Here is a 72,089-nt window from a genome sequence, read left to right as displayed (position 1 = left end):
CAAGAGTGTAATTGGTCTATAATTTCGGGGCTCTGTACTATCCCCTTTATTCTTATAAACAGGTATAATGTTACCACTAACCCACTGTGTGGGTATAACACCAGAATCAAATATTTTGTTAAACAATAAAGTATATAAGTTCAACATACAATCTTGGGTACTTTTGATATATTCATTAAAAATTATATCATCACCACAAGCTTTGTTATTTTTCAACATATTGATACCCTTAAATATTTCTTCACAAGTTATTGGTTGGTTAATGTCATTATTAAGATTAATATCAGATAACATATTAAGTTTATCAAGAGAAAATACATTGTTATTTGACTCTTCTTGGTCATTATAGTTCTTGTTACAACAATCCTGATAAAAAGTAAAAAGATCATATAAATTTGCATTACATCTTTTCTTATCTGTGTTTGTATTCAAAATTTTCCAATATTCTCTAGGATTATTTGTTCTTAAACTAAACAGGTTTTTTTCATTTCTACTCTATGCGTTACATTTGCATTTTTCAACCATTTTTAATACAATTTTTCTTTTTCATACAAGTCACTTTTAAAAATATCTCCACCAAATTTTTTGTACAACCTTTTCGCTTTTCTATAATTCTGTCGAGCGTTCTTACAGTCCCGAGTAAACCATGGTTTCTTATATTTGACATTGAATGTTTCACTTGTATTTGTAAGAACTGGCTTTCTACCGAATACATTTTTGGCACTTTCGACCAGTACATCACTAATCTTTTCAACAATATTATCAATAAATTCTCGTGATATGTTTTCAAGCATAGTGTTACTTAGTTCATTTTCTAATGATTTTACAATATCTACTTTATCTTCTATATAGTTATGATATACTTCAACTTTTTCGGGATTCCATTGTTTAGAAATTTCTTGTGTTGGCTTTTGTTGATATATAGATTCAGTGCTGTGCTGTCTTTCAAGTGCCAATACTATCTCTATAGGGTTATGAACATCAGATAAAAATGAGGAAAAAGGTAATATTCTCACATTGTGTACATATCTTAAAAACTCAGTGTTTGAAATACAATAATCTACGACACTTGATTGTTTACATGTAATCTCACCATTTTGGTCACCAATGGATCTACCATTAAGTATTATAACGTTACAATGTTTACAAATATCAATAAGTTTTTTTCCATCGCAGTTAACAATGTTATCTTTAGATTTCCTTTCTATGGAAAAACCATATTTTTCAATTGCTTCTAGGTTTATTTTGATCAACAGCCCAATCAAAATTACTGTTATTGTCAGCACTGTTACAAAAATGTGGTAGAGAAACATCAACATCAATCAAATCTCTCAATGTGGATACTCTACTATTAAAGTCACCTAATAAACATATACAATCATTTTCTTTGGACAAGTTAAAAATCTCATTCTCAATATCGTCAAAAATTTCAACTGATGAAAATCTGGAGTTTAATGGCGGTATATAAACAGTTCCCATCAAAATATTTTTCTTAATACTAAATGTTTTACCTTCTATTCTAATCCATAATATATTGTCACTTGCGTTATTAATAATGCTACAGAATTTTGATAAAGAGTCTCTAATATAGACTACAATACCACCAGACTTCCGAAATGAGATTTGATCTATGTTTGCTGAATACACTGAAATTTGGGATATCAATATTGTCAGCTTTATCTGTTTTTGTCTCTGTGAGGCAGATTATATCATATTTGCTATAACATCAACAAACTCAGGATTTCGGAGCTTACAAGCTAGACCGCAAACATTGATAGAAACAATCCTCGCATAAGAAGTGTCTGAAGATGTGAGAGAGTTACATTCGGTGGTTTCGTTTTCGTTGTTTACATTCCCGCTCGGTTGCTCTCTTTGGTATCCCTAACGGCGCGTGGTCGCAATACGGGTTTCATGTCGATTTGCGCTGCGCGTTGCGGATGTCTGTGTAAATTCAATCGCCACATGCCACATATAAAGCACCAGGTCATCAAGTGTTATATAATTGAGTAACTGTTGGAATGGCGCTTTTACATAAAATAATAAATAATAAAATCATCCAGAAAAAAAGTTACCGTAACTCAATAGTCAATACCAAAAATAAAATCCGTATAATTGCTAACTGAAATCGGTTTTTCAGTATTCGGCGGAATTTGATTTTTCTGCTAACATTAGTATTTTTATTGGTTTCAGAGACTACGATGTAAAAACACAAACTGTAAATACACCTGATATTATTTACATTGATAATGTTGAAAAATATTTAAAATTAAATAAGTCACATTCGTAAGATAAAAATGTTAGATACGAACAACCGATTATTTTTTTCCTATCTCGTATGATTCGCGCGTAAATAAGTATGTTCTGTACATATATATGCATGAACCCAGAAAAAAATCAAATGATTACACAAAAAAGAAAGTTGTAATGAGTATTTCGGAATTTTTTTCTGAAAGTAATTTCACATTGTACATATTGAAAAGAACAAGAAATAAAAATGATTTAAATTTTTGACTCAATATTCGTTTATATTACCGGCGCTTCGTACATGTGTAACGGCGTACAGTGTATAGATTATTATAATCTGTTCGAATTAAGTACCATGGGTAAAGATTCCCATACTGTAAAACGAGAAAATATGGTGCACTACAAATTTTAGCGCCTTTGGCGCAACTGCCTCTGAGTGCTAAAATTAATAGTGTGCCAACGATTATCCATATGTAGTAAACTTTAAGTTGCAAAACGATAACGTCAGTCCATTTTTAATGCTATATAGAGGTGTTCGTATACGTAATATAAAATGCCGTCGATTCTGTTTGTTTAAACAATTACACAGGTAAACGGTATGGGTTATCGGGTATAAGTGCCTAAACATGGATTAATTAATTCAATTTTAATTGCTTTTTAATATCTCTCATTAGCATCTTGAAAATTGGGCTTCTCCCCATGCCGCTTCCATTTAGCGCATCGAGGTGAAAATGTGATTAAGCGTGGCGATCGTTAACGCTGACAATTTCCTTGATCTCTGATAGGTGGAAAAAACACAAAAAGAGGTATTGTCTTGTTATCATTATAGATAACAAGACAATACCTCTTTTTGTGTTTTTTTAGTGTAAAATTACTGTAAAAAAGATTTGCTCATGGTGATCGAAACTCATGGTAAATGTATCATTCCATTTCACTTTTAGTTTCGGGACTCTTCTAGTGTTATCCAAGTCGACACGTTAAATTCAAAGTCCGATAACTCAAATTTGTTTACCAACAAAAATTACACATCATCGCCAATAAATGAAGTTTTCATATCTATCTACTGACGATTTACACAAAAGTAAGTGTATTTTTCTCAACGACAGTTTACCGTGCATGCGAGATAGAAATCAAAGTCGTTGTGTTCACGTGCTTGAGTGAACACAGAACTAAATTTGGGCATGATCGTTTATCAAACAAGTACATTTTTTGTATTCTTTTTTAGAGAAAGGTGACGTGCGCTAAAATTTAATTGCGCCAATGTACTAGCACATGCGTTTGCGCTAAAATAAGTATGCGCCAAATTTTCTCGTTTTACAGTAATAATTACTAGTAATTGCATGACTGTGTACATTGTAGGCAAATCCCTGTGTGTTAATTACTTCTAAGACTCTTTATTTTCCAATAATAGTGGTTTAAATATTTTTCAGATAATTAATAAAATTTTTGTCATTTGAATTGTATGCTTCATCAAATACTGATTCCGATTACCTTGAAGTCATTAATTTACCATTGGCTATTGACAAAAAAAAAAGAGACGCTTGACCATCCAATGAAAACAAATACACAGAGGTTGATTGACAGGTTCATCCAGGTGCAGGAGACACCCGATGTCCGAGGTTATGTGTGCTGCTTGTACAAAGTCGAATGGTCTCAGTAAGAGTTATCGGTGTAAATAAATAAAAAAATATATATGCTTATCAAAACATGATCGTTTAAGTTACAGCGAAGTACATTGAAGCGTTTAATAGGGGTTTACTCCGGAAAAGTTTCTACCTAATGTTTTCACTGACCTTTGTCCAATCAGATCGTAGCTGGGCGGAGTTAAGACATTGCCGCTCGTGACTTGAATGAGATAAAGAAAAGAGAGAGAGAGAGTAAAGTTGAGTAAATTATATGTGGTGCCGATAAAGGAATAATCATTAGTTATAAACTTGCAAACAAATTAATTAAGGTCTTTATATAAAAATTACATGTATATCCTATATTGTATAACTTTAAAGCTTTTTAAAGAACGATTGAGAAAATTCCTTTGGCCGCGCGCCGTCGACAACATGCACATGGATAAGAATGACGTAGCTTATATTCAACTAAATTTCCTAGCATGGAGTCCGCAAATACGGACAATAAATATTTTAAAATGCGAACGAATAATCACTTATGAACATGATGAATTTAGATGTAGTGTAAAGGAAAGGCAACGAAGGCGGATGCTTAGTGGAAAAGTAAAACGTCTAAGGTAAAGAATGCTTCACACTGACTAACCATGAAGAAAGTTTTTATGCAAAGTAAATTTACAACCTATGTTTAATTCCAGGAAGATTCGGTAAACTTTGATTTAATTATTAACGGTAACACTTGTAATAAAAACAGTTTCTTAAATATTCGTACAGTCTTCGATGTTTGACATTACCTTATCCTATTACTGATCTATATATAGACATCGTTGTTCCCTGGTTACAGAATTTCAAAACACTTCAAAGTTTCATAAATTTATAAGATATACTATGTCCCGAGTTTTTCTTCCACCACTTTTTGCTTGATATTTCAATAATAGTAAATACCTCTGTGCTCAAACTACGTTCATCCACTTATATGAAAAATGTCCAGATTATATGTGTTGAAACGCCCCCTCTACCGCTTTAGGTTTCAATACACATCCCAATATTGAAAGTCTACGGGGATTTTGCATTGCATCAGCCATTAATAAGCCCGGATGATAACGTTTAAAAATTGCGCAAGGTATCCCGAGTACTTTCGAATGGAGACAAGATGTAAACATTTCCCATTATAAATCTCCGTAAGATAATTGTTTTCGTTCCTGTGAAATTTCATGAGTGAAAATTGTTCAATGAAGATATCTTGGATATATTCCCTTTCATCAATTGAAAGTGAATTGAAGTGTCAGTGAGTTCCGAATGAAATCTGATGAATGTTTCACGCGGTTCTCGCACGCTTTGCCCGAAACGATTTACACGCTTTGCCCGAAACGATTTACACGCTTTGCCCGAAACGCTAAACGGTCACAAGAAACGCTAAACGGTTTACACGAAACGTTTCTCGCACGTAAGTCGCACGTTTTTTTGGTGTAGTAGTACGTTGCAGGGTCTGTAAATTTTGTCATCACGCAACAATTCTAAACTTGCACATAGTTTTCAAAAATTTAGAAATATTTTTAAATAAAGAAGTTATCTTAGAGAAAAGGCTACGTGTTTTGTAGGCGGGTTCGGTTTTTAAATCAAAGTACTGATGTACTGACGAGAGTTGATTTTATCGAATATTATTTATTTTAAAATCAACGATATGCTAGTTTGCTTGGCAAGTAGTTTATAATCTGCATTTGAATTATGCACATTTTTATAATATGAATTCTCTTACTTTTCCGACTAGAATTTCGAGAAAACCTCTAATGAATCATGTTGTGTAATATTTTAAAATAGAATTGATTTCATCAAACTATGTTTTGGTATTCCAAATATTTCAAAAATTGTATGGATCCAACCAATAATGAACTCTAGTCTCGTTCAACCAGATGCTTGGCTGTCTCCGTTAATCTCCGACAAGTAGGAGATACCAGGTCACGTGATAGCTTGATGATGCGACCTCTAAATATAGACTGACTCTCTACTTGCCGGAGATGTAAGGAGACAGCCGATGGTTGAACGAGACTATATATTGAACTCTGGCGTAGGAATACACACGACTAAAAAAACTTCAAATTGTTCGTACCATATAAAATCTGACTATTTCCAAGGTATTTATAAAAAAGTTTCCTTTAAAAAAAATGCTTCATTATTTTCAAAAACTAAGTCTTGTCAGCGGCGATGATTTGTGCTTAGGTGCAAACACAGTTTCAGTTTCGGTATGCTAGAGTAACTGCATAGGAGAGTTGATTAAAATCAACTCCCAAAAAAAACACAATTCCTCACATGAATCATGAGTACATGTAACAATGCTTGCTACCCTCTGAAAATTTAACTCGCCATTAAACATCTCATTTTTTTAAGAATGTTTGAAACGATTACATAAACTGTGTTCGACAGATAGTTTTCCTAAAACATTTTCTTTCTTTCTTTTTCAAAACACGTTTTATATACAGGCTTTCAATCACAACACATTTTTATAAGAAAGCCTAATGGGAGGTCTTTTCGGGACATGTCTGGCCTGTGCGTTTTCCCCCATCTGTCAATTAGGCAGAGGACCGGTGTATATGTGTTGGGAAATTGGCATCCCATGTGCTAATGATTGGGGTTCACAAGTAGTACGCCATTCTTGGGACCCCATCCACCTTCTAACAAAGGGGGGAGGCTCACCAGGTGTACTCAAGGTTAGCAAGTACGAGTATATACCAAGGAGCAATCACCGGAAAACTGGGTAAACAGTCATGTCTCAAGTCATCCTCGTCCACATGTCATTTATCAAGCATGGGACATCTCTGGCTCTTGCGATCAACACAAGGCCCCCGTCTTGCCCGTTGTGCACCTTTTGCGTGTTGGTATTTCAGTGGACCCCCATACCTTCCATAGCAGAGCAAGGATAGTGTGGCCTTTCTCCAACACCCATGGACTTTGTGGTTAACATGTTTTTGCTTTTGTAATATAGACATTGTCATTTATCTGTATATTCATTCTGTGCTGACAGATAATAAATTGTGAACTGTTTCCTAGCTTGTTCTGTATTCAATAAAAGCAAACTAGCAAAGCTGTGGGAGCGTGTTCTGATGAACACTGGCAGAACTCCATAAATAGCGTGATCGCAGATAGTCACGCAAAATATCAGGTGTATCGTGTACCATGACTGTTCAATTAATAACTATAGCCAATTTACTCATTATACATGTATTCTTAGACCAGACTATAATTTTTGCTAATTGAGGCTTAGAATAAAAAACATTGCTTTGATACCTTAAATAATTGAATTATAAATCGAACAAATAATATGAATTTAAATTCATTCAAACTATTATGTTAAAGGGTAGTGCAAACTTTTTTAAACAGTAAAGACATTCGTTATAAACGTGTAAAATGTCGTTATAATTCACCTCTACGGGACTCAAAATCAGCTCGCTATATCCGTAAATTCGTTATATCCGAATTCGTTATAGCCGTAAGAATTTGCAAAGATTTGTTAAGAATTTTACCGGGGACTCAAAAAGACTTCGCTATATCCGAGAATTCGCTATATCCGTGTTCGTACTAAACGAGTTTTACTATATGTATTCCTACGCCAGAGTTCAATATTGCGCAAGTACAATTTTCCAGATATATACATGTATATAATACATCGTAGAATATGATGGCGTTTATTCTATCATTAAATAGTACACAGTATGATCCATATGGGATTTTACAATAATAACCGAGCTCGCAGTACTTATCAAAAAGCCCAATAATTCATCTTGGAAAGAAAAGTGCCCACTTTTTCAAACACAGCTAATTAACTACTTCCTATCTAAAAGTACATATCGTTCATTTGTAAAAATAAAAATAGTCAAGAAAACCAACTCCCAACAGTACTTCAGTACTTTGGTTTATTGTTGTACATATCTCACCAAAGCTTTGTCTCCAATTACATTTAATCCAAAATAGGGATATCTTCAAAACCGTGTGTTTTCTGCTTGAATTTGTTAACAAAATGCACACCTCTCAGAAAACTGGTGCAATTCCTTGTGAGAAATTTCTCCTGTAAAAATGATCTTGCGAAATACGTGTACAAGAATTATCCCTATAAGTGATAGAAAAGTGAGAGCAATTTAGAGTTTGGTCTGAGCAAAATTGGATCAGAAGTATGTATCAGACTATTATTAACTAATTTAATTTGGATTTGTGGCTTACCGATGTTATGCCTTTAGGCTACCTATACAGTATAAATTGCATTAAAAAATAATAATTCTGGTGTCATTGATTCCTTACATAGTGTGGTTATATAGTGATGAATGCATATGTAGTTTACATTTCAAGATCGATGAATCAAAAACTTTGAGAAAAAACTATGCTTTTGGTTATTAGTGAGGGCAAATTGTTTGTTGTCATATAAAGATGATAAAAGATATAACAACTTGTTTTAAATAACATTCGATATTTTATGTTACGACTTGTGAAAACCACGCAAAACCAAAATATTGCATTTAAAAATTTATAGTCTTTAGTACTTCATGTGTTCGACATTCCTCCTCTGTAAGTTGATTGTATACAAACCGAAAGTCGTTACATTTAAACATGGATTTTATCCGATAAGGGTCATTTGATGTGAATTACTGTGATTAATTTTACATCGTATACTTATAGGTATAAAGGAACAATGGTGAAAATCATTATCTTATTTTCTCAATTATGTGTAATAATTACGAGCAGTTTTATTTATATTCTTTATTAAAATTGTCTAATAATGTCAATTATGATACTGTTCCCTCCAGCAATTGCCAAACATTTGTTTCATAAATGACGGTATTATAGACTGAAAACAACCCAGCTGCTTTTGTTATTTCGAAATACTCGGTTTTTTATATAAGCAAAACAGTAGGTAAACTTTTTTAGATTTCCTTTCATTAAATACTAAGTAAGATTTTTTTTTCTTACATGTCAGACGGGGTCTCTGGGAGATATGAAGAAAAATAATTTAAAGGCAATTTTGTTATCAATGATCTGAATTTTTTTTTTTTATCATAAAAAGTAAATACTTTAAAAATCGATTATTGAAGAATAAAAATATTCAGGACTTGCCTTAAAAGGGTGCACTCAGATATTGACGAGATAAATGTACGTTTATTTTTACGACAGGATAATGTTCAAAATGTCTTTTTTACGAATACTGAATTTAGCACGTATTGTTCTTCATCTCTGGGTCAGTATTTGGCCCCGCCATCACCAACCTTCCTTAAGTTAATACTCAGCTTGACCTCAAATTTATGTACTTTTCTTTAAAGGATTTGAGTTGAGGAACGAGATGAGGGATTTGAAAATTTTAGTGACGGCGGAGCCTGATGTTTATGACATTTCACTCAGTGATGCATTATTCATAGATAAAAATCAATAATCATGTATACAGTTTCAAATTTCATAATGAATTTATAGATCGTACGCGAGAAGGCAACACAGAATGGGAGGCAAACATGAATAGCAGGTTCTCCGACTATAACAGCTGGCTTGTCCTGCAATCAAATTCCACACGGGAAAGTTTGACTTTGTTGTTAATATACAAATCCGCTAATCGCTTTCAAACAACGTTTGTCAAAAACAGCTGCGAAATAGGAATAGAGAAGACTGAGGTGGGTAACCAGACAGAATATAAAGCTACAACGAGAAATTGCGGGAACAATAACGTAGTTAGGGAAACATTTAGAGTCGTTTTGGCCTCTAGCAAAATAAAGAATAAGTATGTTCTGTACATATATATGCATGAACCCAGAAAAAAATCAAATGATTACACAAAAAAGAAAGTTGTAATGAGTATTTCGGAATTTTTTTCTGAAAGTAATTTCACATTGTACATATTGAAAAGAACAAGAAATAAAAATGATTTAAATTTTTGACTCAATATTCGTTTATATTACCGGCGCTTCGTACATGTGTAACGGCGTACAGTGTATAGATTATTATAATCTGTTCGAATTAAGTACCATGGGTAAAGATTCCCATACTGTAAAACGAGAAAATATGGTGCACTACAAATTTTAGCGCCTTTGGCGCAACTGCCTCTGAGTGCTAAAATTAATAGTGTGCCAACGATTATCCATATGTAGTAAACTTTAAGTTGCAAAACGATAACGTCAGTCCATTTTTAATGCTATATAGAAGTGTTCGTATACGTAATATAAAATGCCGTCGATTCTGTTTGTTTAAACAATTACACAGGTAAACGGTATGGGTTATCGGGTATAAGTGCCTAAACATGGATTAATTAATTCAATTTTAATTGCTTTTTAATATCTCTCATTAGCATCTTGAAAATTGGGCTTCTCCCCATGCCGCTTCCATTTAGCGCATCGAGGTGAAAATGTGATTAAGCGTGGCGATCGTTAACGCTGACAATTTCCTTGATCTCTGATAGGTGGAAAAAACACAAAAAGAGGTATTGTCTTGTTATCATTATAGATAACAAGACAATACCTCTTTTTGTGTTTTTTTAGTGTAAAATTACTGTAAAAAAGATTTGCTCATGGTGATCGAAACTCATGGTAAATGTATCATTCCATTTCACTTTTAGTTTCGGGACTCTTCTAGTGTTATCCAAGTCGACACGTTAAATTCAAAGTCCGATAACTCAAATTTGTTTACCAACAAAAATTACACATCATCGCCATTAAATGAAGTTTTCATATCTATCTACTGACGATTTACACAAAAGTAAGTGTATTTTTCTCAACGACAGTTTACCGTGCATGCGAGATAGAAATCAAAGTCGTTGTGTTCACGTGCTTGAGTGAACACAGAACTAAATTTGGGCATGATCGTTTATCAAACAAGTACATTTTTTGTATTCTTTTTTAGAGAAAGGTGACGTGCGCTAAAATTTAATTGCGCCAATGTACTAGCACATGCGTTTGCGCTAAAATAAGTATGCGCCAAATTTTCTCGTTTTACAGTAATAATTACTAGTAATTGCATGACTGTGTACATTGTAGGCAAATCCCTGTGTGTTAATTACTTCTAAGACTCTTTATTTTCCAATAATAGTGGTTTAAATATTTTTCAGATAATTAATAAAATTTTTGTCATTTGAATTGTATGCTTCATCAAATACTGATTCCGATTACCTTGAAGTCATTAATTTACCATTGGCTATTGGCAAAAAAAAAGAGACGCTTGACCATCCAATGAAAACAAATACACAGAGGTTGATTGACAGGTTCATCCAGGTGCAGGAGACACCCGATGTCCGAGGTTATGTGTGCTGCTTGTACAAAGTCGAATGGTCTCAGTAAGAGTTATCGGTGTAAATAAATAAAAAAATATATATGCTTATCAAAACATGATCGTTTAAGTTACAGCGAAGTACATTGAAGCGTTTAATAGGGGTTTACTCCGGAAAAGTTTCTACCTAATGTTTTCACTGACCTTTGTCCAATCAGATCGTAGCTGGGCGGAGTTAAGACATTGCCGCTCGTGACTTGAATGAGATAAAGAAAAGAGAGAGAGAGAGTAAAGTTGAGTAAATTATATGTGGTGCCGATAAAGGAATAATCATTAGTTATAAACTTGCAAACAAATTAATTAAGGTCTTTATATAAAAATTACATGTATATCCTATATTGTATAACTTTAAAGCTTTTTAAAGAACGATTGAGAAAATTCCTTTGGCCGCGCGCCGTCGACAACATGCACATGGATAAGAATGACGTAGCTTATATTCAACTAAATTTCCTAGCATGGAGTCCGCAAATACGGACAATAAATATTTTAAAATGCGAACGAATAATCACTTATGAACATGATGAATTTAGATGTAGTGTAAAGGAAAGGCAACGAAGGCGGATGCTTAGTGGAAAAGTAAAACGTCTAAGGTAAAGTATGCTTCACACTGACTAACCATGAAGAAAGTTTTTATGCAAAGTAAATTTACAACCTATGTTTAATTCCAGGAAGATTCGGTAAACTTTGATTTAATTATTAACGGTAACACTTGTAATAAAAACAGTTTCTTAAATATTCGTACAGTCTTCGATGTTTGACATTACCTTATCCTATTACTGATCTATATATAGACATCGTTGTTCCCTGGTTAAAGAATTTCAAAACACTTCAAAGTTTCATAAATTTATAAGATATACTATGTCCCAAGTTTTTCTTCCACCACTTTTTGCTTGATATTTCAATAATAGTAAATACCTCTGTGCTCAAACTACGTTCATCCACTTATATGAAAAATGTCCAGATTATATGTGTTGAAACGCCCCCTCTACCGCTTTAGGTTTCAATACACATCCCAATATTGAAAGTCTACGGGGATTTTGCATTGCATCAGCCATTAATAAGCCCGGATGATAACGTTTAAAAATTGCGCAAGGTATCCCGAGTACTTTCGAATGGAGACAAGATGTAAACATTTCCCATTATAAATCTCCGTAAGATAATTGTTTTCGTTCCTGTGAAATTTTATGAGTGAAAATTGTTCAATGAAGATATCTTGGATATATTCCCTTTCATCAATTGAAAGTGAATTGAAGTGTCAGTGAGTTCCGAATGAAATCTGATGAATGTTTCACGCGGTTCTCGCACGCTTTGCCCGAAACGATTTACACGCTTTGCCCGAAACGCTAAACGGTTTACACAAAACGCTTCACAATCACAAGAAACGCTAAACGGTTTACACGAAACGTTTCTCGCACGTAAGTCGCACGTTTTTTTGGTGTAGTAGTACGTTGCAGGGTCTGTAAATTTTGTCATCACGCAACAATTCTAAACTTGCACATAGTTTTCAAAAATTTAGAAATATTTTTAAATAAAGAAGTTATCTTAGAGAAAAGGTTACGTGTTTTGTAGGCGGGTTCGGTTTTTAAATCAAAGTACTGATGTACTGACGAGAGTTGATTTTATCGAATATTATTTATTTTAAAATCAACGATATGCTAGTTTGCTTGGCAAGTAGTTTATAATCTGCATTTGAATTATGCACATTTTTATAATATGAATTCTCTTACTTTTCCGACTAGAATTTCGAGAAAACCTCTAATGAATCATGTTGTGTAATATTTTAAAATAGAATTGATTTCATCAAACTATGTTTTGGTATTCCAAATATTTCAAAAATTGTATGGATCCAACCAATAATGAACTCTAGTCTCGTTCAACCAGATGCTTGGCTGTCTCCGTTAATCTCCGACAAGTAGGAGATACCAGGTCACGTGATAGCTTGATGATGCGACCTCTAAATATAGACTGACTCTCTACTTGCCGGAGATGTAAGGAGACAGCCGATGGTTGAACGAGACTATATATTGAACTCTGGCGTAGGAATACACACGACTAAAAAAACTTCAAATTGTTCGTACCATTTAAAATCTGACTATTTCCAAGGTATTTATAAAAAAGTTTCCTTTAAAAAAAAATGCTTCATTATTTTCAAAAACTAAGTCTTGTCAGCGGCGATGATTTGTGCTTAGGTGCAAACACAGTTTCAGTTTCGGTATGCTAGAGTAACTGCATAGGAGAGTTGATTAAAATCAACTCCCAAAAAAAACACAATTCCTCACATGAATCATGAGTACATGTAACAATGCTTGCTACCCTCTGAAAATTTAACTCGCCATTAAACATCTCATTTTTTTAAGAATGTTTGAAACGATTACATAAACTGTGTTCGACAGATAGTTTTCCTAAAACATTTTCTTTCTTTCTTTTTCAAAACACGTTTTATATACAGGCTTTCAATCACAACACATTTTTATAAGAAAGCCTAATGGGAGGTCTTTTCGGGACATGTCTGGCCTGTGCGTTTTCCCCCATCTGTCAATTAGGCAGAGGACCGGTGTATATGTGTTGGGAAATTGGCATCCCATGTGCTAATGATTGGGGTTCACAAGTAGTACGCCATTCTTGGGACCCCATCCACCTTCTAACAAAGGGGGGAGGCTCACCAGGTGTACTCAAGGTTAGCAAGTACGAGTATATACCAAGGAGCAATCACCGGAAAACTGGGTAAACAGTCATGTCTCAAGTCATCCTCGTCCACATGTCATTTATCAAGCATGGGACATCTCTGGCTCTTGCGATCAACACAAGGCCCCCGTCTTGCCCGTTGTGCACCTTTTGCGTGTTGGTATTTCAGTGGACCCCCATACCTTCCATAGCAGAGCAAGGATAGTGTGGCCTTTCTCCAACACCCATGGACTTTGTGGTTAACATGTTTTTGCTTTTGTAATATAGACATTGTCATTTATCTGTATATTCATTCTGTGCTGACAGATAATAAATTGTGAACTGTTTCCTAGCTTGTTCTGTATTCAATAAAAGCAAACTAGCAAAGCTGTGGGAGCGTGTTCTGATGAACACTGGCAGAACTCCATAAATAGCGTGATCGCAGATAGTCACGCAAAATATCAGGTGTATCGTGTACCATGACTGTTCAATTAATAACTATAGCCAATTTACTCAATATACATGTATTCTTAGACCAGACTATAATTTTTGCTAATTGAGGCTTAGAATAAAAAACATTGCTTTGATACCTTAAATAATTGAATTATAAATCGAACAAATAATATGAATTTAAATTCATTCAAACTATTATGTTAAAGGGTAGTGCAAACTTTTTTAAACAGTAAAGACATTCGTTATAAACGTGTAAAATGTCGTTATAATTCACCTCTACGGGACTCAAAATCAGCTCGCTATATCCGTAAATTCGTTATATCCGAATTCGTTATAGCCGTAAGAATTTGCAAAGATTTGTTAAGAATTTTACCGGGGACTCAAAAAGACTACGCTATATCCGAGAATTCGCTATATCCGTGTTCGTACTAAACGAGTTTTACTATATGTATTCCTACGCCAGAGTTCAATATTGCGCAAGTACAATTTTCCAGATATATACATGTATATAATACATCGTAGAATATGATGGCGTTTATTCTATCATTAAATAGTACACAGTATGATCCATATGGGATTTTACAATAATAACCGAGCTCGCAGTACTTATCAAAAAGCCCAATAATTCATCTTGGAAAGAAAAGTGCCCACTTTTTCAAACACAGCTAATTAACTACTTCCTATCTAAAAGTACATATCGTTCATTTGTAAAAATAAAAATAGTCAAGAAAACCAACTCCCAACAGTACTTCAGTACTTTGGTTTATTGTTGTACATATCTCACCAAAGCTTTGTCTCCAATTACATTTAATCCAAAATAGGGATATCTTCAAAACCGTGTGTTTTCTGCTTGAATTTGTTAACAAAATGCACACCTCTCAGAAAACTGGTGCAATTCCTTGTGAGAAATTTCTCCTGTAAAAATGATCTTGCGAAATACGTGTACAAGAATTATCCCTATAAGTGATAGAAAAGTGAGAGCAATTTAGAGTTTGGTCTGAGCAAAATTGGATCAGAAGTATGTATCAGACTATTATTAACTAATTTAATTTGGATTTGTGGCTTACCGATGTTATGCCTTTAGGCTACCTATACAGTATAAATTGCATTAAAAAATAATAATTCTGGTGTCATTGATTCCTTACATAGTGTGGTTATATAGTGATGAATGCATATGTAGTTTACATTTCAAGATCGATGAATCAAAAACTTTGAGAAAAAACTATGCTTTTGGTTATTAGTGAGGGCAAATTGTTTGTTGTCATATAAAGATGATAAAAGATATAACAACTTGTTTTAAATAACATTCGATATTTTATGTTACGACTTGTGAAAACCACGCAAAACCAAAATATTGCATTTAAAAATTTATAGTCTTTAGTACTTCATGTGTTCGACATTCCTCCTCTGTAAGTTGATTGTATACAAACCGAAAGTCGTTACATTTAAACATGGATTTTATCCGATAAGGGTCATTTGATGTGAATTACTGTGATTAATTTTACATCGTATACTTATAGGTATAAAGGAACAATGGTGAAAATCATTATCTTATTTTCTCAATTATGTGTAATAATTACGAGCAGTTTTATTTATATTCTTTATTAAAATTGTCTAATAATGTCAATTATGATACTGTTCCCTCCAGCAATTGCCAAACATTTGTTTCATAAATGACGGTATTATAGACTGAAAACAACCCAGCTGCTTTTGTTATTTCGAAATACTCGGTTTTTTATATAAGCAAAACAGTAGGTAAACTTTTTTAGATTTCCTTTCATTAAATACTAAGTAAGATTTTTTTTTCTTACATGTCAGACGGGGTCTCTGGGAGATATGAAGAAAAATAATTTAAAGGCAATTTTGTTATCAATGATCTGAATTTTTTTTTTTTATCATAAAAAGTAAATACTTTAAAAATCGATTATTGAAGAATAAAAATATTCAGGACTTGCCTTAAAAGGGTGCACTCAGATATTGACGAGATAAATGTACGTTTATTTTTACGACAGGATAATGTTCAAAATGTCTTTTTTACGAATACTGAATTTAGCACGTATTGTTCTTCATCTCTGGGTCAGTATTTGGCCCCGCCATCACCAACCTTCCTTAAGTTAATACTCAGCTTGACCTCAAATTTATGTACTTTTCTTTAAAGGATTTGAGTTGAGGAACGAGATGAGGGATTTGAAAATTTTAGTGACGGCGGAGCCTGATGTTTATGACATTTCACTCAGTGATGCATTATTCATAGATAAAAATCAATAATCATGTATACAGTTTCAAATTTCATAATGAATTTATAGATCGTACGCGAGAAGGCAACACAGAATGGGAGGCAAACATGAATAGCAGGTTCTCCGACTATAACAGCTGGCTTGTCCTGCAATCAAATTCCACACGGGAAAGTTTGACTTTGTTGTTAATATACAAATCCGCTAATCGCTTTCAAACAACGTTTGTCAAAAACAGCTGCGAAATAGGAATAGAGAAGACTGAGGTGGGTAACCAGACAGAATATAAAGCTACAACGAGAAATTGCGGGAACAATAACGTAGTTAGGGAAACATTTAGAGTCGTTTTGGCCTCTAGCAAAATAAAGAAGACGGAGAACATTATCACCCGGTATCCAGGCGAGGCAGTCTACGAAACTCATATGTTGATACATACAAAGTTGGAAATGAAGACACATATTATATTTACCCTAAAAATTCTACTTTCCAGCTTGAACGGTGAGCGAAAGGTGAGCGCACTTTGTGCAAACGATGAGCACACGCTGAATGACATTTGGTTAGCGCTTATGAACGGTGAACTGGGCACACGCAGAGAGCGCAAGCGCGAGTGCAAAGTGAACGGTGAACACGTTGAACACATCTTGAATGATATGTGAACGTTATTCGGAGTGTTTCAGGAGTTATTCCTTTCTTGTGTTTCGTCGGTAATCAGAAAATAACACCAATAGACTACTTGTATGTATTGTTATCAGCCTAGATATAATAAAATCTGACTGAACGATTAGTAAACCCAGAACAGAGAATGAGCGCGAAGTGAACGCCCGGTAAGAGTTTTGTTAAATGTGAGCGCAACCGGAACGAAACGGAGAGCGCAAGTGAAAATGGAAAGGGAAAGTATTTTGAAGTTAACAATTGTACTCTATTTTTTCAACATTTAAGATCAACTTTTTTAATACATCGCTGACTTTACTTCGAAATAAATGTGGTCCTATTTGTCAAAGCGAACGAAACATTTTTATTCGATATCATAAGCATTAGTTTCTTTTTTGAAGAACACTTCAAATATTGACGTTAGAATTAAATACAAAGTATAACAAGAAAAATTGAAAGGAAATATTTGAACGCTGCTTTATTTAACTACATCTTACTTTCATTTAAGACAGAAAAAAAACTTAGACAATTTTGAATTTCCAAATGCGAACTCCAGCAATTGCATCACCCATGAAAGCATCGTTCTCATTTAACCACAATTCAAAGCGAACGCTGTCAACAGTGACGACATCTTTTTTCATCATCGGCCATTTTAAAATGGCGTGATAGACATCTTCATCTTTTCTCTTGTATGTATCTACATATTTCAAATATTTATCATGGATAGTCTCTGTAGAATACGGGTAACGGGACGTTGACCACCTTCTTGGTATTGTTAACGTTCAAACCAACGATAAAGAACTCTCTCACGACATCGTGGTATTCGCAGTTCTTTGTTGTTCCAATGTATTCGGTCTGAAAGGTGCTCTCTACCTTTTCTATTCCGATTTCGCAGCTATTTTCGATGAACCTTGTTTGAGAGCGATTAGCGTAGTTGTAGTTAAACATCACCAGCAAAGTTTCCTCCGTGGAGTTTGAATGCAGGGTTAGCCAGCTGTCGTAGTTGGAGTGACTGTTCCTCATCTCGGCCTCAAATTCCAAGCCCCATCGTTGAAACTCTGAAATAAGAATGATTTATAATTTTGCTATTAATGTAACATAGGAAATTTGTCGATATTAATGTGCATTAAAGTACATCATAATTGAAATACTATCACCAGTTTAGAATTTTGAAATTTTACATTATTTACCTAAAAATAGCTTTTCGAAATATTTGGAGAGGTAAATATTTTAAAACCACCGGCGGGATTCGAACACATGATGTTCAGATTCGTAGTATACCCTCCAAACCACAGCGCTTCACTGATATGTAACAGAATTGGGAACGAAACTACTTACACATGTATATTTAAACTTGGTTTTATTGTTTATTTAGATAAACAATACGTAACAACATAAAATTGTCCCTTACTACCTTAATACAAATTCTTGTTATTTATCGAGTTTCCCAATACATTACTTAAATGATGAAAAGATATATTGTTAGTTGTGTAGGTGAACGAAATGTAAGATGCAATTGATCCAAAAGGTGCCTATTTGTATACTTAATAGAGTATGGTAAAATTAGTTAAAATGTGTTGGATTTTATTTTTTTCTGGGACATTATGTCTTGTGAAGTCAATACTCCTGCTTTGATAAAAACCTAGTTCAAATCTGCCATAATCAAAAGCACTCAGTTTCTATTTTAATGCATCACTGCATAAAAACTAATTTTAAAGATTTCAAGTTGTCAATGACAGTGTTTAAATTATTTAGCAGATAACTTATAGAATCGACATGCACCTAAATAAGGAATAAGGAATCATTCTTTGAGTATTATGAGGTGATAATTTCGGTCGGGACGTGGTCAAATCAAATAAAGCCCGAAGGGCTTTATGATAGATTTGACCACGCTCCGACCGAAATTATCACCTCATAATATTCAAATAATGATTCCTTATTACTTATATCTATATTATTTCTAATGTGCATGATTAAAGATCTAATAATTATAACATTTTTACCGTTGTTTTAATTCGTATAATTATGCAAACCCCACTGGCGCCCCAGGAATACGTCATTTGACACTTGCATCACACGTGTGTTGTACATGAAAACTCACAGACATGTATTGAAGAGTCAAATTTGCAAATTTATTAAGTCGATACAACAAAATATCAAATCAAATATCATTTGATTTTTAAAAAAAAATGTGTGTAGTTGCAAAATAGTAAATAACTAGAGTGTTTATTTCGTGATAGCGGAAGGTACTTTCCTCCTGCGCGGTAAGGCGGTCGATCTACACCTCAGTCGAGATTGTACTTGATGGTAATGGAACAGTTCTCAAAGCGGGAGTTATTCAAAACTCCAGATTTAATGCTCGAGTCGGACATGGTGGAACAATTAAGTTCATTTTTGACAGGTAAGTTGGAATTTTCAGAATTATAGGGAACGATTTAAAGATTCTGTGATTGTTGGCCGGAAATTACACATGAATCTTCAGATGGATCATTTATTTTGACACTTGCGGTGGTTATTGTAGATAAAGTTGCACTCGCACTTTTTTTTTGGGTAGAAGACAGTTCACGATTATAGCTACAAATGGAAGCTTCGTTGCGATGCCCGGAGAAGTACATGATGTGTCTTGCTTCAAATCCAGCGTCGTTCATGGCCTGAATTGCTGTCGCTCTTAGACAGTGAGCTGTGTAACGTTTGCACCCGGCGGCCTTGCAAATATCCGGAAGGAAATTAACATATGATCGTTTTTTCATGGGATCGGCTGTGTACCATATGTTGCAATCTTTCGGGTAAGAAATGGCATCTTTAACGCATTTATTGAAAAGATGAGACGCATTTGGGTCCGTTTTAGACAAGAAGAACTTCAACATCTTCACAGGACAAGTTTCGTTTCCAGTTTCATACATTCTGTTGTCGTTCAGTGCTTCAAGTTTGTGAATGCCACCTTGATAGTTTTTTGTTTTGTTTCATGCTTCAAACAAGCATATATGGAGCCTTCTTCGTCAACTTTGAAATCGAAGGAATCTACCCGAAGCTGATGATGGAATTCAAGACCACGAGACACAAAATGTATCGCGATGATGTACCACATTGCAAGTCGCAGATTGACTGGAGAAGAATATGCACTCTCCAGGTAAGCAGAAATTTTCTGTAAATCTGATTTGTGAATGATCTCCTTATGAGTTGTAGGGCGAGAAGTTCCAGTGACCATTCTATGCTTCATGAGACCGGTCAAACTTTTATTTGCAGTTTTGAATGCTTTATCGCTTACGATGTCTAAATTTCGACCGATGTCGGATAAATGCCTGTTTATGGCGGCTCTGATTGCTTTCATGGTATTTTTATGATATTCGGAGGTATGCTCCTTTTTCGGGTTTTGGGGTTTTGCTTCACAGTAAAAGCGACTGAGTTTTTTCGCCAGATCCTCCTCGCAAATCTCAGCCAGATCTAGAGGGACTCCAAACGTTTCAATATGCCAATCTGTAATAGAAAACGCACAATGATATCCATGTATTGACAGTTATTTGAGAAAAAACTGTAACTGCATAATATGGGCTGTTTTTGTTTGCGTTTAATTGCTGCTTACTAATATTCACTTTTTAAAAAAAAAAAGAAGCGTATCTGTAAGAATCTTTAAACCCCATTTGGTGCTTTGTTTTTTAGCCTTTGATTGTGTGAGTTCCTGAAATCCTTTAATTTCGTCGTCGGAAAGCTTGGCAAAACGAGTACTTGTTGGCGTTTCTGGGGCTGGCAACCCGGGATCATCGGATTTTTTCAAATCGGCAAATGCCTGTTGGGTTAATGTTATATCAAAGTCCGAAACGACCATTTCGGATAGAAAATTGTCAAAATCAGAATCAAAACCTTCTAATTTTAATTCTGGCAGGAGGGCTTCATAATTATCCCCACTAAATACTTCAAAATCGCCATATTTTACCGCATCTGATATATCGTCGTTCATGGTGGCTGCATTCGATCGAAATAAAAAATGAAGTGATCAGCAGACGATCATTATTAGAAATCTATTCATCAGCAGACGAGCCGTTTATATAAAATATTTAAATTGCATATTAAGATATTTTTCTATAAATTTTATTTTAAATGGTAACCTTTACATGCTCATTTTAATTTTCATTCATTTTGTGTGCGAAAAGAAAACATTTCAAAACCACTACTTTTTTTATTTAGCACATGCAATGTATTACTACGCGCGCCGTGCAGCCAATACCGTTTTTCGGTTTTGCTATATGACACGCCCATTTTGTGTCACTCATATTTGTTGATGTTATTCGGTTTTAGGGTTCAAAATTGATTTGTAATGTATGTTATCACAGACAAAGACAGTTGAAAATGTAAATATATATATATATATATATATATATATATATATATATATATATATATATATATATATATATATATATATATATATATATATATATATATATATAATAATATATATCCCACTCTTTGAAACGAGAATATCTCCCACCCACCCATATCTCTATTTCAGACGGATTAAAGATAGCCTAAATATTATTTGTACATGTATTTTTTTTCTCGACATAGATATGTTCTTTTAACAACAAAAATGATTGAATATCAAACTAAATTCAAACATAGTTTTTAATGGAATTGAGATAATTTAAAATTATATAATTGTTTTAAACAGGGAAAAACACCAGCTTTTTAACAATTATTAAAAAAAAATCTTTCATGCACGAGCATATAGAAATATTGTTCTAAGAAAAAAAGTTGACCTACTATTTTGGAATGATATCAATTCGTCGCCATCAAATTTTGCCTCTGTATCTGGAGGCCCACTAAACCGCCCAAAATAGTTGGATTCTTGACCCAAAGATTCAGTGCTCAAATATAAAGTGTGAAATGACGCTTTCTGGAGTTTTCTTATAATTTCAGCTTTCTGTAATGTATGACAAGAAGACAAATGCTCAAACTTTTGACACTTACTTACAATCGGTTAATAAACATAATATCTTCCCTCTAAAGCGATTCAAATTCTTGTCAAATATTTATCGTATTTTTCAAAAAATACCATGAAATTGTTTCACACCCTCTTGTCTCGTGAATGAATGTTAAACGTTCAAGATTAAAATCTGAATTTATATCTAGGAAAAATGTTGTATTATTTATTTGATATACCAGAAAAAAGACACATTAAAACTGGTTATACCTAATTTTTCTGCACTTAATATCTACAATATATCATATAGATATAAGTTTAAAAAAGATACAAAACTTACAGAGTACTGCCTTCCCACTAGAAAAAATACTAATGGTACCAGTAGATACAATCTCATCATGCCCATGCCTCTACACAATAACTAGCCACAGTATCTCCACACTGCGAAAATATTGTGATGAGAGGAAAACAACAGCTAAGAATTTTAAATAAGATCACAGTGCACAATTAATGTAGTGAGATATTAGCTTTTCAAAATTGTTCAGGGGAATTTGAAATGAACTGCAATTGACATTTGTCAAACAAAATTGGATAATTCAACTAATCATTGCTGTAGGAATGGAATCATTTTCACATCATTATAGTTTTACATAGCAAAGGTCATCAAATTAATTCAATATTTAATATCGTTCATAAGCTATGTAAAGTTATAATGTGAAGGGTTGCACAATTTTATAAACGTCAAATGTATAAAAGAAAAGGTCGTTATACATGTGGGTTTTTAGCATGCCCTTCTTAGGGAATAAGGCTTTTACATAGCAGGATTAAATATCAGAGAACATTTGTTTGTAAAATATGTGATAGTGTGTATGTTTGTTTTCTAAACGTCCCCTGTAGTTTTAATTTTTTTTTTAAATATGACATGCATTAATCTGATATATATCTAGATCCAATAACATATTTCATTTTCATTCATAAGGATGACGGACCCAATTCATTTCTAAAATATTTATTTTCATGAAAATTTATATGATTTAGAGCTCTTAACGATATCCAAAAAATCAATAAAAAAATTATAAACTTAATTTTTAGTAGAGAGCGAGTTAATAAATTGTATTTATTACTTCTCTTTTTTAATAAAACATATCGGAAAAGGCCTTCTTGTGAGAAAAAGAACATATCTTTAAATAATTCTGCACTAAGATTTCTATCCATATTAAAAACGATACTAATTTTATGATATTAAAATAATTATATTTTGAAAATGGACATGTCATCGACTTTGTTTTTACGGGAGAATATGTCAAAATGCGTTCTGTCTTGATTTGTCTTCTATACTACTCAAAAGGTACTGTGCAAACCTCAAGAAAAAAGTAATGAACATCATTCTCAGGTCGATTGATGACTCAACAACATCTTCTTTGTAAATGAGAAAAATTCCTCAAAACTTAAGCACAGACTTAGACAGTTTACTTGATTTTTAATTTGAGTATTAAAGCGAGATTTGATGCAATGATTTATTCACTGGCTCCAACTCTGTTAACTGTTCCATGTCAGTCGCAATAAACAACTTGAGGAAATATCATTTGTGTATGTTTAAAAATGTTGAAAAATGTATTTTAGCATATTAAATTATAGCAAGAAAACCGCAAATTGCATTACATAAAGTGCGTATTGATGACGAAAAACAGATATATAATGCGTCGTTATCGATTTTCATCGAGTTTTAATGATTAGGACGAAATACTAAGAACTCGATGTTGTAACAATCACTAGTTTGAGTTCCCTAAATATCCGTGCAAAGCGAATTAGGTCAGTCGTCTTTATTTGAATGCATTGACAACAAAAAAGCATTGTTAATCGTTTTTCATTACATCTAAATGTGTGATTTATCTCGTAATAAAATTTTAGCTCTTAAGGATGATAAAATCACAAGAAAGATAATATTCCTGTTATACATATTTTAGTCGTTATCAGTATTTTTTTATTGTACTCGTCTGACGCTATTAGGGGAAAATCACTTCGTCAATATGAAGGCAACTTCTTTTTCAAAAGAGATCTGATATAATTAATGAGGGATATATTTGTGGTAGTGGGTTGTCCCAAAGATAAACAAGTCCACTCAAGGGTTCTTCATTAAACCCTGTAGTATAATTAATAGATACCAGCATTACAATGATCAATGTTTACAATAAGTGTCAGCATAAAAATATACAATCATATTCAAAGATATATTCATGAAATACATTACTGCTCAGAGTTCACTAATCAAACTATTTGTAAAGAAGGATAACTCTGATTATAATGCATCATATTTTCAGAGTCTAAAAGAGTTACTGCCTTGAACACAATTTACAAACATATAGAAATATGCTATATATCATTATCAATATCAGTATTTGATTTTAAAAAAAAACTTTCAATGAAGCTCCTTTGTAGATTACATTATTTTAAGATACATATAATAAACATAAAAATATAACTTTGCAACGATCACCTTTTTATGAAACACGTTTTCACAATCCTGATTACTCTGATAATGGTGGTACTCTCTAACCACAAGTATTAAATATCGTAACAATAACCAACCTTTCACATATATTAGAAATTCTATAATATAGCTTGCATATCAAAACTATGAATTACTGGTATACTTTATATTATACATTCTTTCATAAATAAGATATTGTAACCTCAAAAAGTAGAATTAGCCAAATGTAACAATTAACAGATATTACCAGTATTATCTATCAAATTATTTATTAAAGTTCAAGAATACCAAAAAAGAACACTTACTACAACTGACTGCTTTCAGAATGTTGGTCAAATAAATAAATATGCTAAATCGTCTCTTTATGAAAATAGGTCCTTCTCAAATGAAGCCTAGCCTTGGTCTGTCACAAAGATTACTCAGTTAAAGCGGGAAAAATTATAGAACCATACTTTTGGCTTAGTAAACCACCTGATCCTATCCAAATGTATGAAAGTGGCCATACAGGTGAAATGACTTAAGGCTATAAAATATCAGAAACCACTAGAATAGGTAATTAGATAATAATTACTTGATATGTGCATAAAAGACAAAGAATTATAGGGATAGTAGTCTGTTTCTAAATAATTATGTACATGCATGATAAGGAACGAAATGTAGAATGATGATGATGTTGATGATGAAATATGAATAATTTGCGCGAAAGTACTTATTATCATTCAATGCACCGTATTATATATTTAAGAGAATTAAATTTAAAGATAATAACTTAAGAAATCAAAGACGTAAATTTTGCAGGATAGCTACAGAGGTTGAAAAAACATCTTAATTCAAAAAGTCAGTGCATCACCCGGATCATTTATATTCCATAATTATAACATGTTGAGACCGAGAAGGCTATTCACCAACATTCATGATAACAATTTGTTTTTATTTGTCTACTAGTGACTCATAAATTTTGCTTATTTTTTTTCAATGGAGAGACTGAATAAATTATGATACCGGCTGTTTCAGATAACCTCGAATGCTTTGAATCCAATTATTTACCTGTGTATCGATTAAAGGCTGTTAATCACACTGACATGCATACAACATGTTTTTCGTCGGATTTAAAATACACTTCACACATCTACAAAGTGTCGTGATATCATATTTTATTTAATCCTAAGGGTAATTAAATACGATATTGATATAATTCTTGTATAAGAACGCGCAGTTCAAATATGAAATAAAATAAAGTGATTTTCACTTGTCTGATAAAAATTGTTTATGTCATAGTTCATTACTTTTGTATAAACAGAGTTAATTGCCCTTCATTTTAAGAAAAATGAAACAGAGGGTGCAAACATCTATCCTCCACTTTTGGAGAATATGGAGAATAAAATCTATCTTCAGTACTAACCCCCCCCCCCCCCCACACACACACACGCACAAACACACACAAAAGAATTTCTGCCATTTAGATAACTGAATGTAAACTAAATGGTCTGGAAAGGTGACTGGATGGTCTGGAAAGGTGACTGAATGGTCAGAAAAGGTGACTGAATGAATGAATTTTTTTTACATGAATTTCTAATGATATAATTATTATTTTAAGATTAAAAAAATAAACATTTACCATACCGTTTGTTTAACCACACCGTTTGTTTAAAGGGTCTTTTCGATTTAGATAAAGTATTTTTTTCCAAATATTGTAATAAGTGGTTTGTTTGTTACACACACGAGAGAAAGAAAGAAAAAAATCCTTCAGGTTATTGCCTGAATCAAATTTATGGAAACTGCAGTGGTTTTTTTTAATAAACCTCGAATACATTTCTACAGCAAAATGCACTATTGACCCGTTGATCTACAGTCAATTCATGCATAACGTTTACAATTTTATGTTATGGTATGCTATCTTAATGATATGATATCAAATCTCAATGCAATGCTATGCGATTCGTATACTATGCTATGAGAAATTGAAATTAAGAGCTTAATGATATGGTATGATATGCTTTGCTATAGTTTGCTATGAGATCTGAACAAAAACGCCTCCATACACAGAAGAGTTTCACACATTTTAAAGTAAAATAATAAAAGAAAACAACCAAAGTTTACGACTAATCTGTAATGTGAACAATTATTTTTTTTTTTCAAATAAAAACATTCAAAATCGGTTAAACTAATGTTGTATGCTATGTTATGGTATACTATGGTATGATATGACGAATGAGATTGTATGAGATTGTATGCTATGGTATGAGATTCAAAGGCTTTGGTATGAGATTCCAATGCTAAGCTATTGGATTTAAATGCTTTGCTATGCTATGGTGTATGTTGTGAAAGATATGCTCGAACTGACTGTATCAGTTTTTAGTTAAAATTGCAATACCAAGGAATTAATTGACTGCTTTATCTTTTAGGTAAGTTATACATGTATACTGGAAGATGACGTTTTTTGTTAGGAAGAAATAAAATGTTGTTTTACATAGCCGACACTTATTGATAATAATGACGTTGACCAAGACGCCAGTTTAAAATGATGTATTATTCTTGTTATGTAAGTAAGATTTGAACGCAAGACACGATGTCAAATAAACCTGCCAGTGTTTTATTTATAATAGTTGAAATTCAACAAAAGTTCAATGAATAGAATGCTTATATCTAGAAAGACCAATGCGACTTATTTTTAAATGCGACAGTTCTCAGCCAGAGTTGTTTTGTTTGATTGTATTTTAATTTGAAAAAGAAAAACAAATCAATAAATTGTTTGGTTTTTCATTTTTTATCTAGAAGAAGATACGCCCTTAACAAAACGCCAATGCATCTCACACACTCTTGTTTTGGAACATGACAACTGAAATATTGCGGATGGTGAATCTCATTTTTGAGTTAAGTTGATATTGAATTCCAGACATTTTGAAAGGCTCTGCTCAAACCATAAGTATGATAAAAAGGAATATATCAAATACCAATTACCTGTGACTATGTTTAAACAACTTTGTTTCATGAATAATTCTAGATACAATGCCTTGTGTTATCAAGGAAAATCTATTACATTTTAGTAATAATATTCTATGATTGACTCACTTTCAACTGTAAAGAAAAATCACTGTAGTGAATAAATAATTCATTTAACTATTTAAAAGTCGAATGTTTCGTTCAATGTGAAAAGACCAGCGCTACCATCGTCACATTGTCAAGGACAAATGTTAAATCATATGAAATGAATTTGTTTTTTGATATCTTTGATAACTGTTTTAAATGGCAAATCAATGAAATTAAATTCCCCCAAAGTTGTATGCTTCTTAAGTAATGCAATGTCAATTTTTCTTGCGTAAATCAAAATGATATTTGTAAAATAATCATTAATCGGGATTTTCTCAAAATATACTAAATGCACTTCATATAACATTGGAATTGATGATAAAGACACAATATTAAGTTGCAAAATATTTATAACTATGAAACATTCTAAAAAAACGCTATATTTTTGAAAATGCAATGAAAACAACAACAAAACCTCATTTCCGAGAAAGTAAGAATCGATCGTGTATGAACATTTTGAGGTGAATCGAAACACTCGTGAAATTAATGATTAGAAATATTTTCTCAAGTACGCAAAGTAATGGCTTGATATTATGAAAAAGTTAATTTTAATCGATTATCTTAAGAAAAAAATCATTTCCATAAATTACTCAACGTAGAAAAAATTCAGTACCACGCATTTTGATATTTTTGAAACCTACATTTGTATAATGTTCATTTAATTTTTGTACAATTCTATCATTTGTCACTTGTGTTTCGTTCATGGTAAAGAACTGAAATTTAGACACATCCATTGTCAGTGTTCAGAGTTAATGCCTATCAAATTTCAAGGTTATATTAAAAGGTCAAAGGTCAACTATGATGAAGTGGCCTATGATTTTTATCCATTTTCACCTCCGTCAATTATACTTAAACCTAAAAATAAATATTTTTTTTTTTATTATTATTTAGTATATTTTAATTACAAGGTCATGACAGTTATACTACTTAATTACATTTTAATTTGAATTACGCAATTTCCTTTTAGAGACCATTAAATGTTGCAAATGTTCATCTACAAAGATGATTTACACGTGATATTACATCAGAAAATTCTTTCAGTTACCAGGTAGAATATGTTTCAGTGCCTCTAAGTAATAAAAGGTCTCCTGTATAAATAACAGTACAAACTTTTGTAATATTTTAAAAAGTAAATTTTAAGCAGAATAATTTTAACAAAGACTTATTCATTTTACACTCAACTAAAAGAAGATTCAAATAGTAGGTTTGAACTCTAAATGAGTTAAAAATCACTCTAAGTGCACTAAGTAACTTTGGGGGTTTTTTCACATTCGATGCAAAAATTGCTTGGTTCTTTCAAATCAAAATATCAAGATGTCCATAAAAATGGTATAACATTGGACCTTTTTGGTTGATCATAAAATGAAATGGAATAAAACAAACCATAAATGTTTGTCAAAAATGCTTTCTATACATATATTAATAAGCAAGTGTTTAATCATCTATAAAGCGCACAAAACTAAAATCTATTTTTAGTGAAGGACAAAGCAAGGCACATATTTGCTTGAACTCTTTTTACTGGCTTGACAAATTTAAGTCACGTTTTGAACAATGTTTGTCTTTACTGCACTTTACTTTCTGATTTTTTTTTTTATATAGTAGACGAATTTACCGAATGGAATAAATCATTTTTTTTTCTGTATTAAATATACACCATATATGCAATAATAAGTTCAATTCCATTTATTTAATAGCATTGATTGCTTTTCCAAACAAAATAAATAAATTTAAAAAAAAAGATAATTTGAACCAATTGGAACAAGATTTAGCTATTTCTGCGTGGCCATGACAAAGTATTCTATCTCGCTTTCTTATAATTGCAAATAATTAGATTTGTAGCACCTTAACTAAGTATAAATAAGATTCGTAGAGTGAGGGAAAACAACGGCGTTATGTAATATATGTCATTAATAAATATTTAAATAACATTCAATCAGTGTCAGTCTAAATTGCATTGCTTCTCGACAATTCGTGCATTAAATGGCAATATTTAAAAAAAAAAAATTTGGAAAAAAAAGAACTCAGAAGCATACAGTACTGTAGATTCCAAATCAAATGAGTGGAATTAAAATCCACGTAAAATCGTGAGAAGTCGTCACGCAAATTTTTTAATCTCGCTTTTATTTTTCTAACAAATGTAAACTAGAAGAAACTATTAGTTTTTGCATGACTATCGTTAAATAGGAAGTAAGGCATTTATAAATTTGCAAAGCTCTCAGAAATTTATTTGCTTTGATTTAAAAACTTTAATTTCCGGACGTGTCAATGTATATAGAACTTGATATAAAAAATTAAAAAAATATTTCGCTGATTTAAGTTTCAGTGGTTAAAAGAACAATTAAAACTGAAGAACAATATTCAGCTTTTTTATCAAGTTTTTTATTTGCATCTTTTCCAAATATGCATTCAGATTCATTCATACAACAAACTCAATCATCATGCTTCATGTGCCAATCATTTGCTTCTATACAATTTATTCAAGAAAATGAAATAAGTCGTTTTATATTGCTGATGGGGTTGAATTTGGCAACTCTTGAAATTTCGATAGCCTAACGGTAAACGTAAGTAATTAAAGGAGTTGACAAGAAGCAACTTTTTACAATAATTTATGTAAAATGACAATGTTTCTTATGCAATCATTGTTTTAAAGAAGACGGTGAAAATATCTATAGTGTGAAGTGATAAATGTAGATTGACCGAAAGGTGAAAATCTTTTACGAACATTTTTACTGTTTTAAATTCATCTCTACTAAATTGTTTTATTCTTCTGAACAAATCATGTCTTCGGATGTCTTTGAAAATTTACAAGAATATGGATTTTGAAAAAAAAATAAAGATATAGGTAAATGAACACATAAAAATTCCTCTATAGGGTGGCAATGTTAGAGCAGAAACAACGTTTTTTTTTTCATAATCTCGGCGTTATTTCTTTTACTTTAGTATTTTCGTTCGATAAATTGGCATAAGGCGATTGTATGCATGTGTCAACAAGTCTTACACTCTTTACTATCAGCAGTTGAGAAATAAGCATGTATACTGGCACTTTTAATCAAAAGCAGGTTTTTTTTAAAGATAGACGATGAAATATGTTTTGTAATTATTAAGCATTGCGTTTGTAGAAAATACAAATCTGCAGACCACTCCCACATATATCAGTTTAAAGGATATCGTTTAGGGCTTTGGATTTTTCCCCTCAGATTATCTTTTTAATTTCTCAACCAGTACGAATAAATTAAATGATTTTCAGTTGTGATTTATAGTTTATGCGTAGATGACAACTAATTTACAAAGTGTTACATAATTTGTGTTGTATTTTTAGTTTTGCTTATGTCCATTGGGCGGAGCATGTGGTTTTTATTGTATATATATTTGTGAAAATTCTTTCCTAAATTTGTGCTCTTTTCAGAAGGCGGATTGAAAAGGTCTTTTCTCTGTTGGTAAGAACATTTTGTTTATAAATTACATAGCTAAATTTGAGAGTTTTCAAAATTAAACGCTATCATGTTCACTTTTTTTATCCTAAATAAGTATGCATGTATGCTTAAGGTCAAGATCTAGTAAATGATTCCAGAGTATCATTTTGGTGATAGAACCACTATGACGTCATAATTGATTTGATGAATCTTTTCCCATATTTTACGGCTTTAAAGGAATTATGTAGAAAATAGAACAATTTTCTACATTCTATAATTAATAACGGGAAAAAGTAATCTAGGTACCTATATTGAATTTGACATCATTTTAAGAACTTGTTTGATGCAGTGTTTGGAGAGACTGTAGGCATTCTAGATGTTGCTTAAAATTTTACTGGTCAAAAATGGACAAAACTCTGAGATCTGTTACTTTTATCCTTCATTTTTCATAGAAAATGGTTGTTTAAAACATGATTTTTCATTGTGTTTACGAAAACATTCAAGCACCGGTGTTATATAGTGCCTTTTCCCCCTAGCCATTTTCCTCCTGGAAAAATGGCTATATAGCAGTTCTTCCCCCCGAAAAAATGGCTATATAGCAGTTTTTCCCCCACGGAAACCTGATTATATCGTGGGCCTTCCCCCTTTTTATAGCCAGATTACCCCCACGGAAAACCTACTATATAGTGGATTTTCCCCCATTTTTACTTTCCGGCCATGTTTATGTTGGACCATTCGTGACAATAATTTGCAATAACTGATATGATATTAATTTTTCATAAAAAGGATAATTATGGCATTTATTAATACACAGAATAAAATACATGGTTTTTCAAACCCAAATATGAACTAAGGCATGCGCCTTCATAACATTCATGTGTCATCATCGTTTATTTCACCTGTTCTCACACCTTTTTGGAACACCTTTTACACGGATTTCGGAATACCTCGAATATTTTTCATCTAATCGATGCTTACAGTTTTGACCTCGACGTTATGAACACGTGAGAACACATTTGAGTGAAAATACGCCGGTTTGGAACTTTAATTTTCCAATGTATTACCATCAATGTATAAGTTTCTCCCAGGGAACTAACTGACCAATCTTGACTTAATTTTGTAGAGGAAGGGAATAAAAAGTAGAAATATATTACTCCCTTCGACCAAAAGGGAAATTTTAAATTAATACCGTTAGAATTGACGATCTTAAAAATTTTTATACATGTATATATCTTCTTCTAAATATCAAATGGGAGACAGGGTGCAATGATATGATAAGAAACTGAAATGTTTTAGTTTTACTTTGATTGATGGGGTTCTAAATCATGGGTAAGGGGTATTTTAATTATGTATTAAAAGCATGTGTTAAGTTAGTGTTTACCATTTCGTTTTAAAGTTACGCATATTCATATTTTTAAGCACATTTTTACGAAACACGAGATTTTATGATGTAAACATTTAAAAAAAAAATGAATTGTCTTCACAACCAGAACAATGTCGGTATCTTTGCTGGTTACTTTGGAAAATGTGAAATGGAGCCTGAACTAACCTTATGTATATATTGTTACTCACTATTTGTTAATTTTTCCACTTTTAAGTTTGCAACGTGATTTATAAATATACAATTTTGAAAACGATGCCATATAAATCAAGATATACATCTAAACATCGGGCCCTGAAACATCAAGGGCCCCTACCCTGAGGACTGGGATTTTCAGAGTCATCTTCAAGTGGTAAACCACTGCCACTATAAAAATATGGTGATATGGTCATCTCTAGTTTATGAGACATTGGACCCTAAAGGATATGCACTATGATTATTATAATAGGATTTAAAAAATTGGGCTTTGAAACATCGGAAACAAAATTTCTCTAAAACAGGGGTTAGCCTGGATGAAATTTTCACAAACAGACAAACAGTCTGATAAATTTATCAAAAAATTCTTAAAACATTCTCGCTTAATATAATTTCAGAACACAGAATTATGCATATAAGTGTATAACTTGTAAAACCAAGTACTTTTTTCAATAAATTACCTAAATTAAGTTCTATTTGTAATTCCATTACACACATGTTCAATTTTCAGCATTGTCTATAGAAATAATAAATCGGCAAAACGAAACTTAACCTGTACTGATGAATGCAGATATACATGTATGCAACCTGGGAGTGTAGACGCAATGATTTTAATCCTTACTGGATTTCCATAAATATTTTTGATAAAATCTGAGGCAAAAACGTGAGGGAGAAACCCTACTATGGGGGAAAAACTACTATATAGTAGCTTTTCCCCCCGGGGAGAAAGGCTACTATATAGTAGGTTTTCCGGGGGGAAAGCTACTATGGGGGAAAATCTGCTATACAACACCGGTACACCTTATGAAAATAAGGTATTGTCATGAAGCATCATTGAAAGAATATCTTGAAAATCATAAAATTGTAGGCACCTTTTATTTACTAGATCTTGACCTTAATGTTTGTGTTTGTAAGTTTCCCTTTTCTGTCGGGTGTCTTTGTTTCTTCTTGATATATTCAAAAGTTTAATATTCATCCTATATAAGTGATTGATTATATTTTAGATCAATATTTTTCTTGGTCTATACAGTTTTGTAAACCAAAGACTATGATGCAAAGTATTTGATACATGCGTAAATTTTTTTCTCAGTATTTCTTGAGTAATTTTCACACGAAGATGAGGTTTGCTATCCTTTTCCTTCTGGTCTGTCTTATCCTAGAGACCTCATCTAAACGTAGCGGAGGGTCAGGTATTTAAATAATAATACTTTTAAATACTAACATTTCGTGATTTTTGTAAGAAACCGTTTCTATGAAATGGTAAATTAGTATTTTTTTTAACTTTTATTCTATTTTTAGATAACGGAGATGGTGATGACGATGGGAACAGCGGAGGTAGCAACAAAGGAGGAAGCAATTATCCAGGAGGCAACAGACCAGGAAGCAATCATCCAGGAGGCAACAGACCAGGAAGCAACTATCCAGGAAACAATTATCCAGGAAGCAACAAAGGAGACAGTGATTAACAAAGAAATAACAAAATGATAACCTGGCTGATAGAGAGATACAGATAAAATTATTTGTAAATTTGTATTGCACAACACCGAAAATAAAAGAAGAAAATAAAAGAATATCGTTTCATGTTCAGACCGTATAATTCCTAGTTTTCTTTGGTTTTGTTAAGTGTATATGTCGGTTTGTAACAATTTGATTAAGATATTCTGTTCTGTTACGCTTTTTCTCTCGAAAATCTGAAAAATGGCCACATGGAAACTATATCTTTTATGAGTCTATTTGAACATCCATAAAAGGTAACCCCTTTGTCTCTTTAAAATACCCCCCCCCCCAAAAAAAAAAAAAAAAAAAAAAAAAAAAATACCAAAACAAAATCAAAACAAAAGAAACAAACTCCTACAAAAGGGTATGGTTATGGAACAAGTGCATATAATGCGGGTTTTCATCTTTGTATACATTATTTAACTTCACTTAAAAGACTAGGGATGCATTAAACTACCTGGACAGTTTGTTATTCAGGTTGGGGCCAATTTGGCCATATATTAAAAATGTATTAAATCTTAGGAAAGCTTCTTCAGTTTCCCAAAATTATTTATCGCATAGCCCCCTAACTCCGTCACTACCCTAACTCCGTCACTTTCGGGAAACTCTCGCCGTGTGAAAGCAAGTACGATTATGACGTCATTTTTTACTTGTCAAAAATCTTTAATCAAATGTCAACAATTTGCAACGGTTGAACTCAAGAATGTGTCAAAAAAAACCAGAATTAAACCTTGTTCATTTTATGCACCATTAATTGTGTGAAATCAGCTAAAACTTTTGATGATAACGTCAAATCGCTCATGTCGATACTTTTGCCTTATACATGTACATGGTATAGATATCTCCGGTATATCGGTATTTAGAATATGCTACATTTCTAAAAAATGTAATAAATAAATAATATAATAAGTAATAATATATGTACCTTTTTATTGGGTTTTGAAAATGTTCACTTTGAAAAAAAAGTATCGTTCAATCATTTTTCTTACCAAAGCATTTTCTTTCATCAAATTGTTCATATAAAGCCGTTTAACAAGAGCTTCGCGGCAATGTTAAGGCGACCCGATGCTAAAATACGGCTGGAAAACGATATTATTTGAATCATCACAAAAATACTTTGACCGGGAGTATTTCTTAAAATCTGTGTTACACTTATTGACACTGATGTTAAACATTATATTTGATGCATTTTTTGAGACGTCATATGTTCTTTGTAATCACGTGACGGGCGAATCTTAATATTGCAAATGATCTATTTAAATCGCATCTGCGCAGGTGATTAATGACATTAAATCATACATATTTTTAAGAAATATCCTTTGTTAAGTCATATACTTAAAAGTTCTTGCTTGAGAAAGAAATAGATATTTCGTTTATTGAAGATACTGTTGAAACATTCCACAAAATCATCAACATAATGAACATTTTTACTAATCAAAAGCGATTTACAAAAAAATGGGGTAAATGCGTAGGTTTCCCAAGCACGATTCACATTGGTACTTATATTCTCTACCAATTTTACGTAAAATATTCTAAAATTGTGTTGATCTTTCACCTGCACCAAGCTGGTTTTATATGCATTAAAATTTCATCATTCAGTTGTTTACACGTAGCTGCTTTTGCTGTGATAATGGAAAATAAAAATATGGGTTTCGGCTTCCAAAATTATATTTTTTAATGACTAAGTCCTATCCAAAATTTATGAGGCATATTTCTGTTAATGCGAGTGATAATTTTTCCATATTCTAAAACATCAACAGCCCCCTACGGAAGCCCGTTGGTACGGAAGCCCATTGGTGCCACGTAACAAAAATATTTTATCTGGCGGCCGCCAGATAATTATTTGGCGGCCGCCACTTATTATCTGGCGGCCGCCACATAATTTTCTGGCGGCCGCCATATAATTTTCTGGCGGCCGCCATATAATTTTCTGGCGGCCGCCACATAATTATTTGGCGGCCGCCAGATAAAACCTGGCTTCCTAATGCGCGCGCATGTTTTAATGGGAGCTTTTTAGGGAGTTGTGGATACACACTAATTAATTAGTTTTATTAATTATTTCTGACACTTGACATTAAATATCAATTGCAGAGCGTAGGATTTTGAAAAACTGGTTGAGTTGAATGTATAGAAGACTTTGTTGATAGAATCTAGAATGAATTTTATATTACTTTGTGCCTTGTATTATACATGTATGTTGTATAAAACATGGTATTTTAGTATTGATTCTGAACTTTTAAAACTGAACTAAACATCCGTTCAGGAAATCTTAAAGCTGCTTGGTCCGATTTTATATTAAATTTTATGCACGCTTTTAAACGATGGCTATGCTTAGTATATGTATAATAATAGACATTGCAGTAGTTTTACCCATCAATTATGCCAAATTTCAATGCAGAAAAATGCGTACAAAATTTGCTAACAAAACAAACGACATTAAAAGGTACCGCGTTATTTCGCCTCATGTTAAATTTCACCCCTGACGACGAGACGGGTATGGTTGTATTACGACTTTGACATCGCTTTAAATTAAGGTCGAAATCATCAGACAAATTACAAATAAACATGATTGTGTACGTTTTGTTCGCTAATATTTCCAAAGTCTGCTTTCTTTACAATCGATACATAGCATGCGGGTTGAATAACCCCAATCATTCGGGGGACGAAACCAAGCGGTTTCCTTTTCTAAACATTCCCGTGATGCATTTTGGTTTGTTTTTTCGTTTGCCCAAAGAGAAATTATTTTTATTTACTTTGAATATTTCTAACTTTGAAAGAAGACTCATTCTGCTGGTGTAAATAGAAGAAAGTCCATAACTTTCTAAGATAAATGATTTGTATGGAAAAAATTTTGATACTGTAATTACAAAAAAATCGGACCAAGCAGCTTAATTTAACATTAAAAAACCTTAACTTGAGAGGAATTTTATGTAAACATGTATAAGTAAAGGAACGCACTGCCTTCTATATGTTTTAATTTTGGTATAAGAATTTACCAACGCAGATTAAAGTCAGCTTTATTGACCACGACAGCTAGTACAGGCAATATTATCACGAGAGCAGATCCATCTATGACTTTATAAGGATAAACTAGGATAAGTGTGTACTAGCATTCGTGGCCATAAAAATGAAACTATTTAACTGACTGTGTTGTTAAACTTTTATTCCAAATCCCATGAAAGGCAGTACAATAAAAAGACCGCGATCGGCCACAGTCTCTCTGGGTAAATCAAAGTACTGAGAGTACTGAAAGGCGGGGTCATGAAAGTTTGAATGTGTAATTGTTCACGTTTTCCTCCGGTATGTTCCAAAAATTATGAGTTTGAATTAGTTGTTTCAATCTACATGTAGTATGCTAAAGTTCAGCTTTTTGCAATTGCCTGATACTTTGTCATAGTTTTGCTAAATCCCGACCGGGACTGTTCTTCATAGTTGTAGAAAATTGACACAACGGTATGTTATGTAAAATAAGACCCCAAGAAATTTTTTTAAAAACTACAACTAACCGGAAAAATCAAAACAACTATATTTAGGTATATAATTTAAATCGTTATATTTATTTATTTTGTGATCGAAGGGAAAATCTATAAGTTGGACGGTATCTGTTATACAAGATTTATGGAAACTCCGAAAACTCTCAAACTGTTTAATTACCGAACAAAGTTTACATTTGTATACCGATAACAAACACAGGCTTCTAACGTTAAACACAGGCTTCTAACGTTAGAAATATTTTCTTTTTACAATAAGATTATTCCAAGTACTATAACAATAACAAAAAATTGTCGCAGTAGCCATTTTGATTTTTTCGACCTTCTTTATTGTACCTGTCATGATTTTTTTGGCAGCGATTCATATAAAATTAATAGGTAAAAAAATAAATTCGTTCGCCACATACTACTTTTTTGTGTAAACTCGTGCATCATTTACACGAATCACGATACAACCGATTCTGAAATTTCATTAAAAATCATACTCCAAATGCAGTCATCTGCTTTTCAAATCGATAAAACAAGAAAATGGAGACCAAACGTGAATGAATCACGTCATATTTTTGTAAGCAAAATCTATATAGATTATACATTTTTGGTGACCAATAGATTAATTGATATATACAATCTTATCGATTGAAGAACCAAGTTAAATGTTAATGTTCATGTTGTCCGGCTTAGTTGGAATATACAATCATGTAATTTGTTTTAATGTTATGAGACATTTTCTATACTTTATAACGGGCAAAACCAGTCATATTCATGATTTAAAAGATTTCTTCATCAATATCTTAATGCCTCTCATCAGAAACTCAGCTGATCTCTCTCCCATTGATAAATATCTCGCACCAATATTAGACCTATGAATTCAGAGATAACGCATGGTTGTTATGTTTTAAATCTTTAATTTATTGTGTGGTAGTACATGTAAATGAATAGGACTTATTTTAATTTTAAGAAGATAATCAAAGTACTGAAGTACTGTCGGGAGTTGATTTTATCGATTATTATCAATTCTAAAATCAACGTTATGTTATTTTGCATGGCAAGTAGTTTCTAATCTGTATCTGAATTACGCACGTGTATTTAAATTACGCACAGTTTTGTAATATGAATTAGTTATGTTTACATGCGAGATAAATTTGTTGACATGCAACTTATAAGTTGCATGTCAGCAATTTTTATCTTGCATGTTAACATAACTAAATTGCATGTTGACATAAAGAAGTTGCATGTTAACATAAAGAAGTTGCATGTTGACATCAATAGGTAGCATATCTAGCATCTTGGATGTCACATGCTGGCGATATTTGAGATATTTTATAACTCTTATTTGATTGCAGTTTTCTTGCATGTCAACATAGTTATGTTGCATGTTGCCATAACTATTTTGCATGTCAACATATTTATCTTGTATGTCAACAAATTAAGAGAAAACTAACTTGCACACAGGGGGCAGAGATATGCCACCATATACTACCGCGCGTTACTCAATTTGTATGCACACACCGCTGTAGTTATGAGAGTGTATACTTTAAAAATCATGATTCAATGCTATAGTAATTATCGTGACCAAGCACCTGTTACCTAGCTTTCTCACCTTTGACTGTCTTCGACGCTTATTTTTTGGTTTACTTTAATGATTTGTTTTCACTGAACATTGTCGTTTATATAGTCTATTATATAAATTAGATAGCACACAGTAGAGAAAGTGAACAGACCTAAACTTCAAAGGTCTGGAAATATTTTAAAAGAACTGAAGATTCAAAAATCGTAAAATATCAGCTGTGCGAGTAAACTAGCTTATTCTATAGGGGGGGGGGGGGGACGACAAACATGTTAAATCACATTTGTCTTAAACATACATTGTAAGGAGGAATTTCTACAAAAGTGACCAAGTTTGTACAGTTCTCAATGTACTTGTTCAGATTTATTTACACTCTTAACGAGTACCCGGGTACTCGATCGGAAAAACGTCCAAGTAACCGAGTACTAAAAATTAACCAATTTGTCATCCCTACTAAAAATGGTTGTTTTGATTTTCCCGGTAAGTTGTAGTTTTCTAAAAATGTTCTTGGGGTCTTATTTTACATAATATACCGTTGTGTCAATTTTCTACAATTATGAAGAACAGTCCCGGTCGGGATTTAGCAAAATTATGACAAAGTATCAGGCAATTACAAAAGGCCGAACTTTAGCATACTACATGTAGATTGAAACAACTAATTCAAGCTCATAATTTTTGGAACATAACGGAGGAAAACGTAAACAATTACAAATTCAAACTTTCAAGACCCCGCCTTTCAGTACTATCAGTACTTTGATTTACCCAGAGAGACTGTGGCCGATCGCGGTCTTTTTATTGTACTGCCTTTCATTTGATTTGGAATAAAAGTTTAACAACACAGTCAGTTAAATAGTTTCATTTTTATGGCCACGAATGCTAGTTCACACTTATCCTTGTTTATCCTTATAAAGTCATAGATGGATCTGCTCTCGTGATAATATTGCCTGTACTAGTTGTCGTGGTCAATAAAGCTGACTTTAATCTGCGTTGGTAAATTCTTATACCAAAATTAAAACATATAGAAGGCAGCGCGTTCCTTTACTTACACATGTTTACATAAAATTCCTCTCAAGTTAAGGTTTTTTAATGTTAAGATTTCTTGAACGGGTGTTTACTTCAGTTTTAAAAGTTCAGAATCAGCTCTTAAATACCATGTTTTACAACATACATGTATAATACAAGGCACAAAGTAATATAAAATTCATTCTAGATTCTAACAACAAAGTCTTCTATACATTCAACTCAACCAGTTTTTCAAAATCCTAAGCTCTGCAATTGATATTTAATGTCAAGTTTCAAAAAAAATTAATAAAACTAATAAATTAGAGTGTATCCACAACTCCCTAAAAAGCTCCCATTAAAACATGCGCGCGCATCAGGAAGCCAGGTTTTATCTGGCGGCCGCCAAATAATTATGTGGCGGCCGCCAGATAATAAGTGGCGGCCGCCAGAAAATTATGTGGCGGCCGCCAGATAATTATGTGGCGGCAGCCAGATAATAAGTGGCGGCCGCCAGATAATTATGTGGCGGCCGCCAGATAATAAGTGGCGGCCGCCAGATAATTATTTGGCGGCCGCCATATAATTTTCTGGCGGCCGCCAAATAATTATCTGGCGGCTGCCAGATAAAATATTTTTCATACGTGGCACCAACGGGCTTCCGTACGTTGGTGCCACGTATGAAAAATATTTTATCTGGCGGCCGCCAGATAATTATTTGGCGGCCGCCACTTATTATCTGGCGGCCGCCACATAATTTTCTGGCGGCCGCCATATAATTTTCTGGCGGCCGCCACTTATTATCTGGCGGCCGCATATAATATTCTGGCGGCCGCCACATAATTATCTGGCGGCCGCCACATAATTATTTGGCGGCCGCCACTTATTATCTGGCGGCCGCCACATAATTTTCTGGCGGCCGCCACATAATTATTTGGCGGCCGCCAGATAAAACCTGGCTTTCTGATGCGCGCGTATGTTTTCATGGGAGCTTTTTAGGGAGTTGTGGATACACTCTAACTTATTAGTTTTATTAATTATTTCTGAAACTTGACATTAAATATCAATTGCAGAGCTTAGGATTTTGAAAAACCGGTTGAGTTGAATGTATAGAAGACTTTGTTGTTAGAATCTAGGATAAATTTTATATTACTTTGTGCCTTGTATTATACATGTATGTTGTAAAACATGGTATTTTAGAGTTGATTCTGATCTTTTAAAACTGAAGTAAACACCCGTTCAGGAAATCTTAACATTAAAAAACCTTAACTTGAGAGGAATTTTATGTAAACATGTATAAGTAAAGGAACGCGCTGCCTTCTATATGTTTTAATTTTGGTATAAGAATTTACCAACGCAGATTAACGTCAGCTTTATTGACCACGACAGCTAGTACAGGCAATATTATCACGAGAGCAGATCCATCTATGACTTTATAAGGATAAACAAGGATAAGTGTGAACTAGCATTCGTGGCCATAAAAATGAAACTATTTAACTGACTGTGTTGTTAAACTTTTATTCCAAATCACATGAAAGGCAGTACAATAAAAAGACCGCGATCGGCCACAGTCTCTCTGGGTAAATCAAAGTACTGAGAGTACTGAAAGGCGGGGTCTTGAAAGTTTGAATTTGTAATTGTTTACGTTTTCCTCCGTCATGTTCCAAAAATTATGAGCTTGAATTAGTTGTTTCAATCTACATGTAGTATGCTAAAGTTCGGCCTTTTGTAATTGCCTGATACTTTGTCATAATTTTGCTAAATCCCGACCGGGACTGTTCTTCATAATTGTAGAAAATTGACACAACGGTATGTTATGTAAAATAAGACCCCAAGAAAATTTTTAGAAAACTACAACTTACCGGGAAAATCAAAACAACCATTTTTAGTAGGGATGACAAATTGGTTAATTTTTAGTACTCGGTTACTTGGACGTTTTTCCGAACGAGTACCCGGGTACTCGTTAAGAGTGTAAATAAATCTGAACAAGTACATTGAGAACTGTAAAAACTTGGTCACTTTTGTAGAAATTCCTCCTTACAATGTATGTTTAAGACAAATGTGATTTAACATGTTTGTCCCCCCCCCCCCCCCCCCGTATAGAATAAGCTAGTTTACTCGCACAGCTGATATTTTACGATTTTTGAATCTTCAGTTCTTTTAAAATATTTCCAGACCTTTGAAGTTTAGGTCTGTTCACTTTCTCTACTGTGTGCTATCTAATTTATATAATAGACTATATAAACGACAATGTTCAGTGAAAACAAATCATTAAAGTAAACCAAAAAATAAGCGTCGAAGACAGTCAAAGGTGAGAAAGCTAGGTAACAGGTGCTTGGTCACGATAATTACTATAGCATTGAATCATGATTTTTAAAGTATACACTCTCATAACTGCAGCGGTGTGTGCATACAAATTGAGTAACGCGCGGTAGTATATGGTGGCATATCTCTGCCCCCTGTGTGCAAGTTAGTTTTCTCTTAATTTGTTGACATACAAGATAGATATGTTGACATGCAAGATAGTTATGGCAACATGCAACATAACTATGTTGACATGCAAGAAAACTGCAATCAAATAAGAGTTATAAAATATCTCAAATATCGCCAGCATGTGACATCCAAGATGCTAGATATGCTACCTATTGATGTCAACATGCAACTTCTTTATGTTAACATGCAACTTCTTTATGTCAACATGCAATTTAGTTATGTTAACATGCAAGATAAAAATTGCTGACATGCAACTTTTAAGTTGCATGTCAACAAATTTATCTCGCATGTAAACATAACTAATTCATATTACAAAACTGTGCGTAATTTAAATACACGTGCGTAATTCAGATACAGATTAGAAACTACTTGCCATGCAAAATAACATAACGTTGATTTTAGAATTGATAATAATCGATAAAATCAACTCCCGACAGTACTTCAGTACTTTGATTATCTTCTTAAAATTAAAATAAGTCCTATTCATTTACATGTACTACCACACAATAAATTAAAGATTTAAAACATAACAACCATGCGTTATCTCTGAATTCATTGCGTGGACCCTGAGGTCCACGCAGAAAATATATAAGCGAGGTTAAACCGGATGCTATAGGGAAAATTCAGCCTGCGCATGAGTTAGCCTGGTTCCTGTGCGTAATGGGTAGCTAAGGGAACCAGGCTACATGTAGCACACGTTTATCTGAATCGGGATCGGGATTCCGTGCCATATGCATACAAGTTCAAAGGCGCTGTAATTGTAAAGTTGTCGGTAAACAGTACAGAAACAAAGTATTCCTTTTAAAGAAATGATTGGCATGTGATATGAACTATCAGTATTATGAAACAAGTTAAAGTTATGTCGAAACTACAACATGCATCAATTAGCATAATTTGCAATGTTTTGTTGTTTTCCGAATACACATGTAACTTAACTTTACTTCTATAGTAGGCGAGGCTAGAGAACTTCCCGATAAAAAAATTTAAGCATTTAAGTATGATTGAATAATTATGTCACTGTATAAAAGTTTAAATCTCAGGAAAAATGCATTAAAATATGAATTTTTTAATATACACATAGCTGTCACTGCATATAGTTAGATAAGTAGTGCGAATCGTAATGTGAGCGCAAATAGTAGAATTCACCGAATACCTGATACTATACATGCAAACTTTATTCATAGATTGATCATAATTATTTTAGAAGTATGAATCCTTTAAATTCTGAGATAAAAAGTCAGGGCTATACATACATGTATACGTAATACAACGTACAAATTTAGTGGTTAAAAGCAGAGGGCTAGAGTCGGTGGAATTACTGATAATCTTAAGGCTTTCACGTTTTCGTTGGAAACACATGCAAATGGTCCACGTATTGTAGTCGTTTTTTAAAGGACAGCAACTTGTAGGTCTAATATTGGTGCGGGATATTTATCAATGGGAGAAAGATCAGCTGAGTTTCTGATGAGAGGCATTAAGATATTGATGAAGAAATCTTTTAAATCATGAATATGACTGGTTTTGCCCGTTATAAAGTATAGAAAATGTCTCATAACATTAAAACAAATTACATGATTGTATATTCCAACTAAGCCGGACAACATGAACATTAACATTTAACTTGGTTCTTCAATCAATAAGATTGTATATATCAATTAATTTATTGGTCACCAAAAATGTATAATCTATATAGATTTTGCTTACAAAAATATGACGTGATTCATTCATGTTTGGTCTCCATTTTCTTGTTTTATCGATTTGAAAAGCAGATGACTGCATTTGGAGTATGATTTTTAATGAAATTTCAGAATCGGTTGTATCGTGATTCGTGTAAATGATGCACGAGTTTACACAAAAAAGTAGTAAGTGGCGAACGAATTTATTTTTAACCTATTAATTTTATATGAATCGCTGCCAAAAAAATCATGACAGGTACAATATAGAAGGTCGAAAAAATCAAAATGGCTACTGCGACAATTTTTTGTTATTGTTATAGTACTTGGAATAATCTTATTGTAAAAAAGAAATATTTCTAACGTTAGAAGCCTGTGTTTGTTATCGGTATACAAATGTTAACTTTGTTCGGTAATTCAACAGTTTGAGAGTTTTCGGAGTTTCCATAAACCGTGTATAACAGATACCGTCCAACTTATAGATTTTCCCTTCGATCACAAAATAAATAAATATAACGATTTAAATTATATACCTAAATATAGTTGTTTTGATTTTTCCGGTTAGTTGTAGTTTTTTAAAAAAAATTCTTGGGGTCTTATTTTACATAACATACCGTTGTGTCAATTTTCTACAACTATGAAGAACAGTCCCGGTCGGGATTTAGCAAAATTATGACAAAGTATCAGGCAATTGCAAAAAGCTGAACTTTAGCATACTACATGTAGATTGAAACAACTAATTTAAACTCATAATTTTTGGAACATACCGGAGGAAAACGTGAACAATTACACATTCAAACTTTCAAGACCCCGCCTTTCAGTACTCTCAGTACTTTGATTTACCATGAGAGACTGTGGCCGATCGCGGTCTTTTTATTGTACTGCTTTTCATGTGATTTGGAATAAAAGTTTAACAAAACAGTCAGTTAAATAGTTTCATTTTTATGGCCACGAATGCTAGTACACACTTATCCTAGTTTATCCTTATAAAGTCATAGATGGATCTGCTCTCGTGATAATATTGCCTGTACTAGCTGTCGTGGTCAATAAAGCTGACTTTAATCTGCGTTGGTAAATTCTTATACCAAAATTAAAACATATAGAAGGCAGTGCGTTCCTTTACTTATACATGTTTACATAAAATTCCTCTCAAGATAAGGTTTTTTAATGTTAAGATTTCCTGAACGGATGTTTAGTTCAGTTTTTAAAAGTTCAGGATCAACTCTAAAATACCATGTTTTATACAACATACATGTATAATACAAGGCACAAAGTAATATAAAATTCATTCTAGATTCTATCAACAAAGTCTTCTCTACATTCAACTCAACCAGTTTTTCAAAATCCTAAGCTCTGCAATTGATATTTAATGTCAGGTTTCAGAAATAATTAATAAAACTAATTAATTAGTGTGTATCCACAACTCCCTAAAAAGCTCCCATTAAAACATGCGCGCGCATCAGGAAGCCAGGTTTTATCTGGCGGCCGCAAAATAATTATGTGGCGGCCGCCAGATAATTATGTGGCGGCCGCCAGAAAATTATATGGCGGCCGCCAGAAAATTATGTGGCGGCCGCCAGATAATAAGTGGCGGCCGCCAAATAATTATCTGGCGGCCGCCAGATAAAATATTTTTCTTACGTGGCACCAATGGGCTTCCGTAGCCCCCCCCCCCCCCAAAAAAAAAACAAACAAACAAACAAACAAAACAACGTAAAATAACACTACATAAAAAGTAAAAGCTCTTTTTAAGAAATGCGTATTTTAAATTACGGGTAAAACTTCGTATAAATTGGCTTGAAGAATGATTTTAATTATTTATCTATGGATAAATATCAATTGAGGAGTACTGAGTATTATATCTAACGTGTACAATATTGGGCAAAAAATAATTTTCAACAAGTAAGTGTCTAAATTATCGTATTTTTCAATATATATCTATTCTTATACAGGTACTTAACTAGTATATGAATTGCATTTAGAGATGTACTTGATTAATGCCGAAATGGTTTTCAACCATAAACGCTATAAAGAATACACAGTCAAATGTAATACGTTTACAGTCACCCATTCATCCTTGAAAACTGGATACTGTGGGCGTAGTGCCTTGGAAAAAATCAAGGTGTTCGTGATTGCATTGAATTTGATTTTCTTCGTATTATAAAATTGCCATGTACAAATTTGGATATTAATGAAACTAAGTTTTTGTAAAGGACAGTAAGAATTTAATTATTCTTTCCATTCTAGAAATTGGATAACAACATTTATTTACCCTAACATTAAGTTCAATCGATCAAAAGTTAACCGACAATTACTGCACACAGTTCAGGTCGCATTTTCATAGTTCTGTACAAGAGAACTATGGAATTTTTCCTGCAAATATCAGCACTTTCAGTGGGTGCTCTTTATTGCCAAATTTACTCTCACACAAAGAACGACGATAATAAAAATAAATCGATTAATTATTTTGGTGAAATACGGTTATGTATAATTTTGAATATTTTTCCAAACAAATATTTTAACCTTTCAAGCAGACACTATTATATTTGTAGATTTTTTATTTTAGAATAACAGTAAATCTCTCATTCTGTAAAAGAATTTTGAGCCTAGTTTTAGGGTTATTCTATAAGTCAAAATTCATCTTTACAAAAGATAATCTGTAATTGTAGATATTTCGAGAGTGTAGGATTTAGGAGTGTAGGACTCGTGTCTTAAAACGACTGAGTACATTGCGTGCACATGCATGCGCCTTTCTTTTATATAATCTTACTTTCAAACAAGTTTTTCAGCCAATCAGACTATGATTTTTTCTATCACTTCTCACAGAGAATTTTTCAAGAGCCTCCAAGCTACACACAGTCCCTAAAGATATAGCAGCGTTGCAAGCTTTTCATGATCCCATTTGTGGTTATATGCATTCATAAACGAGTAGCAAATGTCGAGTTTAAAATTTAATCTGCGACCGGATAACATCTCCTAGGCTACTCATTGACAAACACACTGAAGAGAGGAAAGTTTTTCCGCTATTCAAATTGATATAAATGGCGTTCATCATAAAACTTGTGTACATGGAATTCATTTTTGATCCAATTTCGCAATCGGTTGTGGTAGCGCCATGTCACTAATTTCTATCTCGGTAATTTTAAACCCCTACGAAACTGGCAATCCCATTCAAACGGATATACTATAGTATTTCCCTAGTTATTGCTTCCATCACTTTTTAATGATTTTTAATAAAAATACACATACCTGAAAGAAATACAGTTGAAATCGATAAAAAGGAATATATCCAAGCTATCTTCATGGAACACTTATCATTTTTCACTCATAAAAGTTCACAGGAGCGAAAACAATCCTACGGAGATTTATAATGGGAAATGTTTACATCTTTTCTCAATTCGGAAGTACTCGGGATACCTCGCACAATTTTTCAGCGTTATCATCCGGGCTTATTAATGGTTGATGCAATGCAAAATCCCTGTAGACTTTCTATTTTTGGAAGTGTATTGAAACCTGAAGCGGTAGAGGGCGCGTTTCAAAACATATAATCTGTACGTTTTTCATATTAGTTGATGAACGTAAGTTGAGCACAAAGATATTTATTATTATCGAAATATCAAGAAAAAAGTTGTGGAAGCAAACACTCGGGACAGAGTTATAAATGTTGATATATTCTGTGACTAGTAAACGATATTAAGATTATTAATAGGGCGACTTTCCTAAAAAAAAAAAAAAAAAAAAAAAAAAGTCAGAAGATAATATGTTGTTGAAATAATACTCTAGATCTCTCAAGAGATATAGAGAGAGTTAAGTATTTGATATAATCAATTTATGTTAACATGTACAGAACAGTCAAAATAATCTACCACCTAGAAAATCACTTGATTTAACTTGATATCGATCTTAACACTGGTTGTCATGAGAACATTTAATCTTTTAGAATGATTTCAAAATTATGTATGCATTTTACGTTCCAGTTAATTAACTTTAAAGATTTTGAATTATTTTCTGAAGGAACCCGACATGAATGAAATTAATAAATGACAAAGTTCTAAAAATAAATATAATTTTACCTGTGATAATAATTGAATGGCAAATAGCTATTTGAAAAAGGTTTTATTTATTTTAAAGGTGATAACTGATATAAGCACATATAGATAATTATTTAAACAATAAAATGCTTTCTTTGGTGATTCATGCGGGATATGAAGGTGGCTACATTGCAGAAAGAATAAATAATTTTTTATTGCAATGATCACTACCTTCATTACCCGCACGAATCATCTAAGAAAGCATTTTACTGTCTATATTTTACATCTTTCTTTTAAAAATAATAATAAATTGATTGTAAAAAGTAAGTAAAATCCACTTTATAACTGTTAATGTACATCAATAAGTTAGCTAAAAGAAACGGCTTAATCGTCTCTCATGGGAATTTGAGTCTGACATCATCATGATAATTTCGTGCAGTCCGTGATTTCTCTTAGGTCGCTGTAGGTTTTGACCAATCCATAAACGGAGTGTAAATATTTAAAGTCCTGTCAGTTTCAGTCGATGTAGGCTCGACAAATCGATAAACGGGGCGCGTAGATTTCAGTCTGGGTGTTTCTATAGAGCTATGAATTAACTATACGTTTTCGTAAGAAATAGAAGAAGGAATTATACTCGGAAGGTGTAAATATGAAAATGAATGTTCAGGAAATTGTGACGCATGTAAAACATTAACATTACACTTAAAGATTGTATGTTGGTAAAAAATTGACAGGGATCAACTCATACAACATTTTCAAAACCATAATTTTTATCTGTGAAACAGAATATGATGGTATCATGCTAGAATTCTAATCTGGCAAATTGTTTGGATCACCATGTCACATAAAAATCACGACTCACATTTTTTTATTCATATTTTTTCACTGTATTCGGCAAATACTTGTATGACAAATAACCATATTTTGAGATTTCTAGTTAGAAAATAGACGTAAATATTGTAATTAAGTGATAAGTGACATGCATTTTTCTGTGCTGTAAATTATATTTGTTTTGGGTGGGCGGGACATGACGCCAAACAGCAGAATATAAGAGCACGCACATGTAATTATGGCGTCACTTACGTAAAATGACGTCATTTTAAACCGCTTCATGTGTCTATTTGTTTCATCAATTATTATTCTAACCTGATTTTCAGTGCAAACTATTTCATTTTTAAAGTAGTTGATCTTTATTTCATTTTATCAATATTGCTATGAGCAAGAACTCGTTCGTATCATAAACAAAGCATTCATGTTACATCATTTGTGTCGCAAATTTATTTTCCTAAAATATTACATGTAGGACATACATATATGTACATAATTTTAATTATTGTTAATTTATGAAAAAATCATAAGTAATCCACGAAAATTGCATTATATAATATCTTTAATGTGCAAAACTTTCATTACTGTTATCTTTAGCACCATAAAACAGGCACGTAGCATCAGGGGGGCCAGGGCCACTTTTTCTCGCAGCAACAAATTTTTTAAAATTTACATATAAAAAATGGAATTATCATGGAGTTGCCCCCCCCCCCCCCCCCCCCCCCACTTTTTGGGAGTATGTAAAGAATTGATATGAAAATAAGGAAATGAGAAGTGAAATTAAAGTTTTAAAGTACGCCATGAAATATGTAAGAACATAAATCAAACGGCATCCATACATTCTGAAAAGACCATTGTGATTGTTCTTACATGGACCCATTTTTTATTCTGGCGATCATTTCATTTCGATGAAATTAAATACAATGTAAATTGTATGCACCATTTTTACTTATTATAACTTGGTCTAGATACAAGTGGAGTTTTAAATAAATTGTTAATGTGTCATAAATATCCTAAAGGGACAGGAATGGGACAGGGATGTTATATATGTTATATATGTGTTTTAATCAATTAATTTGTTATTAAATGTGTTTGTTTCATTACCTTTGAATTTCAGTATAATATTGTATTTTTAACTGTCACATATATAACATTCATTCCCTGCCATATCATAGAGCATGTGGGTGACGGATTAGGTTGACCGTTCATAAGATATAATAAGCAAGCGTGATAAACGTTGTATTCTGAGAGCTTATTTGAATAAAAATAAAAATATTTTTTTTAATAATTTTATAAATTATATTGTTTCAGATTATATTCAGTGATTGCGAATGATAAAAACCACAAAAAATAATTTACAGAGAAATGTGCGGGAGGTTTTCTGCTTAAGGTAACGGAGTTTCGGCACTCGGGTATAACATTGTGAACAATGATAGAGAAATTTGTGACTATTTGCTATGAAACTAAAACAAGAAAGGATGTCATTTAAAAAAAAAAAATGGATATATTAATTCGAAAAAAAGAAGGATCGAAAAAAAAAAAAATAATGCAAAAAGTTCACGACAATGCACTACATGTATGCCGATACTGAATGAATTGACGCTTTGACGGGTGTCGATTAACTCTATGTCGATTTGACATTCAACCGTGCAAGGAACGACAACTCGGAATCGAAATAGCAAACTGTCTCTCAACTTCGTCTTACTGTCTCTCAACTTCGTCTTTGTTTAAAACTGTTGTAATTTAATTTGCAAGGCCGACAATTGGATTTAAAGTGCATATAGATAATGATGTTCGCTGGAATTACTGATGCAAAGCCTTTCGATTCAGTATAGTAAGTAGACAATCATGTTTTCGGTAAGAAGATTGTTGAGATCGGCCCAATGTTTACAAACTAACCATCCATCATTTAGACATGTGCACGTGGATTTAAAGAAAACTTTGCAGTCATCTTTAGAAAATTACACGGATTTAAAACTATTTCCTCAGCGAATTTCGAATTGTGGTTTTGGAAGAAGTTTTACCAACACATTTGTAGATTATGGAGACTATGTGGGTCCAAATGAAAATGCTCTATTTCATGTGCAATTTTCTAGTGTTTTCAAAAGAGGATTTGACTGTTTGCAGCAATATCTGAAAAATGATGTTGGTCTCTTTGACAACTTTCACTTGGACGGTGTTTCTAATGATGATAGAGACCATTTCCATGCATTAACTGCTCTGAGAATTTTTCTGGAAAAGCTTGGTAAAACTTGTGAAAATTAATTGAACTCAGGATTACAACCTGTGTATGTACTGGTAAACGACCAATTCTCGCCAAGGACCATTTCTTGCCAGCGCATTGTTATATAAATTTATTGACACGCAAAATAATACACGAAAAATGATGTAATAATGCACTGGCCAGAAATGATACTTGGCAAGAAATGGTCGCATGCCAGTATACTGTTTTAATGTTATTGTGGGTTCAAACGCCGGCGCCAGACAACCCAGTTGGTTGAGCACCAGACTAGAGATGAAGGTGGCCTTAGTTCAAATCCCAGTTTAGTTTGTTGTTGTTTCTCACATCCTGTTTCTATTTGATGCCATGCCAAACTCTGTAGCTGATGGGTTACTAGTAACTCCTGCCAGGTGTGTTGATCATCGAGGGCGATGATCGTTAAAAGGGGGAAGAGGGGGTGAGAGGAATGTGATGGTCAGACTGGGTTGAAAACCGGCTCCAGATACAATATTTAGCTCAAAGCATATTTTCAGTAAATTAATAAGAAGAAGAGGGGATATGTGGGGGTCCAGACCACAGGGGCCAAGCCCGTTTTAACATTAATTTCAATGTAACCATAAATTTATTTATGGTTACATTGAAATTAATGTTAAAACGGGCTTGGCCCCTGCGGTCCAGACCCAGGAATTTAATAAAATTTAATAATATTTAATAATAGTTCAAATTTACATTGTGGGAGGATGGGGGTCCAGAATTTCCAAATCCACACATTGCATTTTTATTTAAGCATCCCTATTTATTCATTGTCTGATAAAGTATTCATACCATACAAAATTATACACATATAGACTAGGATATGTCTCTGAGTTTTGTTAATTTTTTTATTTTTTTATTTTTTTGCTCAGTGAATTTGGGGCATTTTAAGTTGGTATGTGCCCCTATCACTCTGCTATATACCATATTTAAAAAATAAAAATTCTTAACATTGTTAAAATTTTAAAGTCAGTATCAATAGACGTAGAGTCAATGAAACAAGGTGGAAGTGATGAAGCACTACTATAGTTAAAATATTTTTGCTGCATATTTGGACGATGTTTAATAAAAATCAACCTATCTGTGAGAGAAAGCAATTAAAATCAATGAAAGGGAAAATTCTCAAGATATCTTCATTGACACATTATCATTTTTCACTTGAAAGAATTCACAGAAACGAATACAGATTTCATACAGGGGAATGTTTACATCTTTTCTCTATTCAGAAGTATTTCGGAATACGTCGCACAATTTTTTAACATTATCATCTGGGTCCCTTCATAAAAAATCCTGTTGACTTTTAATTTTTAGATGTGTATTGAAACCTAACAAGCTAGAGGGGGTGTTTCAAAGGGGAAATCTTTGGATTTTTTATTCTCTTGAATGAACACCATTTGAACCCAGAGGTATTTATAAATATAGAACAATTAAAGAAAATGTTTGGCTTAAATATCGTGGGACAGACTACTCTATGGATTTTTTCAAAAACTGAGAATACTAATTGACATTATGAAAATTAGCCTAGCTAGTCTAGACACAAAGAATAGAAAAAGCAAATTTTTTAATATCACTGCATACAATTAAAATATGAAATATATGTGAAAACAATGTATAGTTATATGTACATTGTCAATTCATATTAGAAAACATAATGAAGTAGTGCATTTTTGTTCAGAACAGCACTTTGTTGTATCACATAAATTTTGTAACAAAAATTGCTTAAATCAGCAAGAGTTATCTTTCTTTGCCTAAAAATACTGATTCAATGATATACAATCAGTAAATGATACTTTGTCATAGTTCCTAAATTTCCTAAGGAAAGAATGATTTTTGTTTTAAATTGGGCTGGATGAAATAATTGTAAAATGGATACATATGTCTTAAAAAATGCTATACTGATAAATGTAAACCAGAATTTCTAATCAGGTTGTTTCAGATGTTAGAGATGAGGAGTAGCATATCAGAACAGCAGATTTGTCTTGACCAAACTAAAATGATTTATTTATTATATATGTAATATGTTTTATTTTTTTCCATATCTGCTCTCTCATAATAGAAAACCCTTATTCCATTTTACACATTTAAAATAGGTTATTATTTATTTAAAATTATGAAAACTACATGTAAGCCTACAGTTTGCAATAGTCTCAGTCATGTTTTTTTTTCCTCCAGTAACAATTACAGTACATTTACCCCTGTGAACTAACTACAAAGAGAGAAATGAAAATTTTCCATCCAATAATTCTGAGGCCTAAAACATCAAACATGTATTGTTCATATACTGTACTGTATGAGTACATTGAAAGAAGTTACATTTGAAAAAAAAAATCCCAATCCATGTGGAGGGAGGCAGTTCTTACCTCATTTTTCAAAATTTGAACTATGTGTCTAATTTTCCTGTAATTCTAAAAGTTTTATATAATTGTTTATGCCCTGCCAAAAGTGGGGGATCAGTTCGTTAAGAAGTCATTTTTCTGTATCTGAATTTAAATGTCGCTTTCCAAAACAAATTGGGACCAAGCACCGCCCCCTTGATGCTACATGTCCGTAATAATAGTGAATGAAGAGAAACATAAAGAGATTATAATTTCGTATTGAAGTTATCTCTCTTATCACAGGATCATTCAACCTTAAGAAAGACCTAATTAAAATGTGCAAGTTACAGAGGATACCTCCCTTTAACCATGTAAAATAACAACTCTGTTTTAAAAATATGTATTTGCCGGATATTATAACAGTCCTGACCCATATACTTAGATGTGTTGTGTGAGTCTGGATTTTAATTCTTTTGAACAAATTTTTGCAAGATAGATGACAGTAAAACATGATTATGAAAAAAACTGTTTTAGTTGCGCCCCTTGAAAATATGTTTTATTTATGTTCAGTTTTATTTTAACTGGCCTTTATCTTCAGACATCAGATATTTTGTGATCACTGTTTTTCTTATAAATATATTCTGTTTACTTCCAGCATTCCATGAAAGTAGCTTAAAAAGCTCACAGAGAAATGCATTTGATGGTAAAAAGGAAGGAGAAATAGCAGCACTGTTGAGTAACCATCTGTTGTCATGCTTAGTGTATGGGAATAAATACCTCATCAGCAATACCTACCAAAAGCAACCATCACAATGTCCATGTCTAAATCCAATCCAGTGTATGGAACATATTCCATATGGAGAGACAGGTTTAGGTAGGTTAAGTTTGTAACATTTGAATAATATTATGTGAGATAACCTTAAGATTAATAGGTACATGGGTGATCTCAAAACGTTTTAACCATCAATGAAGCTAATAAGGGCCAGAGCCTGTATCCAGTTTCTGTGCAGCATAGCAGGTGAGGGTCATCGACCCAGATATTGCCACCTCTTTGAATGTGACGACAGTCCATCATTGCTCTATTTCCGGCAGGAGATTTAAGACGGCTCAATGGTTGTGGCCATTTGTAGGCTATTTTAATCTCCTTAAGTTGAAGAGCTCTGTATAAGAATATAGGAAAATCAAAGTACTGATAGTACTGAAAAGGAGAATGATTAGATTTTAAAGCTCAAATATTGGGAATTGTTCTTTAATTACAAAATGTTATTTTATGGTCAAAAAATGACATATGTCAAAGTTTAAGGCAGATCTGATGGTTAAATTTGTTAAAGTCTCCATAATGCTGGATGGACTGAGGCTATTCAGAGTGTCAAGTATATGGACACAACATACAGCATCAAGTGTCCTCAAAGGAATTAATCAAGCAACCATTTGGTTACTGGCCAAAATGTCATGACTATTGAGGAAGATTAGGTGATTTCAAATTGTCAGTTGTTGCTTAAATGTCACCAAGATTCATTTGAGTGATCAATTAATTTCTTGTTTTTGTCATATCAATCTTACAGTACTGGATATATTAAGCTTAAATTTAATCCCCTCTTTTAGCTCACCTGAGCTGAAAGCTTAAGTGAGATATTCTGATCCTATTTTTTCTGTCGTCCCTTCGTCCCTCCGTCTGTCCGTCTGTCTGTAAACTTTTCACATTTTCAACATCTTCTCCAGAATCACTGGGCCAATTTCGACCAAACTTGTCACAATGCACTCTCAGGCAAAGGAGATTCATCAAAGTTGTGAAAAATAAGGACCACACCATTTTACAAGGGGAGGAAAATAGCAATTATTTTGAGAAATCTTTAAAAATCTTCCTCTCAAGAACCATTTGGCCAGGAAAGCTGAATCTTGTGTGGAAGCATCCTCAGATATTGTAGATCCAAAGTTGTGAAAATCATGACCCCCTGGGGTAAGGTGGGGCCACAAAGGTAGGGGGGGATAAAATTTTACATAGGAATATATAAAGTAAATCTTTAAAAATATTGTTCTCATTAACCATTTTGCCAGAAAAGCTGAAACTGGTATGGAAGCATCCTCAGGTAGCGTAGATTCAAAGTTGTGAAAATCATGACCCCTGGGGGTAGGGTGGGGCCACAATGGGGGGTGGTCGAATTTTTACATAGGAATATATAGAGTAAATCCTTGAAAATCTTTTTCTTAGAAACCAATCAGCCAGGAAAGCTGAAACGTGTGTGGAGACACCCTCAGGTACATGAAGTGTAGATTCAAAGTTATGAAAATTATGACTCCTAGGGGTAGGGCAGGCCAACAATTGGGGGTCAAATTTTACAATGGAATGTATAGAAGAAATCCTTAAAAATCTTTTTCTCAGAAACAAATTAGCCAGGAAAGCTGAAACTTATGTGGAGACAACCTTAAGTAGTGTAGATTTAAAGTTGTTAAAAATCGTGGCTCTCGGGGGTAGTGTGGGGCCACAATGGGTGGGGGGTTGGTTGGAATTTTTACATAGGAAGATATAGAGTAAATCTTTAAAAATCTTCTCAGAAACTAATCAACCAGGAAAGCTGAACCTTATGTGAAAGCATCCTCAGGTAGTGTAGATTCAAAGTTGTGAAAGTGGGGCCACAATTGGGGGTCAAATTTTACATAGGAATATATAGAGTAAATCTTTAAAAATCTTCTTCTTCCTCTTCCTTTTCTTCCTTAAAAATCTTTTTGTCAGAAACCAATCAGCCAGGAAAGCTGAACCTTGTGTGGAAGCATCCACAGGTAGTGTAGATGCAAAGTTGTGAAAATCATGACTCCAAGGGGTAGGATCTTCTAAAAAACATTTGCTTAGAAAAGCTGTAACTTAAGTGAAAGCAACTTCAGATAGTTTGGATTCTAATTCGCTAAAATCAAAAGTTTTAGGAGTAGGGTGGGGCCACATTGGGGATTTAGTTGTACAAAGTAAAACCTTTTAATCATTCACAAAAACTGAAATGTTATCATGTATGGTTTTACTTATATGCAAGCATTTTGACATATTGCTGGTTCTTTAAAATTGTTTAGACTTTAGCCCCTGGACGATTCTTGGGCCTCACAAGGGGTTCAGAGTGTGATGTAGGTTTATCTCTCGTTTATAAACAATTGTTTAGGATCTTTTTGAGAACTGCAATGCTCAACATGTGATATGACTATAAAATCATCTGGGACTGGATCATATACACAAGAATATCCGGGGGGGGGGGGGGGGGGTTCTTTTATTTATACATGATCTACATGTAATATACCACATTGTCCACATATTTTTGAGCGATGTGGCCCATGGGCCTCTTGTTTATACATTTTGTTAGCAGGGACACCCCCTGCCATTTATGAAAAAAAATTCATTGTTGGAAGTTTTCAATTAGGTTTATTTTTGTTATTCTTAACTAATGAATTGGAAACAAGGCAAGTCGACAGTCCTATGAGTTTTAATAAGATTCAGTCATGACCAATTAGCTGGTTTCTATGTTCATTTTACTGATCAAAGCCTCCAAATTCCTTACATGAAATTCTGTAAAATTTGTTGAACCATTTTGCTCAGCCACTAGGACTTTCTAGTTTGGCATCTATTATGTCTCACAGCCCCCTTCCCACCCCTTTAATCATTTTTTTCCTTGAATTTATGATCTTCATAAATGCATGTACTGTGATGTACAAACAATATTCATGATGAAATGCATGTAAACAAAGGAAACATAAATGTTATCTTTAAAGGGGCATGGTCATGATTTTGGTTAAAAATAATTTTTCCGATTTTAATGTTTACATTGTTTCAGTAAAATTTTAAATAGGCAACCGAAATTTTGGCATCATTTTTGAGTTTTAAGCGAGTTACAGAGCTTACAATTTTTTGTTATGTAAACAAAGCTTTTGTTTATATTTTGAAGTGGAAATTCCATTTTTAGACTTCAAGTGAATGTGTTAAATTCTAGAAACTGTTTACATATGCTTAAAATGAACAAAAAGATAGGCAAATTAGATTGAAAAGGATTTTTTTACTAGTATATTGACCCAAAGTAAAAAAATACAGGGTACAAGCCTTGTTTATATGACAAAGAGTTGGGACCTATGTATCTTGCTCACATCTCTACGACTGACTCAAATTTTACTTGATCATTAGAATTACATTCCGAAAGCATTGTAAATGATAAAAATAGTAAAACTGAATTTGACCAAAATTGTGACCATGCCCCTTTAAGCTTTAGGCTACAGATTGCCAGATTCAGTATTTGAAAGCATCAATATCATAGCCCTAAAAGTGTTTTTTTTCCTACATAAGGCCACAGTTTCATGTTTCAAAATGATGATATTCATTTTTAATTCATTCAATTGTAGGACATGAGGAGCTATGGTATGGACACCCAGGCATAGTTTTGATCCCAGAGGACCCACCAGACTACATACCCATTATGGTTTATGAAGAATTCCCAAATAATGATGATGATGATGGTGTTGGTCAAGAAAGAAACATTAGGGGAAACAAAGAAAACTCAACAGAAAAGTGTGACTTTGAATCTGAAGACATGCATTTTGACAAGTGTGCTGAACAGATCTTTAGCCAAGCCATTACCTTTTCATTTCATCGAGGGAATGCTATGAATGATAGTTGTATCCAACCTGTGTCAACTTTAATTCCATCTTTGGTACTGACTCCTTCTAAGTATTACATAGTGATGTACGATTACATGAATGACATTTTACTTAGCAGTAGTCACCAGTGTTGTTCATGGTGGGATGACAGCGATATGAAGTTCAATATGTCAGCTGTTCTTCAGATGTGGATGGTGATAAATTATGTAGATTTTGTTCCTGTTTTAAGCCAAAAAGCAGAACATGTTTTAGCTGGTAGTGGTAATTTTCACAACATATTAAGAAGCAAGCATTTGTTTCAAAAGACTAAACATATTTCTCGCAAATTAATATTCATTTCTCAGAAATGTACAAAACTCATCAATAAGGGAGTTAGTGTTGATCTAGATGAGGAAGTACAATGTATATAAAGTTCCCTAGTATAACTACTTGACACTTTTAAGGCATACATTTGTATATTATACATGTATAATGTTCACTTGTGTGCACAAATTTAAAAGATAGAAAATACTGGCAATGTTTTTTATGTTTTCTGTTTTCAGCTCACTTATTTCAAAAGCATTATCATGTTTTAATGTTTTCATGAATTTTATTTGTGCCAGCTTCAGCCAAACTTAGCACCAAGAATTCATAGAAATACTGCTGGCTTCTCAAGCTTATAAAGCTATAAATAATATGTTGATAATATAACAATACCCATCTATCTTTTTGCAATTGTACACCAGAGCGTTTTGACATCATACATAGAAAATTAAAACTAATGATAAATGGTTGATGTTGGTTTTTGTAAGCTATGACCTGATGTGTCATAAAAAGGACCCCATTGGTGTAACATGAAATAACACCCCAAGCAACAAGTTGTGAGGTGGTGGGAAGGGGGCATAATGATTTTGACCTGTCCATCAGTCACTTAGTCCGTTCATCTGCCAGAGAACATCATCAAACTATTGAAAAAGTATGAAAGTGAAAAATAAGCATACTACTTAAAAAAATATTTTTTTTTTAAGTAGTATATATATAAATTTATAAATAAAAAAATAAAATTTATTTCCATTATGTTTGGGAAAATTTTGGCCGTTTTTGAACTGTTAAGCTCACCTGAGCAGAAGGCTTCGGTTAGGTTTTCTGATCAAGATTTGTCCGTTGTATGTCATCGTTGTTGTCTGAACTTATTCACATTTTCTTCTTCTTCACCACTGGGCAGATTTCAATCAAACTTAGCACAAAGCATTTCTGCCCGAACGGGATTTAAATATGTTCAAATGAATGACCACATTCTTTTTAAGGGGGATAATTTTGAATTATTAAAAATGTGTTGTTTATTTTTCAAAAACCTTCTTGTCAAAAACCATTTAGCCAGAAAAGCTTAAATTTGTGCAAAAGTATCTTTATTAGTGTATATTCATGCTTGTTCAAATCATGGTCCCAGGGAGTAAGGTGGGGCCACAATTGTGGGATAAAGTTTTACATAGAAATATATAGAGAAAATCTTTAAAATCTTCTTAAAAACCATTTTACCATCAAAAGCTTAATTTTTTTGGAAGCATCCCAAGCTAGTGTAATTTCATATTTGTTCAAATCATGGTCCCCAGGGGTAGGGTGAAGCCACAACGGAGGGATGAAGTTTTTCATTGGAATATATAGAGATAATTTTAAAAAATCTTCTCTAAAAACCAATTTCTAAATACCAGGAAATGTCAAAATTTTGTAGAGACATCGTCATGTTGACGTGTAGATTCAAGTGTGTTCGAATCATAATCCTAGACCTAGGGTGGAGTCACGACGGGGTTTTTTCAAATTTATGCAGATAAGAAGATAAAAACAATCTGATTTTTTAAAAAATTTTGAATGTTGTGCATGTTGTTCCATGCTGAATGGAAAAGCACTCAGGCATATAAGCTGAAACTTGTGTAGATTAAAGTTTGATCAAGCCACGATTCCCTGGAGAAAAGTGGGACCACAAAGTAGGAGTTTTTGAAATCACTACTAATGCATAGGTACAGAGAAAAATGTTCTCACTAATACAATAAAACAATAAAGGTGGCTTGGTGCTTACATGTACCATAACAGTATGTTGCTAAAAGTTAACAGATTTTTAACTATATACTGTACTTATTTGTCAACATATTTTGAATTTGAAACACTGTAATGCTGATTTGATCAGCTTTTGTTCCTCAGGTGAGCGATGTGGCTTATGGGCCTCATGTTTGAAATTTGGCCATGCATTTTGGACAAATTTACACCTTAAGTTCAGACGACACTTTCCTCAATTTTATATAATTTTTTCCATGAACTTGTTATTGATTTATTATTTCTTTGCAAAGCTTCTTGCAAAAAATTACGGTACCTGACCAGGCGTTTATACAAGATACTAGAATATGCAGTTTCCTATATAATCTTCTTAAAAATACACTTGAATTGCTGATGTAAACATTTTTAAAAAGAAATTATTATTTTTCGAGGAACGTGTCGTCTGACCTAAAGTAAATGACTTAAATTATTACAACCCCCGTGCAAACTCATTCTCTCTCATACATTAATTTACTTTCTTATTATTTATAGCTAATGTATTTTTTTATTGCATAATTAGATCAACCTTTTTAGATGTCATTGTCAGACACCCGTTGAATATTACATGTAATCAAAATCAAAATCGAAACTTTGGTAGTAACTGTGTTGTGTGACAAACTGATTAATTTAAGGAGTTTATCTTTCAAATTGGGACTGTTTTATGTTACATTATGTTTTAGCTCACCTGAGCTGAAAGCTCAAGTGAGCTTTTCTGATCACCTTTTGTCCGTCGTCCGTCTTTTGAACTTCTTCTCTAAAACCGCTTATCCAATTTCAACTAAATTTGGCACAAAGCATCCTTATGGGAGGGCGAATATAAATTGCAGAAATAAAAGTCCGATCTGTATTCAAAGCGGAGAAAACCTTGAAACTGTAGAAAAAGGGGGGTGCATTTTTAAAAATCTTCTCCTCAAGAACTACTGATTCCAATTCAACGTAGTTTAGCATAAATTATCCTTATGGGAAGGAAAATATAAATTGCAAAAATTAAGGGCTACTTCTGTTTTAAATCTGAGTTAGTATGAAAATAATAATAAAGGAAAGGCGTGTTTCAATCGGGTTCGGCATCTGGTAAAATGGGTAGGCAAGACTTGGCCTGGGCAAAACAAAAGATTGGCAGTTATTAATCTGCCAATCTCATTAAAATTTCAGGATATTTGATGGACCAGTATATTTGTATTTGCTGTAAATATTGCTGCAAAATAATGCGTATTTGGAATTGACGATTGCCGATCTGCCCCAGCTTTAATTTTGCCACGGCCCGGGTTTGCATACCCATTTTACCAAGATTCGTATTCCATACTTCTAATACGAGGTTCTTTGTTTAAAGCAGCCATGACATTATACGAAAAAGGGTCGATCTGACTATGATGAATTTGCTTGTTGTGCAACAGTTCGCGTATGAAGGGAAATTTTTGAAACATGCAAAATATATTGGTGCCGATTTTATTTAGTAAAGTGAGGCGAAATATTTTTGAATGCGTTGACAGTTTTCACACATGACGTTGGTGTTAGCTTGTTCTGATTTTCGTTTCGTTTTTATTATTTATGCTTTGTAACCTGGGAACTATATATCGTCTGTATTTCGTGATTTTTACGTATCAAATCAAATAGAAACTTCGGTAAATCAAACAGTTAACTGTTTACCTGCGCAAATTAAGCAAAATCTGATGTATCAAAAAGGTACTGAAATACAATTCATTCTATCGGTAATTCGGCATTATCTTTTGCGTAATGGTAGATTAATACAATAGGTTTTGTTGAGATGCTCGGCATTTTCTCGAGTTTATTCAGTTTAATTAAATAGAGTTTGATATCGCTGACGGAAATATGTAGGTATATACATGTATATATATGATTCATTTCGAAAAAATAAATTGTGTTCTTTATTTGTTATAGTGCATGTTTGTTGTGTTTAATTGTTTTCAATTTCCATTTACTAACCATATTTGAAAGTTAAGCTTCGAATTATAAGCAAGATACAGAGATTTGATTACAATTCTATGTTTGTACACAGATCTCAAAAACTAAAGATTAAAAAAGTAAAAAAAATTGTCAATATTTATATAGAAAATTATCAAAGTCTGTTCTTCCAGAAACCAACTTTAACAAATTATTGTATTGTAAACTTAACCTTTTTTCGTCATTATTACTCTTACTGTACATGTGATCCTTGACTGTGTTTGTGTACATTTGTATAAACTGATTTTGAACCTCAAATACCAGTGAACTGGTCTTGAGTGAATAAAAGAATTTAAAATCTTAGGCCATTCTTTTTTTTTTCTATTTTAAATGCTGAACAGGAAATACCAAGTTAAAAATCTTAAGCTGAATGTAATAAACTAATGTGAACAAAATGTGACACAAACCTAGGCGAACTGTGAGCTCTGTATCTTGCTTATAATTCTACGATTGACGCTGACTTTTTTGGTTTAATATTAGAAATTCTATATGAATAATGAGTATGTTAAATACTTGTACAAACAAAATAAAAGAATGATATTCTGTATAAACCTATTCTCTGGGGCCCCCTCTTTATACAATAGATAATGTGAAATCTACATCAATTTTGATAGTTTTGCAGACACGGGTAAAAAATATCACAGCGGAAAATTACCCTGGTTTGTACGCGAAGTAAATAACAGTCATTTAATTATAATGGAGAAGACAAATAAATTGTTTGACTGTTTTTAATTTGAGGAATTGAGCACATTGAGGTACAATTTTCTTCTTCACATCTATACATGTAGGATTTTTAAAATAAAAAAAAACAATAACTATTATATTTTTTGTAAAAAAAAAATACAATAACTAGTAAGTAGTTGATGAAAAAAATGTACCTATATGCTCTCATATATTTTGATCGCTTTACAAAGTTTGGGGGGGGGGGGGGGGGCAGAACGAAAATATAGGGAATTGGAAGTTATCAACTTAACAGTGTACTCCTACCAAATGTTTAGTTTTATATCTTGCGTAGGATTTTCTTATTCAGGTAAAAAATAGTATTTCATGAAGGTACTATGTCAAAGATTACGTGTATGCAAAGATAAGTGTAAAATTCGAATACTTTACAATATTTTTTTTTTGTTATTCTACCGATGGACCATACGGCACAATATCTTTTGAACGCCCATTGTTGCTCAGGTGAGCGATGTGGCCCCATGGGCCTCTTGTTGTTATTGATTTTGTGTCTTACACTTAAGGTTTAATTGGCAGCTACTGATCTGCACAGTATGAATTCGAAACCCACATTTCAGATTTTCAAATTTGAAAAGATGGTTGATGTGTAAAAACAAAGAAGACTTCGGAATTTCTGCTTAAATTTATATGTATACTTATATAATAATGCTTCTTTTCTTTGATGTATTTGCCATGATTGAAAATCAGTGTTCAATAAAAAACGAAAAGATAGAATATATCCTCCTTTACTTATGTAGGGGTACACTGTTTGCATATAATCTACGTAGACCCTTAGATCCGCCCAACATTTGAAAGCACTTTAAATCAATTTGGTACATCTTTTTTTCAGCTCGTCATCATGGTATTTGATTAGCAATAATATTTATACTTGATCACTTATAACTTATTCTAAATCTAGGGGGGGGGGGGGGGGGGGGGGACGATATACATCATTACCCTTACCTGTTTTAATTGTCAAATAGTCTATTTGACCCACCCCATTATGGTTACCTCATGTGAACTCGCTTCAACCTTTCACATTGATCGTCTGTACCAAATGTGTCACGTGATATGCATTTCATTAAGCGTGTTCTCCGTGCATATTTTTCTTCATTTATTTAAAACAAGTATAATAAGCTGTACTTTCAACGTCTTTCATACCAGACCACTAAATGTTTGGCGATAAAAATGTGACGTGATATGCAAATGAGTTGTGTTCCATCTATTTAATTTCTTTGTATGCATATTGTGCCATGGCAAGTCCATTTTGGTTTAATTTATATGAAGATAAAGGATACTGTAACTAAGGTTGCCAACTATAATGAATTTTATGGGTCTAAAAATCGTGGATAATGCGTCAATCATTAAAAAAAGGATCAGTCCAAACTATTGTCACCAAGTTCTTTTTAAAACGTGTTACAATTTATGGTCAAATGAATTACAAATCAAATATTTATAAACGGTTTAGAATGTTTTAAGTGTAATTCAAAATTACTGTAACATTTGTTATTGACTGATTATATTTAAATATAAATGTACATGTAACTGATTTAGCCCTTAAATTTTATTGCCGCAGCATAGAGCGAGATGTGGAACAATTTTGTTTTCATCGTTTTATTTTTGGTTGTCATCAAAGGTAAGTTTATTCTTTAAGAGAACTGGGTGTGTGTGTGTGTGTATATAGATGATATCTATATATTGTGTGATTTTATATTTGCTTAATCCAACGAGTTGAAATGGTGTATATATTCGCGAGGCTTGCTGAGTGAATATAACCATTTCAATTATTTGGATAAAGCAAATATAAAATTTGTTGATGTTCTATTTATCTCATACGATTTTATTTATATAATGAGGCTTTTGATACCTTCCCTTATATGACCGAATAGACCCCTCCACGATAACTACCGTGAAGGGATTAATCGAATTTTTGAACGATTAAAAACGATGACGCAACGTTGTGTTATGCGGTTATTGTGACCTTTCGCAATATAATTTAGAACGTCATTTCGGAGATATATATAACTGTTTCAATGTAACGTTTCATTGAAAAAAAAAATTATATAATTTTTTTTAGCTCTAAATGATTTTTCTGAGAGGTTATCCCCTCGATTAAATAGAAATACTGATTAGAAGACTTGAATATTAATCAAGTTTGTTGACATACACAAAGTAGCGAATGCCCGTTAGTTTAAATTGATTTGAAAGAGAAACAGTTGTTGATGTTTTATAAAACAAACACTAGCCCAATGATTCGAAACTGAAAATATTGAATAAGGATGCTTACTTGTGGTGAAATAAAAGACTAACGAACATCATTTCGGTAAGTTCTTGTATAAAAATACAACTGAAGCGTTCTGTTTTCATCGCGTTGTCAGGATGAACTTGTTGATAGCTAACTTGATTTGCAGTTTTTTAAATACACAGTGGCATCGGAAGCAAATTGAAAAGGGGGGGGGGGGCTAAACTAATATAAGAAAAATCTTGACAAGCTAAAAAATGGTCTTTGGTTATGGTTATAGTAACTTATAACTCTGCAAAAAAGGTGGGGGATCCCCCCCCCCCCCCCCCCCACGGTTCTGACGCCTATGTGTTCACAGTTATGTGTTAATTTTCTTTTATATTTGTTATTTAAATCTTTGATAAAATCCATTTTATATCATTTCTATTCAAGGTATTCCTTTTTTAAATCCTAGAATAAATGTCACCCATATCATCAAATAATAGAAACATTTTGTATCATTATCTTTTTTTAAGTTATATGTTCCTATTCAATATTCATCAGTCTACGACACTGTGACAAACCAAGGTATCTGTGTTTGATATGTGTTTTATACATTGTACATAGAGGCTCTCTCCTATCGTTGTCCTGTCGGCTGGGAGCAACATGGCGTTTCCTGTTACTTGTTCTCAAAGAACAGATTGAACTGGAAAGACTCATTGGTAGGATATTTGAAAAAAAACAAAACAAAACAAAAAAAACAAACATATTTTTGTAGTTCTATTAATTATCTACTTATAGCATCTCTAAATTTCTCAAAATATACAGTTGTACATTATTGAAAAAGTTTGCATTCCTTTTAGAGTATGTATATATTTTATACATTAAAAAGTTATATTCATGAATTTGGTGCTTCAATATTAAAAAGTGTAGTTGAATATCATATTTTAAAAACATAGTTGACTTGTTTTGTGTGATTTTTTTTATGTTAGTAACATTCATCATATGCAATTCTTTATCAATTCTATATTTGTTCAGGATAGCTGTGCTTCGGTTGGTGGGTGGTTGGTAACCATTGAGTCAAAGTCAGAAAATATGTTCATAAAGTCAAGATTATATCATGAGTTTGGTAAGTAAAGATATCTTCTATTTCTGCAGAACATTGATTTTTACTTTTATATATACAGACTCGGTCCAAAAATCTGCCTTATCTAGTCCTGTCCTCTTATAAGTATAAGCATTCATCGTTTAGCTCATTAAAAGTCGACTTTCACTTCAATTGGTATACAATTGGTACATGTATAGAACGGTTAAACGTCAATTACTGTATATAGGGTTATTTTCACCCCATGTTATTTTCGCCCTTTAATAATTGCAAACGGTATAGTCCCGTCTTGAATTCGTCCAGACGCAGTTGTGTTAACAAAAATATTATTTGCAGTATAGAATTCGTCTAGTCTTAAATTCGCCCTCTAACAACGAGGGCAAATGGGGCGAAATAAAATGGTGGCGAATATTTTCCTGCATACAGTACTGATGTATATTTCGTACTTTTTATTATAAAACTTTGATAATTTACTTTTGATCGAACAAAAGCTGATAAACATTAGTTTTAGAGGTACATAGTAATGTGTACATTAACAGTATTGATAACTTAAGTACTAAAACTCACCATTTATGAATAATTTACCGGTATATATATATATAAACATCTACATATATATATAAGAAGCACTAGCAAACCAACAACACTCGTTATCTAAAGTGTCGGATCAAAAGATACAAGGTTATAAGATGAGATATAAAAAAGCACTAAAAATAACCAACGACACGAACAATAAAGTAAAATATTGTCAAATTTTCGGGACAACCCGTCCCTTCTTCAGGACAACAAAATAAAAACTACATAAGAAAGAAGAAAAACATTAACAGCAACCCCCAATTAGCAAGTTAATTAACAGCAACCCCCAATTAGCAAGTTAATTCGTTCGCATTATCTTTCAGCACTTCTTCACAGACCGTCCGCTGCGTCGGACGGGATTTTTCTTTCTCGGGCTCGAATTCTTAAATATAAAGATGTAGCTGCCACGTGTTGATCCGGTGTTTAAACATTATCTAGTTTTTATATATTATTTAGTTTAGTTTAGTGCTAGTTTTGTAGATGTTTTTCTTCTTTCTTATGTAGTTTTTATTTTGTTGTCCTGAAGAAGGGACGGGTTGTCCCGAATATTTGACAATATTTTACTTTATTGTTCGTGTCGTTGGTTATTTTTAGTGCTTTTATATATATATATATATATATATATATATATATATATATATATATATATATATATATATATATATATATATATATGGGAGTATAAACAAATTAAATGTTTCTTACCGAGTTCTCATTCGGTCACTGAAAGATGCAATCATTGAAGAAAAATACATAATCAACCAACGCCTCCTCTGTTTTTTTTATAATGCTCGCTGCTGTAATTTTATCATGAAACGCCAAAAAGTATTTCATTATGTAAATCATTACTTCATAGTTACTTGGTTCTAAACATATTAGACAAAGAATCGAGGTCATTTGCATTTAAAGGTAAAATATCATATAAAAGGAATATTGTCCATACCGTTTCATTTAAGTTTTCTTTTTAAATGAGACTTAAAGTGTTACATGTATATCGACAAAGCAAGTGTCGCACAATAAAAATTCGAGGGTATTTATTTAAATTTTCAGCAAGCCTTTATTTTTGGCTGGGTGCTACCGACCAATTTCGTTCTGACAAGAAATGGTACTGGGTTCAAACGGAACAAAACATTAAAACTGGATACAGTGATTGGTATCGTACAGAACCCGACAATCCGGGTACTTATATATTTTACGTTTTTCTAACTCGTTCATACAATCCAGGTACTAATACTTTTGTTTCATGTATTTTTACTTTACTTCGCTGGATAATCCGGGTACTTATATAACAGGTTTACGTGTTTTCTTTAGCTGTTTGCATGCTTATGATTAAATTTGTTAGTTTCTTTGTATAAAGTTCTATATTTGTGAATGTTTGATTAACAAAAAAAAGTTATTAAAAATACTGATACATACATGTATTTATACATGTATATATGCATCCTGTATACACTGACAGGAAAACAGAATTGTCTTGCGATGAGGAAGGATTTCCATTACCAATGGTCTAATGATTACTGCAATCAAACGTTTGGCTACATCTGTGAACGACGTATGTATTAATTTTTTTTTACCATTTTTTTTTAAATTTCAGTTCTTAAACGCTTCAAGTCGTTTCATAGGATTGAACTTTGCCATTAACTTTATATAAAAGTGGTTGGAAAATAATCCAAAGGTGATTAAATGTTAAAGCTCTGCCAGTTGGTCACCTGTCTTGATTGTTAAGTTTATATTTAACATACGTTTAGTTTAGTTTCTAGTTAATTATTTATTTGTCTGAATAAAGAGGTATATCTGTCGGTGAATTATACAAAAATTACAATAAACTATATCTTTGATTGGCTTATGTGGATTTTTTTTCTAGGAAATAAATGAAAGATTTATTTGCGGTACATATGTATTTTTTTCACATAAGTTTATTATCAACAACTTCTCAATTCATTGATAAGAGATCAAAAGTAACTATTATATAAATGTGATAATTTATTCACTTTTAAATATTAAATATCCATATATATATATTTTAGCATTGCTTCTTTTGACATCAGCGCAGCTTTAAATGAAGTGGACTCGGATATGTGACAGTTGACATTTACATGTATGAATATCTGAACAACATAAACTAATGTAAATTTTTTTTTGTGTTTTCTACATTTTAAATGTATTTTGGATCTGTTTTCCACCTAATGGATGTGTAGTTTTATACCCGCTATCACCAAACAAAAAATTAAAAATTATCAAAAAATCATTTTATCAAAAGTAATAAAAAATGATTATGATTTCTACTTTTTTAACGTATTTTGGATCTGTTTTCCAACTGGATGTGTATTTTAACCCCCCCCTCCTTATTTCCACAAAACAAAGAATTAAAACATAAAAAAGAAATTATTTTATATAAAAAGCATTGTCATGTGGTCACAGGTTAGTGAGTCTCATCTGACAGGAGTTCACCAGATATTTGATATACGAAATTCAAAAGGGTCTTTCAGGAATTGAGGGTAACCTGTTTAAAAAGACAGTACAGCTGAAAACACATGTGTGAGTAACTTTACAGATATACCTATTGTATTATTAGGAAATAAGGAATAACGTTGATTGTAACAGTTGAAATATATAAAAATCCCTTTCACGTACCTAATTAATGTAATTATGAGCTTCCGGAAATTAAAAAGTCGTACAAACCGGAATAATCATTATTGTTTATTTGTACCATGTGTATTTTGATTGACAGTAGTTGATACGTGCTGAAAACTACAAGATCTTCGCCCGACTACGATCTTAATGGATTACGAGGTAAAAAGGTTAAGAAAAAAAAATCCAAACAAGAAACCCTCCATTACTTACTGCAGAGTGATTAAGGTCTCCTAACCCATTAGATACTCACCAAAAGGGCTTGAAGGTGTAGCTTATTAAGGGGCTACTAATGTATGTATCAACCTGATATTTAAAAAAGAAAAAACTAAAGTCTAAAGCACTAAATGATTGCTTTATATTAAAAAATGCTTCTGAACACTCTAAATCCTAAATTTATTTGTTTCAACTATTCATTCGCATATTTATTCAATAAGTCTCTATGTAAAATGTATTGAAGTGAATTGTAGTTACTTCGTGAGACTGAAATTGGCAACAATTCAAATATTGTAACACTGTTATTTTTCGATTGAGTATACCATGGGGATTTATTTGGTAAACTCATGCTAATGTAGGTGTACCTGCCATGCATGTTAATGACCAAAAAAAAGTTGATGTTGATACAGCAATATTTACTTTCAGGTGAAAACAATATGTTTGTAGCAGTTTTCACAAAGAAGAAGTTCAGATTCGACCAGTGGACAACTATAATTCAACATCCTCACGAGAAACCATCGACCTGTTCTCCAATAGACATTACGACTTTCGTTCCTAAAAAGATTTCGTTGAAAACAGCTGCGAAGTCGGCGTGGAAAAAATAAAAAGGGAAATATCACAGAGTATGTTGTAACAGTCAGAAATTGTGCGGATCAGGACGAGCTTTCAACATACTTTAATTGTCTTCTAATCGTCGACACTTCTTATACAAGAGGCGAAAAGGGCGTGTACTATGCCGTTTTGAATTATCCTGCGATGAAGGCAGATAACACCACATTAGAGAGATTCGGTTTCTTCATGTTTGTGACAGAGCCCGATGAATCAGCTATAGCTGCAAGTCACTATTGGTATTTTCATATCTAAATATCAGATAGTTCCCTGTTTGTTTTAGTGAAATGAACATTTTAAAATAAACATTTACACCTATATTTTTCTATCTAAGTACATGACTGTTCTTTGATCGGTGAAAAGGAAATATTTTATTTCAATATAATTCTTAACACTATTTTGATACCTTAAGGTATGATCTATCTTTGTTTGGTAAAAATGAGCCTTTTCTCAAAATAACAATAACAAAAGAATAAATCTTAACCACCATAAACACAGTTTGCCATTATTTGAGAAATGTATTTCGACACTTCTAAACATATACACAAAATTAGTTCAATAATGAAAGCATTGAAGTTACACGATTATGAATAAATAGAGTAATATAAAAAAAAATTGTATCTTATAGTTTTCCCGCGTTTCATAGAATAGCGGGAATTGTTGTATAATAATAACGTGTTTGAATAGATTAGTGTGGGTATAGAGGGTAGGGCCTTAGGAAGGCCAGTATAAAAGGGTCAGTGTTCATAGTAATGGTTATTCTAGTTTCACTCAGCGCACGAACCTTAGATTTTTTAAAAAGTTTTTTTGTTGTCTAATAATAATATTAATAATAATGTATAAAAAAAGTCCGATATTTGCCCCTAGACGTTATTCACACTTGCATTCGGACACAGGTTTCCAAAGTTTTTTTCAAATATTTTATCCATGGTTTTTCCTGCGCGGTTTTTAACGTTAATCATCGGGAATTATATTTATTTGTTACATTTTATGTACACACGATATTGATTATGTACAGTTAAACTTCGGTATCTCGAACTTGGTGGGACTAGGTAAAAACTTCGAGATATCCGAGGGTTCGAGATATCGAAGTTCATGGAAGTTGGTCTTTAATGTTTCTAGACACACGAATGCACATGTTTTTTCTATACATATATACACACATGTATATAGTCATTTATGTTATCGTAATTCATAGTGTATAATAAAACACTCAAAGATTTAATGTGTTTTATTTCATTTGTATAATCCTGAAATGTTCTTAAATTATCTTGAAAAGCAATACTTTTTAAAAGAAGACTTGCGGTCGTCTTTGTTTGTCAGCAATTCTTATAACCGGATATACATTACTGTAGGTAAAATGATAAACCAATTACGGTAAAAAGAACAAAAACAGAAAACTAAAATCGACATTACTTATGCTTTCTCGACTTCTGTTATAGCCTTGAATTTTGTTTTAATAGCAAGCACCATTGCCAGATCATCTAACTGTCTCCCGGGATTAAGACCGGGTCCTTCGTTAGATTGTTTATCAGAGATGATGGGTACCAGAGATT

General features: G+C 32.8%; 2 protein-coding genes, 1 long non-coding RNA gene and 1 pseudogene across 3 annotated transcripts; 3 read left to right on the top strand and 1 right to left on the bottom strand.

Annotated features, from left to right (window-relative positions):
- Positions 1-17,627: 17,627 nt before the first annotated feature.
- On the bottom strand, positions 17,628-22,537 carry LOC128173138 (uncharacterized; annotated as a pseudogene).
- An 8,527-nt stretch (positions 22,538-31,064) lies between these two features.
- On the top strand, positions 31,065-34,229 carry LOC128170892 (uncharacterized). The gene is made up of 3 exons (XM_052836650.1): positions 31,065-31,097; positions 33,740-33,839; positions 33,949-34,229. The coding sequence occupies exons 2-3, from the start codon at positions 33,767-33,769 to the stop codon at positions 34,113-34,115; spliced, it is 240 nt and encodes a 79-aa protein (XP_052692610.1). The 5' UTR covers positions 31,065-31,097; positions 33,740-33,766; the 3' UTR covers positions 34,116-34,229.
- A 16,681-nt stretch (positions 34,230-50,910) lies between these two features.
- LOC128174931 (uncharacterized) lies at positions 50,911-62,848 on the top strand. The gene is made up of 3 exons (XM_052840354.1): positions 50,911-51,473; positions 54,453-54,671; positions 58,172-62,848. The coding sequence occupies exons 1-3, from the start codon at positions 51,077-51,079 to the stop codon at positions 58,834-58,836; spliced, it is 1,281 nt and encodes a 426-aa protein (XP_052696314.1). The 5' UTR covers positions 50,911-51,076; the 3' UTR covers positions 58,837-62,848.
- Positions 62,849-66,021: 3,173 nt separating this feature from the next.
- Positions 66,022-68,626, top strand: LOC128174947 (uncharacterized). Its single transcript, XR_008242597.1, has 4 exons — positions 66,022-66,118; positions 66,435-66,525; positions 68,128-68,256; positions 68,537-68,626. It is a non-coding gene; the product is annotated as an uncharacterized LOC128174947 (long non-coding RNA).
- The last annotated feature ends 3,463 nt before the right edge of the window (positions 68,627-72,089 follow it).

Source organism: Crassostrea angulata, chromosome 2 (genome assembly GCF_025612915.1).
Source record: "Crassostrea angulata isolate pt1a10 chromosome 2, ASM2561291v2, whole genome shotgun sequence".
NCBI classification, from domain to species: Eukaryota; Metazoa; Mollusca; class Bivalvia; order Ostreida; family Ostreidae; genus Magallana; species Magallana angulata.
This window is presented reverse-complemented; position numbering and strand designations above follow the sequence as displayed.

Coding starts and splice junctions, on each gene's coding strand:
- LOC128170892 (XM_052836650.1), top strand. CDS start 33,767: ATGAGGTTTGCTATCCTTTTCCTTCTGGTCTGTCTTATCCTAGAGACC. Junction 33,840..33,948: donor TAAACGTAGCGGAGGGTCAG/GTATTTAAATAA, acceptor TTCTATTTTTAG/ATAACGGAGATGGTGATGAC.
- LOC128174931 (XM_052840354.1), top strand. CDS start 51,077: ATGTTTTCGGTAAGAAGATTGTTGAGATCGGCCCAATGTTTACAAACT. Junction 51,474..54,452: donor AATTTTTCTGGAAAAGCTTG/GTAAAACTTGTG, acceptor GTTTACTTCCAG/CATTCCATGAAAGTAGCTTA. Junction 54,672..58,171: donor ATATGGAGAGACAGGTTTAG/GTAGGTTAAGTT, acceptor ATTCAATTGTAG/GACATGAGGAGCTATGGTAT.